The 72089-nt window shown below is 40.5% G+C and overlaps 1 long non-coding RNA gene and 1 other non-coding gene across 4 annotated transcripts; one reads left to right on the top strand and one right to left on the bottom strand.

Annotated features, from left to right (window-relative positions):
* The first annotated feature begins 45119 nt into the window (after nucleotides 1-45119).
* Nucleotides 45120-50559, top strand: LOC147465904 (uncharacterized). Of its 3 annotated transcripts, none has more exons than XR_015188181.1 (5): nucleotides 45120-45429; nucleotides 49020-49127; nucleotides 49229-49259; nucleotides 49373-49562; nucleotides 49673-50559. It is a non-coding gene; the product is annotated as an uncharacterized LOC147465904 (long non-coding RNA). The 3 variants fall into 3 exon arrangements; XR_015188183.1 differs by having other exon boundaries at nucleotides 49229-49562; nucleotides 49673-49774; nucleotides 49929-50559; XR_015188182.1 differs by lacking the exon at nucleotides 49020-49127.
* LOC147465905 (U11 spliceosomal RNA) lies at nucleotides 47480-47608 on the bottom strand. Its single transcript, XR_015189828.1, has one exon. It is a non-coding gene; the product is annotated as a U11 spliceosomal RNA (small nuclear RNA).
* Nucleotides 50560-72089: the final 21530 nt, after the last annotated feature.

Below are 72089 nucleotides of genomic sequence, written 5' to 3'. Positions count from 1 at the left end.
TATGCACCAAGGTGATGGTGTATAGAAAGCTTACTCTCTCTTTACAACCAAGATAGAAATGGCGTGTGGTACGCTCAATCTAGTGTGCAATGGTATAGTGATGTCTTTTACAAGGAGGAATGGGTTCTATTTATAGGTTTTAGAAGCCTTGATTAGGATTAAGCCTAATCAATTTTATTAGGAAAGATCAAGGATTATGAATTTTTATGAATTTCAAATGAGAATGGGGTCTCTCTTTTCTCTTGAGTCACATGGATGTGGGCTCAAGTAAGAGAATTATTGATGTGGTGAAAGGAGAGAAACTTCCATGGGAGTGAGTGAATTTGGTTTACTTGTGCGGTTGCCTACTCCATATGTTGATAGTGTGGGTGCATTTTTACAAGAGAAGTTAGTTGTTAGTGGTAATAATCACTAGAATTGTTAGTAATACATTTACAATGGGTAGGATGAGTTGATTTGATGAAGGAAGAGGGGTGAATTAAAAGAGAATCATTGAGATGGTGAAGCTTTGAAGAAGCTTGAACTCACCCTTGTGTAGATTGTGGAAAAAATGACCGCTGGTCCATTTCGCTTCTTTACGCCGCCGCGCCACGGTTGACCACCACGTTGAAAAGAGGATTTGTTGATGAAAAATCCTCAATTTGCAGAAGTTATCATGGTTAAGATGCTGAATTTTAGATATTTTTAGGAGAGGTAAATGAAATTGTAACATAGAAGCAATAGAGAGAGACATGGAGAGGGTGTATGTATGTAGAGGTTCATAAAAGAACTATAGGGATGAGAGAGAAGGGTAATGGTGAAGAGGGTGGGAGAAGCCATGGAAATTGCAGGTTTGAGTGAGGGAAGGAGAGGGAGGGATGTGTAAGAGTGAGTAGGTGTGTGGAAGGGTGAGAGAAGACTAAGGGCTACTTGTGAGAAAAGTGGGCAGACTAGGGTCCACTCAAAAAATCATAGATCACCGCTGGTAGCTTCAAAAATCATGAAAAAATTTGAGGTAATTATTCAGAGTGTGGGCTACATTTTCTCTTCTTACCACCGCTCCAAATTCGGAGTGGAGATAGGTGCCAAAATTCTCACCAAAAAGCCTGTTTTTATGCCTGCAAAAGTCTTTTAGTGGCCCCCTCCTTTGTTGAATCTGTACAATGCATCCAAGAGTGAGCCCCTCCTTTGTCATATTATAATATAAAGCATCCAAGTTGCCCTTGACCCATGCATGGAGGAGGATTATTGGTGAATAAAGAAATATATATATGGTGGGACTAGTGTATGGACTATTCATGGACTTTAGCTCAATGAGCACATGGTGTTAGAATAATGAGTAAAAATAATGATAAAAATATGGAGGAGTTATGGATATGGAAAGATATTGGAATCATATGATATGGTCCCTCCTTGAATTATTTTGGGTGAAAGAGGAAAAGGTATGCAAGTAAATAATACAATAAACGTAACCAATGAGTAGAAATCAATTTTTTGTTTTCACGAGGGTGAGGGTGAAAATGTGGGAGTGATTTTTATAAAGGAAAAATATGAGGTTAGAGTATGTACATATTGGCAAAAAATATAATCATGGTGTAAGAGGATGAAAGAAGGTGTACATAGGTTTAATAAAACACACACCTAAGTAGAAATATTTAAATAAAATACCAAAATAATAATAAAAAATCCCTATATTTAGGCCATATATATAATGAAATATTTACACACAAAGAGGTCATAATATACTTTTATTTTTTTAATTTTTTAATTTTTTTGGCTCAACTAGCCCAGTGACTAGCTAGCTGAGGGTTTTTAAGAAGATATGGGAAAAGCCCCCTAACTCACACACGCCTATGTACAGTGAAATGGTAGGGATAGCCATAGCGTTTGGGTGAATTTGGTAGGGTGGAGTAACTTAGTATGGCAATTATAGAGAGCCAAAAAACGGCTATCAGTATATGAGTTGCCTCACCCATGTCTTTCATGTCAAACGATTTTGCCATCTTTGACTTCAAAGCTGAAATTTCTTCCAAGTGCTTGCTAGCAATCAACATGTCATCCACATACAAAATAAGGATCAGCCAACTACCATCCTTAGCCTTCTTTGTATATAGACAGTGATCGAACTCACTACGTTTGTAGCCTTGAGAAAGCATAAACTTGTGGAGTTTATGGTACCATGCCCTCGGTGATTGTTTTAAGCCATAAAGACTCTTTAACAACTGGCATACCCAATCTTACTTGCCTTTCTCAACAAACCCTTCTGGCTGGTGCATGTAAATTTCCACATCTAAATCACCATGCAAGAACGCTGTCTTGACATCCATTTGGTGCAACACCAAATCTAATATGGCAACCAATGCAAGAAAGGATCTCAATGTAGTCATCTTGACCACTGGAGAGAAGACTTCATCAAATTCAATGCCTTGTTCTTGCTTAAATCCCTTGGCAACAATCCTTGCTTTGTACTTTGGCTGACTATCATGAGCGGTGATCTTATACCTGTAAACCCATTTACAAGGTAGAGCCTTTTTGCCCTGTGGTAATTTAACTAGCTTCCATGTCTTGTTTTTATGTAGAGCTGTCATCTCTGACTGCATGGCCAATTGCCAATTCCCGGAGTCCTTCATTTGCACTGCTTCCTTGTAACATGAAGGCTCATTGCAATCAGTCAACATGACATAGTTCATAGATGGAACAAACCTATCAGGAGGTTGCGTGACACGTCCAGATCTACGCACAATAGGTGGCTCAGCCACAACCTGTGGTTCCACTCTATCCTGTCCTTGCTCCTCTTGAGCCCTGACATTTTGTCTTGCACGTGCAGGTCCATCTTCTTGGAAGACAACTCTTCTAATCTCCTCAACCCTCTCTGGTTTAGAATGATATTTGGATTCATTAAAGTGAACATCATTGCTGCGGACAACCTTTCTGAATTCGGGATCCCAAAGTCTGTACCCCATCTCACCAGAATTACCATAGCCTAGAAAGATGCACTTTCTATTCTTTGGCTCAAGTTTGTTCCTAAATTCCTTTGGAATATGAGTATATGCCTCACAGCCAAAGACTCTGAGATGCTTGTATGACGGCATTTTGCTTGACCATACCATCTCTGGCACTGAACCCTTCTGCAAAACCTTGCTAGGAGATCTATTTACAAGATGAACATCTGCTGATACAGCTTCAGCCCAAAACCCATTTAGCAGCTGTGCATTAGACAACATACTTCTGACCTTCTCTTGTATGGTCCTATTCATCCTCTCAGCAACACCATTTTGAGGAGGATTGTAAGGAGCAGTAAGTTCACGTTTTATACCTTTTGACTCACAAAAGTCCTGAAAGGCCTTTGAAACATACTCTCCACCATTGTCAGTGCGTAAGCATTTAAGCTTCTTGCCACTCTGATTCTCCACAAGTGTCACAAACGTTTTGAAAACACTAAACACTTCATCCTTGTGCTTGAGAAAGTAAACCCATACTTTCCTCGAGTAATCATCTATAAATGTCATAAAGTAAGAAGCTCCCCCTAGAGATAGGTTAGGCATAGGTCCACACAAATCACTATGAACAAGTGCCAACTGTGTATCTCTTCTACTGCTTCTATGCTTATGTGGTTGCTGTGTTTGCTTACCATACAGACAATGTTCACAGAATTCAAAATCATTAAATGAAAAGCCAGGAAAATAACCAGAACGAGACAAGATTTCCATTCCCTTCTTGGACATATGTCCTAACCGGCTATGCCACAAAGAAACGTTCGGCTGCTCGGTTACATTGATTACATTTTTAGAGACATTTGATACATAAATCATGTAAAGTCCTCCAGACTTTACTCCATGTGCTACTATCATAGAACCCTTGGATATCTTCCACATGTTCTGTCCAAAAGTGGTGACGTAGCCAGCATCATCAAGTAAACCTGTGCTAATCAAGCTCTTTGTAATTGCGGGAACATGTCTCACATTCTTCAGCGTGAAAGAAGAGCCATTCTGAAACTTCAATTGAACATCTCCAACACCTAAGATCTCACATGTCTGCCCATTGCCTAGCCGAACATGATCTTTAGTGGTCACATAAGAGGTAAACCACTCCTTATTTGGAGACACATGAAGTGATTCCCCTGAGTCTATAATCCAGTCACTCAGTGCATTTCCATCAGATGCTGTAAGAAGAGCTGAGTCCATTGTATTCTTCAAGAAGTAGATGTCTCCTGACACTAGACTGTAATCCTCTACAACATTGTTTGTCACATTTATTTCTTGAATCTTCACTGAGGACTTGTTCTTCTCACCATGGTCTTCAGCCTTCTCTTTGCCTTCTTCTGCTTTCCATTCTCTGCAGTCTCTTTTCATGTGACCCTTCTTGCCACAATGGTAGCATTCTATGTCACTCTTGCCTTTAGCACTGCGGGACTTGCTACGAGACTGATTCCTCTTTCCACCTTTGTACTTTTCTTTGGTCCTTCCCCTGACAACTAAGGCTGTTCCTTTGCCTTTGTCCATTGTCTTTCTATTGGTTTCTTCAGTAAGCAGACTTCCTTCTACACCTGCTATGTTCAAACCATCTGGAGGTGCAGAATTACTCAAAGCTGTGCGAAAAGTGTCCCAACTTTCCGGCAATGTGATCAACAGGAACATAGCTCTAACAGGTTCATCAAACTTGACACCTTGAGCTGACAATTGACTATAGATTGTGTTGAATTCATTCAGATGATTGGACATAGGTGTCCCTTCTTTCATCTTCAAGTCAACAAGCTTCTTAAGCCAGTATACCTGTGAAGCTGCACTCTGCTTCTCATAAAGATCACTCAGCTTTAACCATGCTTGATAAGCCGACATCTCGTCTGCTACATTGAAGTAAACGCTTTCTGCCAAAGTCAGCATAATGGTAGAAAGTGCCAATTTATCCATTTTGCTCCATTCATCTTTGTCCATATCTTCTGGTTTTATCCCCTTGAGCTTTATAGGTTTTATCTGCTTCTTTTGTACCAACACGTGCCAAATCTACTGCTTCCACAATGGGAAATTGGTTCCATCCAGCTTCTTGATATTGTAAAGAGTAGTGTCCTGTGATCTAGCCATAGCTACGCTTCACAATGGTTTACTTTCCTGGGAAAAATTCGACAAAGTTTCCCCTGTAAACTGACCTCTGAACCAATATCAACCTGTCAAATGAACCAAGAAAGCTTCAGATTCTGCATAAATTTTGGCAGAGTCTCCTTTGTAAAATGGCTATTGTGTACTCAAAAACAGACCAAAAAAAAGCTCAAAAAACACTGTCTCTCTGACACTGTAAGCTGCGAGTAAACCTGTCCTGCACCTGTACTGTCTCTAACTGTCCTGTAAGCATAGACTGCGACAATGCCTCAACGGCAGTAAAGCAAAGATGCAATCCCAATTGTCTAACTCACAGTCAATACATCCTACCTGCCTATCTAAGGGTGCTCAAGGGATCGCTCCAAGACCTGTATCACCGAAAGGATCTCAACATTCGAGAATCCCCCAGCTCAATAAAACCTCACTCGACCCTCAACAAAGGCTGCAGTAAATCTGACAGTACATAGACTTCCCACAAAGTCATACATCCACAAATTTCCCACTGTATGCTGTAACCGCTGCGGCTGTTGTTTGATGCGTGACTCATAGCCAGCAAACCCTCAACAAACATACATCATCTCTGACAATACATCCCATGGGGAAGTACCTACAATGTTAGGATGAAATCTGGAATATCAAGCAGCAAACACAAGCTACTTGATGAACTAGTGGATGTCGCCTACAGTCTGTGTGTAGATACGCCCGTGTTGTATGTGACACGCCTCCATGAACTGTGAGCCGTCCTTCGATGTGTGGACAACCACAAATCAACACTCTGGGAGTGTCGATATCCTCAACACCTACAGTCGTAGGCCAAAAACCCCAAATTTGCAGAGTCGGATTTGCACCCGTCGAGACCACGTAGTCGAAAATGGCCTGCGCAGACCTTTGTCGAAGCCGAACGGTGGCCGAGATGACCTCAGAATGAAATTCTGACAACACCAAGTCCTTCGCGTACTCCCACGAGATTTGGGGCTGTGTCTTCGCCTGTCAAATTTCACTCCAATCTGAGTCGGTGACTCTAGCCTCCTGCAGTGCTGCCCCGGGCCTCGATTTGAGCTCTGATACCAGTTGAAGGAGTACGAGCGGAAGTCCGACGCGAGAGAGAGTGCGAGAAGAAGAGCACGACGATATGGTGAACTCGCTCTACTGTAATGTGTAGAGCATAGTGAGTTCTTATTAGGTTTTAACAAAAGAATATGTGTACATACCTGGCGGCCCGCCCACTTACCTGGGCGACCACATTGGACTTTATACCCCAACAGAATGGGTGTGGCCATTGCAACCAAAGAGATATGAAAGAAATGGGGAAAACCTACCTTGAGATCCACAAGGATGAAATTGCAATTAGCAGATGGTTATATGGAGAAGCCCATAGAGATTCTAGAGAAGGTAATTGTTTCTTCTTCTGGAATTAAGTATGAGTATACCTTTGCTATAGTAGATTTTGGCAAGAAGAAGAACTACGACATAATACTTGGACGACCATTCATTCAACAGCTGAAGATGGTCCAAGGCTAGGGATATGATCATATATACCTCAGGCACATAGAATCCACAACATGCATAAACCTTAGAGACCATAGTTACAAAGATGTGAACCAAATCTGAGTTGAGGAGTTTGATTCAACTACATTAGCAGGATCTGAGCTTCCAGCTTGGTTAGGTAAGACACCGGATCTATGGATGTGTGGATCCTCTCAATGCCAAAGCTTGAAATGAGAAGAGTGCATTTTGGAAAGAGTGATTGATAATACATCCCTAAACCCTTCCATCAAGAAACTCTAGAGCCTTTAAAGTGGACACATATTCAAGATACCCTAGATGTGTGCACTATGTTGTATGGTCCCATGACAAAGTTAGCGAAAAAGATGGTTATGACATGGTTCCATACTACATGGTAGTAAATGGGAAGGGGAGGAACCAGTATTTGAACAACCAAAACAAAAGTGTAAGTAGACGAAGAGGACTTTTTTTACAACTCACCAAAGCATCTTGAGCTAGATGAGGATGCAGATAATTAATGCTCTAACAATCCTAGAGAACTAGAGGAAACAATAGTGGATGTCAGGTTCTACAACTTCCAAAATAAAATACCTAGATGTCAACAATGCTATAAGAGCAAGAGAGCTGAACACAGGGCTAGAGAGAATATAATGCCTAGAATAAGAGGCAGAACACAATTTTTTATGTTTGCAAAAGCTCAAGATTGTGTTAAAGACCAAGTTTCAAGGAGATTCTCTAGAGTTTGCGATTCAAAAACACGAGACAGTGTAAGAAACATGAGTAAACAAACTCAAAAGATAGAAACTAAAACAAAACTCTAGGAAACAAAAGAGCCAAGACTAGACAAGTTCGGAGAAACTAAATGGACCAAGGTTGAGAGAAAGAAGAAATACCAAGATCTCAAGAAAACTATGAGGGAAGTGTGGACTATGGAAGTAGAGAGTGGTGAAGAAGAGGGTGAGAAAAATGACAACGAAATAAGAGTACCTTCCCACCACAGAAAATTCACTATCCAAGACAAAAAGGTAGTGATGACACAGCCCATACAAGAGTGAAAGGACAAGGAGTCATATGATGGGCCTGAGGACACAAAGAAGATATATTGGGAAAAGGTAGGAGAAGAACCATGGCTGGTCTATGAGCAACTGATCTGGGTCCAAAAGAAGAAGAAAAGCTCATAAGTCTTCTCAAGGAATACAAGGATGTGTTTGCTTGTCATATAAAGAAGAATGGTAAACTTTGAGTGTGTGTCAATCTAAAGAAGGTTAGTTCCTCCACAATAAATGACAATTATCCCTTACCTATCACTAACCATGTTCTGGAATAAGTGGTAGGCAAGCATGCATATTCCTTTCTAGATGGATTCTGGCTACAACTACTTTGCAATCACTCATGAAGATCAATATAAGAGGTCACTTTCCACAAAACAAGAAATGTATGCGTATAGAGTCATGCCCTTTGGGTTGAATAATGCCCCAACAACAGTCCAGAGATTAATGGCACATGTTTTAGAGAATACTTGAGTATATTCTTGGAAATATGGGACACTATGGCTACTACAAAAGCTTCATCCACATGTATGTAGTCATTGCTCAACCATTTTATTAACTTATAGTAGTCTTTGAATGGATGGAGTAGTGAGAGGAGTCATAAGTTGAAGATAACACTCATATCCGCTCTAGTATTAAAAGAACCATATTGGGAAAAAAAATTTCATGTTCGTATTGATGCATCGGAGTTTGCTATAGGATGCATCTTGGCTCAACCCAAGAGAAGGAAATATGGATTTCCCAGTCTATTATGCCAAGAGACAGCTTAACAATGCTCAAAAGAACTACACTACCATTGAGAAGGAAGGGCTAGGGATGATATATGTTGTTAACTAATTTTGGCATTATCTCCTCGCAAACCAGTTTGTGTTTCTCATTGATCATCAAGCCCTCTTATACCTTGTAAACAAATCATGAAATATGGAAAGAATTGTACATTGGTTCATCATGTTGCTGGAATTTGATTTTATAGTAGTGGTTAAAAAAGAGAAAACATATCTTTGAGCAGATCATCTTTCCAGATTACCGAATGGAGAAGCTTCAGAAGGGGGAGAAAATGACATCCCTGATGCATAACTTTTCAATGTTGAATTGGTATCCAAGTGGTCTCAAGAGACATTCAATTTACTGTGCTATGGAGGAGAATTCAATAGGCAAGAATTTAAATGATAGACAGTTTGGAAATCCAAGAATTTTCAATTAATTGGTGGATGTTTGTATCATTTAGGCTCATACAACATTTTACAGTCATGCACAAGTCTAGAAGGGTACAATTGACATCTTTTAGAAGCACATGTTCAGGACTCAACATTTCATTGCTTGCCAATGAAAACATCTCAATGCTTGAAACAAGTAAGAGTTTATTCACCAAATATATGCATTGATGTTCATAAGTATTCTACATGTAGATGTACACAGGCAGTAGAATATGCAACAATGTTTCACGTGACAATTGCATCAGAATCGAGGCATATAATTGACTACCTAATAGAGGTTTCCTAAAAGTATCTCTAAAGCACATCAAAAAGCTATAGAAATAGAGGCTCGAGACTTCTCATTGATTGAAACTTTTAGCTCTATAAGAGAGGAAAAGATAATTATCTTAGGATATGTGAAATAAAAAGCGCGTATTTGCCAATCTTAGAGCAAGAACATGGAGGAATAAGTGGAAGCCATTTCTCAGGGGATAAGACAACAAAAATTGTCTTAACCTCGGAAATATCGTGGCCTACATTACATATGGATGCTGAAAAATATGCTAAAAGATGTGATGCTTGTCAGCATACCAAAGCGCCAATAAAGAGAGATGATATTCTTTTAAGGTCTATGATGGGAGCCACAGCTTTCCGTAAGTGGGATATAGACTTTGTAGGTCCAATTTCACCTCCCGCTTACAAGACTCACGCCCAATATATCATTTTGTTACCCAGGATTCTTCATTAAATCGTCCGAAGCAAAAGCCACACAAAAAGTGGATGCGAGGACCACTGCGTAGATTCTTTATGATCATGTATTTTCTAGGTATGGTCTATCAATAGAACTTATCAGTGATCATGACATACATTTCCTTAATGATGTTATTGAAAACCTTCTAGATGAATTCATGGTAATTCACAAGAAATATGCTCCATACCATCCACAGGCTAATGGAGAGGCTGAAGCCACAAACAAAACCTTGTGCACTGTATTGACTAAAAAAGTATTTGATTCAAGGACTGTTTGGGATCAAAAGTTGCACTCTACATTGTGGGCTTATACGGTAGCTTATAAGACATCTATTGAAACAAAATTGTATAACATGGTGTTTGGTCTTAACCCTATCTTGCCCATGGAGTTTCTAATCCCAACACTAATGGTAGTACACAACTAGAATGGACTAGCCATGAACTATCTTCAAGAATGGATGACCTTGAAAAGGTATATAGATGAGATCCGTTTGAAAGATGTAGCTTCTCTCTACGCTAAAAAAGGAAGGCCAAATGAGTTTTTTGATAAGCATGTATGTTTGGAAGAATTTAAAACATACAATTATGTCCCGGTCTATACATTGACACAACATGCCAAGAAACTTAAAAAGCAAGGGACGGGACCCTTTGTGATCAAAGATATGTCACCAAGCGGGGATGTCGAATACTACATTAGTTGGTGAAGAAATGCCCAACTAGCTTAGTGGATGCAGGTTGAAAAAGTATCATTTTGCACTAACCGAGGACATGCTTCAGAAAATCCATGAGGAGAAGAAGAAAACTCAAGAAACATAGTGAACAGTTGAAGAAGCTCAAGCAAAAACTAATGAAAAAATGGCAAAGAGGAAGCTTCTATCATACAGGCACAAGCAAGGACCACCACTAAAGATCAATGCACTCAAAGTAGCAGAATTCGATGAAATGGGTACGATGGATCCCACAATCAAAGTCAAGGCTGGAAGTAATCAAGTTTAAGTAAATGCACTTCTAGATTCAGGGACTCAAGAAAATCTTATTTCCTATAGCTTATACAAGCAGCTTACACTTGAGAAAAATCTCCAAGACACACAAAAGGAAATTCAAAGGTATTTAGAGCATTCAATCAAAGCAATGGGATGGACAGTCATACTTGTGCAAATTAATCAATATGTCTTTCTGCATAAGTTTTATGTGGTAGAAGATAAACCAACGCAACATCCATTATTGCTCGATCATCCATGGCAACAATGTACAGATTCATTGGATCTCTGATACAGTCAAAATTCAACATGCAAAGGAAATTCATATGGCTCCATTTATTGCTCACAAAGCTGATACACCATCGATAGTGGATTCAAGCAATGAGGGCAAACAACTCTTCCTTTACAGCAGTTCAGCAATGGATACCCAAGAGAACTTCAAAGGAGAAGACTTATTTGTTTCTTCCACCCAAGGTAGTTATGACCAACAAAGGAAAAATCCCAATGAATATGTCACGGAAACGAACAAAGAAAAGGCAGCTATCGCAGTCCGCCATAGCACGTACGCAAGTCTATATCAAGAGGGATGAAGTTGAAAAATTTTGGTAGACTGTGCACAAAGACACCTCTTCAATGACATATGCTACACCCAAAAATCCGGATTCCAAAGAGACAAAGCAGCATACTCCTTTCAGTACAAACACCTATGATTCAACCAAGATCAAAGCCTAGATAACCAAAAAAAAACAAAAAGAAGATTTGGGTATCCAAGAGCTTATTCAATCTCAAAAGAGTCAACTTTAGATGTGGATTCCTAAACAAAAGACCAACTATACAACACATTCGGTCTTTGGAGTCCAACAAGTGTGCAACCCCATGACACAAGACAGACTAGTAGTACAAGAGCATCTAGTGTCAATTAAATCAAGAGAGGCACAATTAGAATGCTTATTATTTCACCGCTCTAATACAGGTTATTCCAAACCAAAAACCTCAGTATCAAATTCCAATAATCATATTACTTATACCCTTCTCTCACACAACATTAATTTTTCCATGCATTGAGCGACATGGGGGGTTTCTAATCACCGAGCAAAAAAAATCGAGTGAAGACAAATCCGAGCAAATTGATACAAGAGCAGAAATGGTGAAAGGGAAAAAAATATGGCATGCACATTACTTTCACTACCACAAATCTTACACTCAATCGACAAAAAATGAGATTTTAGAACCATTATGAAAATTCAATACTCGAGACACAAGCAATCTCATACTCGAAACATGTATAGTTTAATTTCATGTGGAAAATCTCCTCTCAAAAGTAGTCCATCTAAATTTTGGCACCTAGGTTTTGCAAACAAATCAACACAGAACCTCGTAAGCCTACGATGCTATCCGCGAACTTCCTAAAGCTTGAAACAACTCCACTTTTGTAAGCAAGCAGAAACAAGTGCCTAAAGCAAATAGAAACAAGCGAACTCTCTCTCCTCTCAGCTTCAGAGTGAAACATCCTTGAGCTGCCCTTCATTTCCCCTTGCCAGCTTGGCATTGAAATGGTGGAGGAAATGAGAGCAGCAAGTTGTGGATGCACCCACTGCAACTACATCGATGTCGTATCCAGTGGCGATGATAAAGTGATGTGCCCAATGCATGATGAGCTCAAGCATATCCAACTGCCTCATGACCATCTCAACAAGATTCTCGAGGTATGATTTTTATATTGCTCATGTGAAACAGGTAGATGTTTAGCGGTTGCTTTGCTAAGTTGCATCAGAAGTTGATTTACAGATAGCGATATTCTTTAAGGGAAGCTTGGAGGTGCAAATTTCTTGCCTAATGGATCTATTGTGATTAGTAAATAGAAATGATATGACCTAGAGTCAAATGCAAGTTCTTCTGCATAGGAAAGGACCAAGTCTTAGGTGTATTTGCCTGCTACATGCAGATATACAGTCATGAAGCAACAAGTTCATAAATGCTCCTATATTGTGAGTGCTCTCACTGCTGAAAACAAGGCCATGACACAACTAGAGAATCATCTAATTCCAAGATATCCAAGCCGATATTGAAAGAATCTTTTAGTCCTAGCTCACATAACGAAGATTTATAGCTTCCAAAGCATGCCCAATCTCTGTGGTTGCTCTCTAGGCACTCACAGACACAATAAAAGAGAAGAGAGGTGCAAATTTAGTTGACCTTCCAAGCTCTCTCTCTCTCTCTCTCTCTCTCTCTCTCTCTCTCTCTCTCTCTCTCTCTCTCCTATCAAAAATCTAATTATTCACTTGTTTGAGGGGATAGCAGGTAAGATGATTCAAAGAACCATACAAGATGCAAGACCACAACATGATGGAAAAAACAATTGAAATGTAAAAGGCCACAAATTAGTGCCATATAGGATTGTGATATTATTAATCATTCCATGGCGCACAAGTTGGCAAGATGGAATAAGATCAGACATGAATGTCATCTAGTATGCAAGAGCTCCTTTTCTAAATCACCAGCCACTTCCTGAGCGTAGGTCTTGTTACAATAGCAAATGAAACTATGATGCTATACATCCTTCACTCGACCAAAATGATGTAGCTTTTCCAATTTTGGAAATAGTAGAAAAAACATTCTCTAGCTTGAAGTTCCATTTCACAGTACGTATCTACCCTTCCATGTTCCCAAGCACCCTGTTCACTGCACCAACACGACCTGGGTGAGTCATTACCACTTTCAATTCAATTTTCTGTGTTAGGTTGCAATGTCCAGTCTGTCTCTCTCTCTCTCTCTCTCTCTCTCTCTCTCTCTCTCTCTCTCTCTCTCTCTCTCTCTCTCTCTCTCTCTCTCTCTCTCTCTCTCTCTCTCTCTCTCTCTCTCTCTCTCTCTCTCTCTCTCTCTCTCTCTCTCTCTCTCTCTCTCTCTCTCTCTCTCTCTCTCTCTCTCTCTCTCTCTCACACACACACACACACACACACACACACACACACACATGGCGATTCGCATCAAACAAGGCAGGAAGGAGTTGAGAGCAGGGTTTTCTGCATTCCGAAGGAGGAGACAATGATGACGTCGTGTGAGCTCGCAGCAGGTAAGCCTTTCTTCCACCCGCCTCAAGTGGCTCCCAATATTGTTGTCGCAGTGATGGCCACCATTTTAGCAAGAAGTTCGCCTCAAAAGACAATAAAATCAGCCTCTGAGAAGATGAGCTCCTGCACATGCGCCAATGCCCGCTTCTCGCGTGTTTCTTGAGCTCCGTCGCCATCATTTGGCCACCCACTGCTGGTGCAAGCTCGACCTCGTCGTCTCGTCGCTGCAATTTTGCATTTTTTGCAACTATGAGGCGATGATGATAATGACATGCTAAGCTGTCTCCCTCATCCATGCCGCAAATTGTCGCCTGCGCCCCTTTCTCTATAGCTCCGTGGTCTATTGCTGCAACCAGTCTGCGCCGGCGCGGACTGGTTGCAGTAGTAGACCAAGGAGCTATTGTAGCATGCCTAGCTAGAAATGTTGTAGATGGTGCCGGTAGTTTCTTTATAAAAAGACCTTAATGAGCATGAGGCTGAGTTTGGGTTGGGAAACACAAAAGCAGTGGTGATGGTGGACATGATACCAGAGGTGAACACAACAGCTCTCGCAGAAGAGATGATGATGAGCTCTCACGATTACAGCGGGCAAGAGATGGGAACTGACGAGTAGAACAAAGCGGACACCATGCCGGAAGACCTGGCACTGATCATGGTGTGGAATATGTTAGTGACGGTTGAATTCGACTACAGTTGACTACCATCTTAGACTGTCTGGCCATAATTCCCCATCCCACATTAGCCTTGTAGGGTCAATTATCAGCAGGATGCCCATAACCTTGCAATTGCCTCGAGCTGTTGCACCACAAAATCAGTGCTACACCACAAAACCATAGCTGCTCAGTGCAAAACCATAGCTGCTCGTCTTGGGCGCTATGTCTTTCAACCCCTTGCCATGATTAACCAGTTGCCCCAGATCAACGCTATAAACTTTCGTGTTGCAATCGAAACACGATTGTCACTCTACAAATGGCGATTCGCATCAAATTACAAGGCAAGAAATTTTCGCTAAGATATCTTCTCATAGCTCCCTGGTCTATTGCTGCAAACACTCCGTGCCGGCGCGGACTGGTTGCAGCAGTAGACCAAGGATATTTTGTAGCATGTGATGCCATATGCAGCGTTTGCAGAGCTAGGGTAGTTCTTTTATGAAAAAAGCTTTAAAATGATATGTTGGCTCAAGAGTCATTAAACTAAGAGTTGCGTCCCACATAGGCATGTAGACAATGTTCGGGAAAATCATTTCTTGAAACAGACGAAGTTATATTTTTCATACTTTTAGAGAAGTTTTCTCTATTTTGAGGTGGAATTTTATCATTTTCCTTGCCCTCATCAACAGAAATTTCTAAAATTGAAATCGGTACGATATTAAGTTGAGACACATTTTTCATGAACACTCATTGCAAGACATGCAAGCCATGCTCTGTAAAAAAGGTATGGGATGTTGGGAGACACTCAAATATAGCCAGTTTTGCAACGTCTTTTGTGAAGCATTGTGGAGCACTGGAAGTTTTGCCTATTTTTGCAAATTTTATGGTGATTGTAGTGCTTCAACAAGCCCTCGTAACCATTGCACGCACTCCATGAGACCGCAATGCTTTAGTGGTTCCAACCCCCGTAGCTCCTACAAAAATTGATGGGCAATTGGACAAGATGGGGCTCTCATAAACTTATTTAATCCAGCTTGTCTGCAAACGACAAGGAAAGCTCTCAAATGTTAGGTACTCTCAACTACTGAGTGATTAAGTTTTGCTCACTAATGCTTAGGCCCTTGCTTGGGGTTGCAAACCTTCTACTCTGAGATACCTTTTAACACTTTGATTAAGTTCTACCTATAGGAGAGTGAATGCTAGAGCCCTACGATAATGGTGTAGATCACTATAGAACACTATGCTATAAGCACCTTGGGAATCATTTGATAGGTTGGGAAAGTGCCCTTGGAAGAATTTTGGAGACTATATATGGACATGTATTCCAAGTAGATAATACAGATGGAAAGTGCTAGAACAATAGACATAGGTTCCTTCAACTTATCACATTGAACACTTGAACATGGGAAGACTTGTGATATGGATAGTCTAGTTGATGAAGGGACTTGCTTGATTATTTTGTTGCTCAAAAATTCTCGCTCACTAATTTGTATAACCCAGCGACATGTTAATGTATAACATGAGTTCGAAAGGAGGGGTTTTCAAATACAAAAGTTTTAGGTAATTTAACAGAGATACATTAAAATAAGGGAATTTTATATTCACTTTTCAAAAAAAAAACATAAAATAAGGGGTCATTTTATTTATTCAAACATGTTAAAAGAGGGGATTTTTTAATACCCCACGAACGCACGTTATATGGGGGGTTTTGAACGGTGAACCAACCCCTTGAGAGTTTTTCAAGCTAAAATATGATAAAAACAAAGCAATTTGGTCATAAATATTACAAATAAAGACACATAGATGCTTATTGTGAGACATGAGAGGTAGGCTCATTACCATGTTCTCTTCATGTTTAATGCTAACTTCAACGCAAAAACTAGCAAAAGCGACAATGTGGCATCGGCGAGTAGAGAGCGAATTTACGGGACCGTAACTCAATAATCACTAACCCGATAGCAACAAGACTTGATAGGGGATTGACCCTAGGATAAACAAACATTCCTATGCCCTCCTATGCAATTTTAGGTCAGAGATAAAAACCCTAACATTCTCGGGCCTTGCAAAAGACACTCGGAGATAGGTCACCACAAATGGCACAAAATTTCATGGAAAGGTGCTCCTCGAGGTTTTTTAGAAGCCCATGAACTTCCTCCATGATCAAACTACCAAAAGTGATCAAAACATCAATCTCGGCTTCAAACACGCAAAGCGACATTTGGCTCTCACGGTAGATGGAGCATTCCTTTTCCCCCAAACTTCATGAGAAGCATCAACATACTTTCAACAAACCGGAAGAAAAGTCTCCTTCATGCCATCACCAAACTAAAAGGTGCCTTCAGAGCGACAATTCATCATAAAGGACTTTTGTAATGCTGAAGGCTACACCGACAACATGGAAAGGTGCCCACATCATCTACAAGCATAGATGATCAAACTCGAGTAAGATCATCGTGGAAAGTCATTTGTAAGAGAAGAATAAAACGGTAAAATGGCTACTTTGGGTATATGAGGTTCAAATGACTTGAAGCTTGTGGCATTGACTCATGAGCATATGGTAAGAGCATTTGATAGGTCAAAACCACTTCACATGACAAATTTGACATTTTGAGACATCATATGGGTATGATGTCTCTTGTCTACAAATAGCTTGAAACTCATTTGATAGCATGTCCACAACATGTGTATAGTGCCTATAGCTTTAGAATTGAATTTGAGCTTGTAATTGGATGTCAAAAGCCAAAAGTGGGATTTGTATGCTTAGATCTCCATCATATGGGTGAAAATAGGTCAAATGATATCCAAATATGATGAAAATTTGCTAGCAAGCTCATATAGACGTGATAAAAGTGTTGGGGTTGTCGAAATTACTACAGCATGTCAAATTCAGGGATCTAGACATCATACGTGTATGATGTCTAGGTTGACTTTTTTTCTCAAACTTGATGTGTAGCTTGCTCATGATGTGTTCATATTTGAATTTTGACAAGTGCTTATGTGCCCAAGGACATAAAAGGTGTTTTTGGCACTTGAAAATATAAAATAAGGTGTATGATGACCAAAACATGCCCACTTTTGGTGCCAAGGCTATATATGACATGATAATGAACTTTGGGTAATCAATATGCTAGAAGAGTCACTATTTAGCAGACCTAGACATCATATGTGTATGATGTCTATTCTTGAAAAAATGAAATGTGAGCATGTGGTTAGGATGTATATGCTATGTGCATGCTTGTGTCAAGTTTCCCTAAGTTTGGAGCATTCCTTCTATGGATAAGACCATATTTTCCTTAAGGACTCCAACTTAGCGGTTTTTGGACAAATGGGGGTTTATGTGGTCCAATCTGCATGAGATTTGGTATGTGAGCTATAATGGACATGATAAAAAGATTGGTGTTGAGAAATTACCATTTGCATGTGCAAAAAGGCCCACCATACATCATACACGTATGATGTTTGAGATGCAAATTTTTTATCTCAATACATTGGAAAGATTTGTGCTCTCCCTAAGCCCTTCTAGCTCTAGTTCAATTTTAAAATTCATTAGTTTAGCTTAGAAACTCCCTGTTTGGTACTTTGGACTTCAAAGTCATGGGCCTATTGAAGTTCTAGTTGCAATGTTTCACTGGTACTGGAGCTGGAGGTTTGAGCTTTGAGCATTTGTTCAATAGCATTTACTATCATATTCTAGCCTGATTAAACTGTTGTCGCACAGCCTTGAGTGATTACCTATGGATCTATGTAATCCATTTCATAAGCTATCACTGGGAATGGATATGGAAAAGCAGCTCTATCTGGTCTCTTTATCACCAGTCTTCCCTTGAGAGGTGTTATCTGCAACCTCTGTAATTGATCTAGCCTAAGAATGGTTGTGCTACTGGCCTTTGGTCATGCTACTAGTATGTCTGGAAGTTTGACTTTCCTAGTAGACAAACTTCGAGATATACCAGGCTTTGAAGAGGCTTCTGGATTTATCCTTGGAAGTTTACTGCATGACAGTGCTGAACAAAAACTGTGCAATATTGATATAAGCCTCTGGGTCTAATATTTTAGCTAATAGCATTGCAAATAGTTTCTCAGACAGATATGTGGGGTTGTTCTTTAAGCTGATGGTCTCAGCAATAAACCTGTATACTAATGTGTGTTCTAGTGCCACCACTCAAATACCTCGAGCCCCATCTTTTATTTCCTTTCTAGCATGATTGTCTTCTTTGAGATACTGATTGATGTCCTCCGCAGTTGGTGGTGTGGCTTTTTAGTCATTAGGGATATTAAAAATGTGGGCTAGTTCACCAGCAGTGAGTTTTAATGTGTAGCCTTGAATTACTATAGTACTTTTTTCATCCTTGTATGCATTGAGCACCTATTGCATAATTTGCCCATCGGAAGCAAGTGCTACGGCTTCCCTTATCACCTCTAGGACCCATAAGTTGAGCAATTTTTGATTACTTTCTTGAAATACATACTTTGCTATTTTGATGTGTGGTATAAGACCTATTGACTCCTTAATTAAGTCTCTCTGTGTGAGCGTGCATCATGTCCATGGATTTCTTCATATAATGTGATGTTTTCTTTCTGCCCATACATGACTCAGATGAAGAGGTATCAGTTGAAGAAAACTTACTTGTTGTTGATGTTGTGAATGAGACGTTGAAGGAAGAGTATGGTGTATCGGGTATGATTACGGTTGAAGGAGTTAGGCTTTGGCGCAGGTGAAGCAGGTTGTCGTGGGTTGGACACGCTGTCAGCAAGTGGAGGAGCAAGTGGTGCCACAAGTTGTAAGTAAACTATGGATGGGAAAACCCATCGCATAGTTAAACTTATCCTTGCCATGAATGCTCCACTAGATGGCCACCCTTGATTTTTTTGCTCTACTTGTGACGTGGTGAACATGCATTGGCTTGTCTTACTAGAGATATTCATTTTGGGATTTGGTCCATTCTCCACTTACAGCTAGCTAGGACTTTAAATGGTTTATTTGTTTTGGACTGGACTAATTGGATGATGGTGTTGGTTCCCTCATTGAATTGGTGCTGGTCTCCACTGGTACTAGTTTCCTCATTGAGTTGACATAGAACAAGTCCAATAGTTCCCCTACTGGTTCTGGTTCTGGTTCTAGTTTTGGTTCTGGTTCTGGAGCCCCTTCTTTGCTTGAGTGATAGATCTTAATCTTGGCCGCATTGCACACTCCTGGCAATAGTAGACCACACAAATCCCTCAGTCTCACTGCTCCATTTGAAAATACCCAATCTACCTCATAGGGTCATGACTATGCTATTTTCAGATTTGGTTTCTTTGGTCTCACTTTGAAGTGGTAAAGTAGAACTAGGTCAACTCTCCGGAACTCACTAACCTTAATCCTACTATCATTCCAACCCTTTCTCTCTTTATTGTACCACTTCTTGTTCTAGAGTAGCCCTCTTTTGGATCTCATCTAGCCATAATAGATCATCCAGTCATTGCTTCAGGTTCTAATTGAAATCCATCCCATATTCAATTGTAAGTCTTAAGCTTGGAATCACAAATTCCATAGGTACGACTGCTTTTGTGCCGTAATCCAGTTTCAATGGAGTCATGCCCATCATAACTTTGTAAGTAGTTTGGTAGGCCCATAATGATGTTTAAAGTCTGGTATCCCAATGGTGTGGCTCCTTCTAAACAATCTTTATAAGAATAGCCTTGATGGATTTATTACTGCTCTCTGACCATTTCATCTGTGATAATATGGCGTTGACTTCTTATGTTTAACTGAAAACATTTCCATGAGAGTCTCCATCGTGTCATTAATGAGATGAGTGTCCTAGTCTGACACTATCTCAATGGGACAACCATATCTGCACATGATATTTTCGTAAAGAAATGAAGCAGTTGACTTAGCAGTGTTATCTGGTAGAGCTTTTGCCTCCACCCCTTTTCTAACATAGCAAATAGCCATGATAATGTACTTGTCCTTTTTGGGAGTGATCTTTTTGCATGGTCCCATGAAGTCAAGTCCCCATTTCATAAAGATCCATAATGGTATAATTGGAGTTAGTGGTGTCATGTTAGCTGATGTGGGTCTACTCATCCTTTGGCAGATGTCACAAGTCTTACAAAATGTTCTAACATCAGCCATCATTGACTGCCACCATAATCATGCCTAAAGGATTTTCTTTTATGTGATGTCATTTGAAAAATGTCCTTTGACATCACCATTATGTGCTTCAGTGATGACTTGCATGCATCCTTTTAAAGGTACACAGCGCCAAAGCACTCCTGAAATAATGGTGAATTTCAAAGTTCAAATGATCAGTGCCTTTTTCTTATTCTGAGGCCAATCTTCTAGGAATTTTCCTAGCTAGAGGAAATCATATACTTCTTGTCATTCTGGATACGGCTCTTCCTTAGTTGTGCTTTAAAATGGTTCAATTTCTACTGGTTCATCTCTCAAGGATGTTTTAGAGTAACCTTCAGTGCTTCTTGAAAGAAATTCAGGTCCACAATGTGACTTTCTAGGTTTCTAGAAAACTTTGAATTTGGATTCCATTAACACTAGGTTGGTAATGGGACACTTTTATGTCCTGTTAAGTGACCATTTTCCATGAATTATGTCAAGAGTTTCAAAATGGAAAAAAACACGACATTTTTTTGGAATATCATGAATCTCATCTTTAACCTTGTCCTTGCACAACATTTCACAACCTAAACTGTGTGAAAAAACGGGTCCTATTTTTGGCTTTTTTCAACTTTTTGCAACTATACCACTCTAGAATTCATGTTTGTGAGGTCTATAATGCTAGAGAGCTATCTTTAGTAGTCCTCAACGTGTCTTGATGCTTCTAGGGAGAAATAAATGTTAAAGTTGTAAGTTATGACCAAATTACAAAAATTGTCAAATCCTGTTTTTTAGCCAATTTTAGCTCTTCTATGATTTTTTTGGTGGCTTTCATGATTTCCAAATGCAGTTTTGATTTTCTATGTCACATATTGTAACATAAAGCTAATATTCCTTGAGTTTTGGGATACCTAATACCCTATTTTTCATAGTAGACAACGATGGTTGATTTTTTCAATTATAGAAGAAAACGAAACATTCTAGTATATCAAGTATAGCTTTTTCAATATTGTTAGTTTCTTGCGACAACTACATGCATTTTGTAGGTAGTAACCATATCTAGTCATAAGGATCAAATTTGGCTAGATATTGAATAGTTTCTATGGGATTCTACCACTCCTAATGTTGAACCCAGTTTTTTCATGTTTGTTGTGTTTAGCACTTCATCTTTGTCCCCAAGATTCCCCTTGGTAAGAGATGTATTATTCTTTTGACATGCTCCATGGATCCTTATGAACCTAAAGGACAATAGGGAACTAAGAAAACATGCATATATTATTTGTATTGAGCGTGGCTATAGAAACTTTGATGATAGGTTTGAAGAATGGTAAAAATTTAACTTTTTTATACCTATTTCTTTTGGCAAAACAAAAAATAGTGAGTGAGAAGCAATCATATTTTCTGATCACCAACCCATTGAAGTTAACTAGGGAATTTATCTCAAGTCCTACAAAAATCACTAATCTTATTTTTATGCAACAAAACGTAAGAAATGACTGTTTTGATGAAAATGTATTGGTCCATCAACTTTGGAGGATTGGTGTGACCAAAAGATGAGAAATTTTACAAGTTTCTTATTTTTTCCATGTGTAGAAGGCCTTGAACTATAACCTCATGAAAGGATCTTACAAAATGAGTAGATCTACTATGGTTTTGGAGGTTTTTTTCAAAACCCTGGAAGGACACTTTTATGTCCTGTTAGGTTACCAACCTAGTGTTAAGAACATCATCCATCTGATCAATCTTCCTTGTTTGATCACTTTTTTAATCAAAAACAATAAAGCCTGATGATCAACATAAAAGTGAAATAATTTCCCCAGTAGGTAATGTCTGAACTTAGTTGCACTAAACACCATTCCCAATGCCTTTCTTTCTGTTGTTGAATATCCTTGTTCGACTGAACTAAATCTGCCACTAGCAAAGTAGACTGGGTAGTCTGTCTTCCCATCAGACCAAGCCAATATAGTCCCCCATCGCCATTCTTGAAGCATCAACATCTACATGAAAGATAATATCCCAAATGGGTTGGCAAAGAACTGGTTTCCTGCTAATTGCATCTTTCAAACATTGAAAGCTTTTCTCACATTCTTCAAACCAGATGTATTTAATTCCTTTTTTTGTGAGCTCACAGAGGGGTAAGGCTTTAGCTACAAACATGGGAACAAATCTTTGATAAAAATTAATGTACCACAATAATGAGCTCAATTTTGAGTCCATAGTTGGTGCTCTAACTTGTTGAATACTCTTGATCTTGTCCTCGACCATCTCGATGACATTTCTTGAAACCATGTGTCCCAATAATAACTGACCTTTCTAGACCATAAACACAAACTTGAATGGGTTTAAGCAGATTCCTTTCTCCCTACACCTTTCAAAACCCATCTCCAAAAATAATATGTACATCCCTTTAGTGGAAAATACAGCGAAATCATCCACAAAGATAGCTAAATATTTATGAGAAACTCACTCAAAATTTCCATCATACACCTTTGAAATGTAGTTGGAGCATTACAAAGTCCGAATGGCATTACTAGATACATAAATGCTCCCCACTCAGTTATGAACGTTGCTTCTGTTTTGTCTTTTAGTGCAATTTTTAGTCGGTTGTAGCCACTATATCCATCCATAAAGCTATACATTTTGTTACTTGCAACGTTGTTCAACGTCATATCTGCATGGCAATGGGAAGGGGTCTTTAATGGTCTAGGCATTGAGTTTCCTATAGTCAACACAAACTCTGATCTTTTTGTTCTCCTTTCGGACTACCACTATAGTAAATAACCAGTCGTTGCTTGCTATCTCTATACTAAATCCTTCCTTAAGAAAATTATCAATCTCCTCTTTGAGCTTCTTTGCATGATTGGGATTCATTTTGTATCCTGCAGTCTTACTAGTTTGGCATCAGGTTTCAGTGGTATGCATGCTAAGTATGGAGCCTGATTTACCCTTGTAATTTTCTGTGGTAAAAGCGCACATTTGTAAGGCCCCCATTATGAGGAGAATCCATCATGCGTGAAGGAAAATCACTCACCGAAAATCAAAATTTTCACGGACAAAAATCAGGGGCAACTTTAGGGGCCTCGGGGGCGGAAGCCCTCGAGACTTTTTTTTTTCCTCGCCGGAATATTATGGCCGGACGGCGGCCAGAAAGTGGTCGAAAAACAACCGTCGGTTGGCCGGTAGTCAATGGCCGGTGGTCGATGGTCGAAAGTCAATGTCCGGTGGCCGAATTCAAAAGTGGACTTGTCTTCTCAAGGGCGGCCACACATGGGTGGATTGGAGGGTCCGATTTGGACTTATCTACACAAGGGCGGCTACACATGGCTGCCTCTCATGAGAGAGGGCAGCCCTTTTGGCCTATAAAAGGAGGCCATTTCTACACACATTTCATAGTGTGAAGTTGATGCAACAAGGTGAGTGTGAGGTGGTGAGAGTGAAGCAAGACGGGAGCTCCATTAAGGGTATAATCCCTTTGTAAACTACTTCTTGTTTTGAAGTACTAAATCCATTGAGTGGCTGCTTTCCCGTGGACGTAGCCCACATTGGGTGAACCACGTATATTGTGTGTACTCTCTCTATCTCTCTCTCTACTCTATAATCTCGTGTATGTAAATCTGTCTCTCTCCATTAAGTAATCTACTCAATTATCTATTTAGCTACGTCTTATTTCCTAACAATGCGGTGCTAGCATACTTCTGGATCCACTCCCTTCAGATCCGTATGTTCCCAAGCAAATATGTCTTTATACTTTTGGAATAATGCTTTGGATTTTTCCCTGATTTTTGACTTCAGATGTTTTTTGATCTTAATCATTCTTGGTTCCTCTCTAAGCCGAAATTCCAGTCTTCAAGTTCTTGATCTCGAGGAAGCAACCACTTTGGTCCACCTCCTTTTCTCTTAGCTAATGATTCAGCTTTCTTTTATGTTCAAATGCCCACATCATAATCACTAAATTGGTTCCCAAATTCCAAGAGATCATTTTGAAGATCCTGTTGTGTTACTACTAGGATTTCTTCATTTGACTTTGAATGATTCTATGAGCTGGTCTCTGCTCTTTCAATGGGCTTTTGAGGTACAAACTGGTCTGGTTCTCGACCATCTACCTAGACTGATCTTTCCCCAATGTTTACTTCAATGAGCTAGTTTGGGTATTGTTGTTTATGATTTTTCACTTGTTGTTTGTCCATTAGCACCACATTGAGGTTGATCTCTGTTAAAGGGAAGATGTTCATGGAGGCTAACATCCTCTCAATATTTTTGGTGTCATACTTCTTATAGAGCTCTGTTGGTCTTCATGCCTTTCTCCATGATCTTGTGCTATCTATCTTGACCTAGATTCTCTTGCTAGAGCCTTAGATAGTCAATGTTTGGTTTGCATAATCATGTACAGCCCTAACAGTTTTTAGCCATGTCCTTCCCAATAACATTCCATAAGCCCCTTGGACATCCAACACCAAGAAACTGGTTTTGAATTTCTCGTTCCCCACCCTTATTTACATGTTTTCAATATGCTAGTGGCTTGGACTACCATGTGATCTACCATCCTTATTCTGAATGGAGATGGCTTCATCTAGGTTATTCCCACTGAGATTTTGTTGAAGATGTTCGCCAAGAATATTCATTCCTACTCCCCCATCCAAAATAACACCAGATAACGATTCCCATTGTTTTTGGAGCTGATAGTCTATTTAGATTATTGGAAGCTCATCATCTTTGGTAGCCGCCAAATCCATTGTTCTGTCCTCCATTCAACTTTTCTCTTTTGACTGATAAAGTTGTCCGCCTCAGGCAATGTGTGTCAAATGTCATCTAGCTCTATAGTTAGTTTTTGAATCCAATCATAGACCTTGACATATATCTCATCCTGCTCATTGTCCAAACTCCCATTGTTCAAACCACAAGACTTCTCCTGAGAATCTTCACAGTTCCACTCTGATGGTTCTCTTGTAGTTGATGGCTGGCTTTGTGATGAATCCACCTGATCCTTTCCTAGTCTAGTATTTCCAACCTCGTCTAAAATTGCTCTTACTTGCCTTGATTCTTCTCTCAAACTCTGTACTGCAACAATCATAGACTCATCTAGTCCATCTATTGCCTTCTCTAGTTTTGGTATTGAAGATTGAACTGGAATTTTGTGAATGGTCTCAGCATCTGAACTTTTTGGTTGTTCTGGCAACTTCTTTGATATATTTTCAACGATTTTTGATGCAAGCTCCCTTTGTTCTTTCCATTCATCTACTATCTTTTCTTTACCCTTAGCCTTCTATATTTTCCTATGTTGTTCCCACTTTATGGCCTCAATAGTTTGGCTATCTTCTTTAGTAGGGATTCCTTCAATCACTACTGCTCTGCTTCTTGTGACTACTCTTATGGGTACTAGCTCTGGTGGTTTTTGGTCAGCTACCTCTAGCTTTGGTAAATATGGATACTAAGATGCAAAGTGGTCATACTTCCCACAAGTATATAAGTTCATGTTTCTTTTAGAAAAATCTCCCCTGCCTCTACCCCTTTTAGTTCCATTCTGATAGCATCCCCTTCCTCCTCCAGTGCTTGTAGTAGCTTCATTTTCCCTATTCCCATTGATCCATCTACCTTGGGCATTCCTAAATTCCACAATTGTTCCAGACATGAACAAAGGCTTTGCAATATGTCCATCTCACTTGACATATGGTCCTTTGACCTGCACTTAGAACACCATATTTTTGTTTTCCTCACTGAGGTTCTTGTTTTGGCTATCTCTGCAATTTGCTTAGACATTTCTTCAATCTTCTTGGTCCAAGCTCCTTTATTAGTTTTACTTTTTTCCAATTTCAGAAGCACTAGAGCTGGATCCAGATTTTGAACTTTCTTTAGCAGCTAATTGCCTTCTTCTGTGCCCCTTTTCCTTTTTTGCTTGATGTTCCAACTTTAGTGCTCTTTGTACCAGGTCATTGAATTTCCTTGTTGGTGTTGGTACTTCTTTCTCTCGCAGCTTCCTACTCTTAAAGTCATTCAAGAACCAAGATCTTATTCTTTTCTCTAAGGGAGGTTCTTGTTATTGTCTAGTTAGTTCTTTTATCTTTTCCACATAACTTTTGACTGATAGCTTTCCTTATTTGATCTTATCTACCTCACCACACAAAATATCTTCATCTCCCCTATTATCCAAGTATTCCAGTTTGAAAGCTTTAATGAGCTTGTGATATGATCTAAGTTGGCAGGCTAGGTAATGGTAATACCATTTCCTAGCTATGTCCTTCAGTGTTTGCAAAAAGTATGCCCCCCGTTCATTTTCATCTATGTCTTTCAATTCATCATATTGCTCAAAATCTTGTATGTGAACATCGGGGTCATCTTTCTTTCCTCCTTTGAATGTAGGAAAGAAAATTTTCAAATTAGTAGAATGTTCCTTGGTCTTGGTTGTTCTGGTTTTACATACTGGTTTCTTCCCTCTTGGCTTCTTCTTGTCATCATAATGATCAATGTCAGCCTCCTCTGTTTCCATATTTGTCATTGTCTCTTCAATTACTTTCTTGGTTCCCTTGTGTGTTGAGTAATTAGTTTTTTGGCTCCTATTACTCTCATCAATCTTCCTTTGACTTTTGGATCCTTGAGTCCTATTCCATCGAGCCACTCTTTGAGCTTGTCGATGCCTGGAATGACTAGAATGTTGCAGATCCCTTAATTCCTTAGCAGTATTCCCTCTTGGAGCAACTTCAGTTTCATTCCCAAGTTGTGGAACAATTTCAAAGCCTACTTCAGTCTCTTCTAGAATTGGACTGGACCTTTCTTGATTTTTTGTAAAGCGAGTTGCTGGCTTGCGACCTTTGGTACTTTTTTTGGGTGGCATTGTGGACATACAATAGCTCTAATACTAGTTGGGAGATAGTTTGCCTATCTCAAATCTTTTAGCTTGTCCCACCGTGATCGCCAAAATGGAATGAGCTGGATGTGTTCAGATAGCTATTCCAGGTTGGTACTTAGAACTAAAGATGTCATATTTAGAGACTTGATGATTACTGGAAAACAATACTGAAACTGAAATAGGAAACTCTAGAGCCAAAAGGACAAGACACTATAAAGGAGACTGAAATTGGGATTGTATTTCCGATATGCAGAGTACAATAGGTAGCATTAGATATTGCAAAAGAAAGCTTTAACATAAAAGAAGAGAGAGAGAGCACCAAAATGATTACAAGAGCACAAGTAGCTCTAGACATAGACTAGTGTAGACACTAAAGACTCATAAGCTATACAAAATGAGTAAGGCTATCGTTGACTGACTGTGCATTATGAATTACTGTGGTAACTCATTGGTTACTACTCCTAGAAGCTTCCTTCACCCACCAGTCCAACTTGGGGTTGGTTCCCACCTTCTACAGTTTGACACACATCTAAGATTGATCTAGGTAAGAGCATAGTGGACTTGCGTTTTTTGAGAGATTATCTATCTCTTATAGCCTCCATGCACTAGTCGGGTTAGCTATGTCCCACATTTTATATTTTTTGTATGTGGTTCTCGCTTTGCTAGCATTGATATGGTGAGGCTTGGAAACCAAGCAACATCTACCACCAGAACCCTGCTTGCAAAATTTTCTTGTGATATTAGTAGATAAACATCCTCAAAACTTGTAGTATGTGCCTCAATGATTACTTGCATCCTTGCTTGCATAGTTACACATCTTATCAACACTCCATCAATGTGCCCAATTTGTGTAAATTTCCATTGGTTGGTGCTCTAGCCTACTGTACACTTCAAAAATTGTCTTCATCCATCTCAATACTATTTCTAGATACATGTCCAAGTATTTTCTCATTCCATACCATGAATTTTGACTTAAAGTGATTCAGATAGATCCTCTTCTATCTACATGTTTTGAATACCATCTCAAAAGATAGGAGATGCATGTCTTTTGACGAGAAGATTTGAAAGTCATCCACCAAAATTTCCAAAAAGTTATATAAGAACTCACCAAAGATCTCCATCATACATTGCTAGAATGTTTTTGGACCATTTCATAGACCGAGTGGCATAACCAGATACATGAAAGCTCTCCATTTAGTAATGAAAATTGTTTTTGCTTTATCTTCTAGTGCTATCTTCAAATGATTATACCCAATGTTCCCATCTAGAAAATGTACATTCCATGTCCAACTATTGCATTCAAAATCATGTCTATATATGATAGTGGGAATGGTTCTTTTAATGTATGAGCATTTAGTTTCCTGTAATCAACACATACCTTGAGTTTTCCATTCCTCTTTGAAACTAACAAAACAAAAATTAACCAATCATTTCTTTTTACTTAATGATGAAACTTGCCTACAATAGGTTTTCAATCTCTTTCTTGATCTTCTTTTGCAAATTTTGGGCTTATCCAACCAACACCTATATAGTGATATTCATGGTACATTTGGTTTCACTGGTATCCAATGCTAACAGACTTCTAGGTTGACACCCTTGAGATCCGTAAGTTTCCAAGCAAATAAATCTTGATATTTTTGAAATAGTTGCTTAGTTTTTTCTTTGATACTTGATTTCAAATTCTTATTGATCTTTATTAAATTAGGATCTAGCTCCAAACCCAAAGTTCATTCTTCCATTTCTTGATCATCTAGTAATAAGTAGTTTAGCATTCCACCCCCTTTCTATCTAGCTAGGGATTCAAATTCTATTTCTATGTGTATACTTGCTGCATACTCATTATGAGGGTTATTTTTTTTGACTGAATACTCATCTCACTCAATTAGTACCCTATTGCATTCAAGGTGCCTGTGTGTTCTATTGCGTGATTCCTTTGTCACCCCATGTGGTCTAGTTCCTCTACTAGGTGTCCAACTTTCTCCCACTTTTGAAGGCCTTCCATCCAAATTAATTGGTGGGTAGAAGCATGTTGAACGTGACATGCTTTTTGTGCTAGTTAGCATATTCAAATTAGCACACCTAAAAGCACTTGGCACATAATAAAATTTCTACAAATAAGATCAAATTTGTCGGAGTTTGTACATTTATTCCTTGTTTCAGGAGCTTTCTATTAATACATTATACATCATAGATCTTAGATATCTAGCTTGTGTTCTTGTACTAGTTAGCATATGTCAAATTGTGCTAATTAGTACTAGCTGGGACAGCTTAAAGCATGTCATGTTAACGTACTTTCTTCTTGGTTTTTTCTCTTTGTTTGACTCAGTTAAGCTATCCAAATATCTGAAGGCCTTCCATCCAAATCAATTGTTCTTTCCTTCTTGTTTGATTCATTAAAATTATTTGGGTACAATTTTCTTTGTCTCTCTATTCTCTACTGATCTAGAAGAATAGCATTCAGGTCTATTTCAGCTATGAGAACTATATATTCATTGATGCTAACATTTGTTTTATCTTTTTGTTCCCATACTTTTTTGGCAAAATTCCTATGGGCGTACTCTTTTCTAGCTTTTTGTATTATTGGTGTTGATCTAGATTCTTGTATTGGGATCTTGAATGGTCAGTCTTTGGCCTACATAACCGTGTCTAGATTTATAATGATCTGATTTCTTTCCTCGATATCTATATTTGTCATTATGATGTAGTTTTACTCCCAATGTTTGTGCTTATCAAGATGGTATATATATGCTTCTTATATCTCATTGTAGTCACCATCAACCTCTATAACTATATTAGGCTCCTTCCCTTGACTTGCTTTCAAGTGTGATCCTAGCCGTTTACTATTCTTGCTGGCATCAATGACATACATTGTACTTTTACTTCGCTCTTCTTGTCACGACGAGAGCCATGTGAATGAGAGCATGTTTCAGCTCTCTTAGAGTATCATCTTTGTAATGTGATGAGTGTTCAGAGGCTTGATATTTTGTATCCCCTCTTCTACCTAGATTGGCATCTATTTCTTCACCTTGTAGATAGTGGGAACCTACCCCTAAAGATAGTCTACACAAAAGTCACTTCTACGAGTTGCCTGGTGGATTTATTAATAACTACTAGCTTTTGTATGATTGTACAATTAGTCAAAATGCAGTATAGACACCTTCAAATAGAACCCATTACTTTCATATAGGGAGGAGTCTTTTTGGTCTAGTTCTACAAATAGATTGAAACTCTTGTATCATTTGTAACTAGTCACTATATGGATTATAGAGCTTCTAGGCACCAGTGACTGTATCGATTATACTTCCAAGCTTGAACTTTTAAACTAGTTATGAATTTGAATCTCTAATTTCTAGTTTTCTCAATTCTTGTCATCTAAATTCTTTCATTTTAATTCAGATATTGGTCTGACTTTTTTGTTCAGACTTCTCTTTTTTGTCTTTCCTTCTTTAATTTGACTTTGTTCATTTTATTTGATCTAAAATCTCCCATTTGACACTAGAAATCTAACCTTGGAATAGCTATCATAAGTGATCAACTCATTTCATTTTTGCAATTAGGTGGGGAGCTAAAGCTCTTGAAAGGAACCAGTCTCCTACTTAGAATTCAAAGTCAATGAGCTATTCACAATGTTGCCACATTGTCGAGTGGTGTGAGAAAGGAGAGTTAGTATAGTGTTTACTAAAGACCACGACTGGAGGCGACATCCACCTCGAGTGGGGTCCTATCTGCAATGTGAACCAATCAAAGGACAAAGATGGGGTCCCTAGCAGGTGGTCTCTCATCCCAACATCTAAAAGAGATTATTTTTTAACTATAGACCTAGTCTCTCTCTAATCTCTTTATATTTAGTCTCTATCCTCTATATATCTATCTAAATTAATACCTATCCTATCTATCTCTACCTAATATCTACCCTCTCTACATCTCTTGACCCTTTTTATTTAACCTAAAATCTACCCTATCTATATCTACCCTCTCTACATGTTATAATTTACCCTCTCCCTCTCTACTATTACATTTGCTCCTATTACACCCTCTCTACACCTAATCTCTACCCTCTCTATCCTAATCTCTATCCTCCCTATACCTAGCCTAATATCTACCATATTTATCTCTACCTAATATCTACTTGATCTCTACCCTCTCTACACCTAGTCTCCAGGTCCCTCTCTATCTACCCCTCTCTCTTTATGTCTATCCTCTCCCTATCTATCTACATCTAATGTTTAATGTTTAACTTTTCCTCTCTCTACTTTAACACTAACTTCACACATTTTCTCTCTCTAATTAACACTAATTTAACAAAAGTATTCTAGTCCCTCTATCTTCCTCTGTCCCTTTTACCTTTGTCTTTAATAATACACCTACAAAACACATTCAACAGGTATGGATTCTCTCTCTCTATCTTTTCTAATGTGTGTCTAGGTGAAGTTTAAGACAATGGGGTTGGGGGGGATTTGTATAGAAGCTTATCTTTTGCGGTCCTCTTGCGGCCCTCTTGTGCCAAGCCTTCTTGTGGTTTTAATCTCCTCTCCAATGAATGCCAAGTGAGCAAGATCTCCACCAAAGGGGGGAGAGAGAGAGAGAGAGAGAGAGAGAGAGAGAGAGAGAGAAGGACAAAATAGCATCATAGGCATGATGGAAGGACAAGAAGAAGAGCATATTATGCTGCAAAATGGTGGCATACCCTACTTTGTTTCTATTTTAAGTCAACTAGAGTTTGTCGGGCCTATTATCACATTTATTGCTACACCTATTTTCACGCCTATTATTGCTCTCAATAAATTTAAAATGGCCAAAAAAGAATTTGAGGCTACACACCTAACTACTATTCAACCACTATTCAATGTGACATTTTCTAGTACTATTTTTAACCTTTTTATTTCTTTACACTTATTTTTCTTTTCATACTTATCAATTTTTAAATTAATATAGTTTTTTCACTTCTCATAATTTAGCTTTATTCTAACATATTTACTATTCATTTTTTTAACCAATTGTATTGTTAAAAAAAATGTTGAATTGATGCATCTCTCTTTCATGCATGTGCAAGGTGATAGGGATGGACATGGCCCTTCAAATGGTTTGGAGTGCGAGCAATGTCTCAAGGACAAGCTTTGTTTCCCTTATAACACGTGCAAAGTCACAATTCCTTGCTTGTGGTTCATTTATTTGGAGTATATGGAGAAGAAGAGCCTTTGGCAAGAACCTCAAAAAAGCACTCGAGTTGATGGGAGAACCATTCCACCCTTGGTTGGAAATTCTCCCCATTGGTATGTTATTGATGGAGTGGGGAGGGCACGCAAAAATGAAAAACAATGAAAAGAGCAGGTCAATGAAGGCAAGGTGCTGAGTGATTTTGGCACTAGCTCTGCTTTGACAGCTGCTCTACACACCTCTCAGGGTCACTTTGAGTTTGAGGATGAGCACATGCTTGACATGGTTGATAAGTTCTTGGCTTGTGAAGTTAACATGTGTGATGAGGAGTGTAGGACATGCACTAAATGGGCACAAGCAACAAAGGACATGTTTCTATCAAGTGCTAAAACACCTCTTTACACAAACATTGTTGGATGTTGTCAACTTGCAAGCAAGAAATGATAGTGGAGATGTGCCCCTCAAGTAAGTTTTGACTTTACTTTATGTTTATTTGAATTCTTCTTGGTTGATCTATGTATTTGGATTATACACACAAGATTGTATGTCACTGCACTTGGCATGGAGTATGAGCACATCCATGCATATATCAAGGACTACATACTTTACTGCAATCAACATGCACATTCCACAACCTATTCCGTTTGCATGGATACATGCTACAAGGCCAACATGGACGGGGTTCCAACCTCCAGTAAGGTATTCCACTAATTCCTCAAAGTAGGTCCATGGTGGATCTTCTCACATGGCATGCCAAGCACTACTTGTTGCTAGCATGCCAACCACCTCTCAAATGATAAAATAGATTTGTGTCCCTATCAATTCAATTGCATGGAGGTGCATAGAGATATGTTAGGGAGTATGATGTAGCTAAGTAGATATTTGAGTAGTTTACTAATGGAGAGAGATAATTTTCACACAAGAGAGAATATAGAGTAGAGAGAGAGAGAGAGCACACACGACATATGTGGTTCACCCAATGTGGGCTACGTCCACAAGAAAGAAGCTTATGAATGGCTTTAGTACTTCAAAACAAGAAGTATATTACAAAGGAATTATATCCTTTTGAAGCTCCTGCCTTGCTTAGCTCTTACCACCTCACATCCACCTTGTTGCATCAACTTCACAATGCTTCACCTCTTCAATCCATTTTTGTGTGTAGAAAAGGCCTCCTTTTATAGGCCAAAAGTGCATCCCTCTCTCATGAGAGGCATCCATGTGTAGCCGCCCTTGTGTAGACAAGTCCGAGTTGAATTCTCCCAGGCGCCCATGTGTGGCCGCCCTTGAAAAGACAAGTCTGATTTGAAATCGGCCACCGGCCATTGACTTCCGGCCACCAACCATTTTGCCAGCCGATCGGCCATTTTTCGACCTCTTTTGGCCGTTGTCCGGCCATAATATTTCGGCAAAAATAAATATTCCGGCACTCCAGTCTCGAGAAAAGCTTGATACTAGCCATGGAAATTTTGGTTTTCCAATGAGTGATTTTTCTTCACGCACACGATGGCTTCTCCTCATAACAGGGGACTTACAAATGTGCGTTTTTAACTCAAAAAATAACAAGGAGTAAATCAAGCTCCATACTTAACAATCTCTCACTAGGAGGTTGATCTCCACATCAAACCTGTGCCTTCTTTCCATCCTGGCTTCTTATCCTTGAGTGGCAATTGAAGATGAGAAAAAGCTCAACTTGTCCTTTTTGAATACCTTTGTAAACATATCTGCAGGATTTTCATTTATATGCACCTTTCTTCCTAGCTTTAGTCGTCCCTCTTCCAAAAGAGTGTGTATGAAGTGATATCTCACATCAATGTGCTTTGTCCTTGAGTGAAAGTATGAGTTCTTTGCAAGATGGATAGTACTTTGGCTATCACTGTACAAGACACAATTGTCTTGTTTGAATCCAAGCTCTTCTAAGAATCTGTGAAGCCACAGAGTTTTTTTGCTTGCCTCTATCATTGCTACATAATCTTCTTCCGTGGTAGAAAGTGAGACCACTTTCTACAACTTTGAAGCTTAGCTTATTCTTGTGCCTCGAATCGTGAAGACATAGCCATGCCAGTAGTGCTCCTTTAAGTATCTTTGTCACCTACTATATTTGCATCATCATACCCTTGCAAAAAAATATTAGTTCCTTCAGAATACAAAGAATTTATTGTTGTCCCTTTCAGATACCTAAGTATCCACTTCCATCTGGTCAATGCTCTTTACCTGAGTTGTCCATGAACCTACTTACAACTCCCACTGCATGTGCAATGCCACGCCTTGTCTAGACCATAGCATACATAAGAGAACCTATTACTGCAGCATATGGAACTTTAGACATACAGGATATCTACTCTCGTGTCTTTGAACACATATCCTTGGTTAGTTTAAAGTGACTAGCCAAATGTGTAGAAACCGTTTTTGCATTTTGCATTGCAAACCTTTCTAATACCTTATTGATGTAATCCTCTTAAGATAGCTTTATTGTCTTCTTCATCCTATCCCTTGATATCTTCATACCAAGTATCCTCTTTGCAGCACCTAAATATTTCATCTAAATAGATTTAGAAAACTCCTCTTTTAGGTCTTTGATGTCCTGCATGTTAGCACTTGCAATTAGCATGGTATCAACATACAACATTAGGATGATGAGCTTCACATCTTCCAAATTCATTGTGTTGACGCAGTGATCTAAGTTGCATCTAGTGAATCCATGATCCAACATCCATCGATCAACTTCAAGTACCATTGTCTTTATGATTTCTTTAAATCATACAAGCTCTTCTTTAATCTGCAGACCATTTCCTCCTTACCTTTTACTTCATACCCTTTGGTTAAACCATGTGAATTTTCTAATGGAATGGCCTATGAACTTTGAAAATAGCGGAATTAAGAGAATTAAGGTGAGCATTTTTGTGAGATCACTTTGAGAACATAGAGGGTGAACTTAATTGATGGTAGCAACATAAACATAATACTTAATTAACTTGGCATGAACAATACTTTTGCAATAGAGAGAGTATTAAAGAACATGATAATAGTTAAGGACCGGATTTACTTGGAGCCGGTTCCCCCTCCAACAGGTGTTTGTATTATAGATTCTCCCATCAAGAGACTTTGTTACAATACAATCTTTGTGTTCCTTGTGACCTTGGTGATGCTATGAATATGGAAATATTCATGCATCACGAGCTTAACATAAACTTTGCAAAAAGCATTAACTATCCCAAGCCTCAGTCCCAAGGCCTCAAACACGTTCAAAGGTCGAGAGAGATAGCGGGGAATGAGGGTAGGGAAGAGAAAGAAGAAACATTCCATAGGAGAAATAAATAGTTCCTCACTTGTCATCACTCTTCTTACTTAGCATAGCCTAATAGCATAGTAATGAAGATGAAGAAGATGGCAAGCTTAAGCATTGAAGCATGGCTCTTGGTTGGATTTGCATTCCATAGTCAAGAGTGTTGGTGTAGGCTCTCCACTTCTCAACAAGCTTGGAGAAGGAGATGGGGCTCTTTCACTTTGCACTCCACACAGTGAGAGAATATGTGTGTGTGTCTGGAAGAGTATACCCCCCTCTCATGCTTGGTCCACCTCTCTCTCTCTCTCTCTCTCTCTCTCTCTCTCTCTCTCTCTCTTATTATTTTATTATTTCATTTGGACATCTGTCCTCTTTTTCCTCTTTGAGAGAAAGAACTTAATTATTTATTTTTATGTACCTAAATTCTCATTGGACCCCTTTAAAACCTATCCAATAGCATTCAAGCACATCATGAGGGCCACATGTGGAGGAGCATTTGAACATGTGTCTTTTATGCTTATTAAGTCATTTAGTTGAATTGAATACTTCAAAGACTTAGTCAATCAAGCAAGCATGTGTCTTTTATGCTTCTTAAGTCATTTGTTTTGAATTTATTACTTCAAGCCTTAGTCAACCAAGCATGGAAACGTTCATGCCTCTTGAGAATTTATCTTTGAATTTAACATTTCAAAAACCTTAGTCATTTAAGTATAAAAATCACATCAAGCTTTGGGCAAGGTCCCCACAACCATTTTAAGCATCTTAGCACCTCATGCTTGGGTAGGATTCCCACCTCGAGGTTAGCCCTAGCTTGCGTGAGGTCAAAGAACTTTTTAATGCTAACTTTTAGTGGTCTTTAATGAAGCTAACCCTAAAGTCTTTCAAGCTCCATTAGATGCACATTGCTCTTTGATAGACTACCTCCTTTTGGACCCCTATTGAGATGTAACCATCTCTCCTCTTGGTCCCTTGCTGAGGTAAATCTAGAAGCACTTATTGCACACATTGATTTTTGGTAGACCGTTTCCTTTTGGACCCCTATTGAGATGCAACCATTTCTCCTTTTGGTCCCCAGTTGAGATAGGCCTAGAAGCACATATCTATATCCTAAATCTTGTTCTCCCTTTTATCCTCTCATGTTAAATGATCAGTTTAATATGAGAAAATCATTTGGTAAAGTTAGATATTATATTTTATGACATTACCTCTCTCTTGAAATCATAGTCGTCCTCGGCTATGAGGTAGAGAAGATAAATCTTAGTCCATGTTTCTTAGCAGCTAGAGGATCCCTTTTTACCCTATGACATCATTCAAGAATGGATGACTAATCCATTTGGTGCTCAGGAGATGTAGCTGCTGCAAGCATGTCTGCCCTTTAGTCCATATCATACTTCCAAAGTAGAGTGACAAGTTCTACTTGGTTTTTGGGAGACGTCGTCACCACAAACATGATCCTAAGCATGCATACTTCTTAAATTTTGTGCACAATAAAATAAAGAGAAGGAGTCTTATAAGACAAAAACATTATTCATTTAAAATGCATTTTCATTTGCTTACTCTAGTGTAGCATTGTAAGCATTGACAAAGTTCATATTATCCTTAAGCTAGGTTCCTTGCATCCATCTAGCATCTTTAAAAGGATAATTCTTAAACTTAACAAGATATCATTGGATAATCTTACTGTTTCTTAGTACCTTGTCTTCGTGTCAAAGAATCGATTTGGGCTGTAACACGTCTTCTTGATCTTCAATCTCTGGCAGGTCCTCCATTATCGGTTCTTTTTGTGGCTCTCCCTGTAAGGCTTGAGTAGGCTCACATGGTTAGCATTGTGAATGAGCCAATGGTTGGGCAACTGTAACTAATAAACCATCTCATTGATTGGCTTAAAATTTCTAAAAGAAAGGACCATAGTATCTTTTTGCTAGTTTAGCATAATACTCTTGGTGCCCCATAGGATTCTTTCCTATAGTATGCCATAGATGAGCCTTGAGAAACTTTAGCAAGACCCAATCATTTTTCTTAAAGGCTAAGTCTCTTTTGTGCTGGATATAACCTTTTTAATATTTGGAAAAGATTCTTGTAAGTTTCGTTATTCATCATCAGCAATGAAGATCTTCCCATATACTTTATGTAGTAAGAGACTTTTGGATCTTCCCTCTTTAACCTCAAAAGGTGCTTTCCCCATAGAAGTATGTACAATGTCATTGTACACATACTCTATAAGAGGTAGTACTTCTCTCATTGAGAATGTTGATCTACTTCCATGACACAATCTTTTAGTAGATTCAAGAATCGTTAGATTAGCTACTTAACTTTGGTCATCGGTTTGTGGATGATAGGCCGAAAGAGAAATTTAATCTACTTCCTAGATTCTCACCCTTCTAGAAATTACTGATCATTCTAGGATCTTTGTCCGACACTATGGATGTTGGCAAGCCATGATATACTTGAAAATTTAGATCTAAAGAGGATTGTCGTTTGATGTACCTTAATAGTCTTTTTGATAGGCATAGAGTGTGTTTTCTTGCTAAGCTTGTCGACTGAAACAATCTAAGTTGCTTCCCTTGATCAAATTTCAATTTTTGGTATACCACGCATTTTGAAACATACTCTTGTATGTTTACTTTTCATGGTAGACCAACAGAAATACATTTCTACTCCTCAAAGAGTAGATTATGGAATCCCTCTTTGCCCCGCATAAGAAGAAACATGGGCTTCATACATGACTTTATTATTGTATTGGTGAGTAACACATAGTCTATTATCGTTTGGAAGATAACCATCCTTCAAGGTGAATGGTTCTTTTTTCCTTCCCTAATGCAAGGCTTTAATTACCTACCTGAAGTCTCGGTCAGTAGCATACTCATCTATCATAAACCATAGATCATTGTGAGTTGCTATGGACACCACATTTACCGTTGGCCATTGTGAAAGTGCATCGACCACTTGATTGTGCTTGTCAGCAATGTGAGCAATACGAAATTTAAATTGCGAAAGAAAATTGGCCCACCTCATTTATTTGTCGGAAACCTTGGTTTGAGTCATGAGATTCTTAAGGATTTGTCATCCATTTGTAGGATGAATGGATTCCACAAGAGATAGTGCTTTCATGTTTCTAGGACATGTAGAACAGCTAAAACCTCTTTTTCGTATTTGCCCAAGACCCGTTCATTGACATTGAGCCTTCAGCCCTCATATGCTATGGCATGCCCTTCTTGAAACAAAACTGCTCCAATGCAATCACCAAAAGCATCACATTGGACCTCAAATGGCTTTGAGAGATCCGAAAGCATAAGGATTGGTTGGGAGGTAAGCTTCTCCTTGAGCTTGTCAAAAGCATTTTTCTCTTTAGTAGTCAAAAAGTACTTAACATTCTTACTTGTTAAGTCATACAATGGTTCTGTTATTTGAGAGAATTTTGCTATGAAGCATCTATAGTATGCACACATACCAATAAAGCTTTTTAGCTCATGTAGATTCCTTGGATTAGGCCATGCTTTTATTACCTCCAACTTTGATGGATCCATATGGATACCATCTTGAGAGATAATGTGACCTAAATATTGAAAACATCTTGGAATCCATTTAGGAAATTAGACAACTCTAATTCCTCTTCATTCCCTTTATTGCTCCTTGTGAAAACATTAGAATCATTTACAGATTCTGTAACAAAAATCATATACGCAAAAATAGAGCTTTTCATTAACTTATCAAAAGCAAGCGTATTTACCAAGGATATGGTGTTCCCCGATTCATTAGCATCTATGTACATGCTCTTTACCCTATAGGTGAAATAGATTCTCCTTTCTGAGAACTTCATGTTGGCAGCCCTGCGGTTGTGAACCATGGTGACCCTAGGATAACGTCCTCATATTAGAGAGGAGAGATTGAAAAAAGTATGCTTTGTCGATGTAGCTTTGAACATGAAGCCTCTCAACTTCCCAATCAAGGGAGTAATAGAGGCTTGTTGTCCCTTGAAAGCTGTGTCAATAGTTACAATATCTCCCATCTCAAAAGCTTGAATGTCCAACTTGGTGGCCAACTCCGTTGATATGAAGTTGTGAGTAGAGCCAGGGTCAAACAAGATGAAAACATCATGCTCCCTTACTTTTCCCCAAGCATAGGAGAGGGGTGAGCCTTTTCAATGACTATCCTCTTTTGGAGCTTAAACCATAGAAGCTCTAGGAGTGTCATTGCATACATTTCTTTTGGGGCAAGAACGATAACCATAGAAGCTCTAGGAGTGTCATTGCATACATTTCTTTTGGGGCAAGAACGATAACCATGTCCTTGCTTCCCACACTTAAATCATTTATAGTCTTTATGAAAGGCCTATAATTCTTTGGGAGAGAGCTTATTTTTACGTTTGTAAGCTCCTTTCTCCTTGGGCCTTGTTGTTGTTGGTATTGGTGTTGCCTTGGAAAGATTTTTGAGCATTGCTCTTCCCTTTAGCTTCATTTTGATCCTTGTTTTCCATGGGCTTGAAATTTTTTATCACTCCTTGTTAAAAATTGATCCTTGAAGCAACCATAGTGCAGTGGATGACTTTGGTGATAGTGCTAGGCCATTGTGAGTTGACATACTTGGTCATTTCTTTAGGTAATTCCACACAAAATGGTTGCTTTTGTTTGGCGAAGTCTATCCTTTGAAAGACTGTAGCTTTGAGATGTAAATCCCAAAAACTTGTCCACATGTTTGTGAATAGACTCATGTGAGAGAAGCTTCAAACTTTGCTATTCGGTGAGTACTTTGTCCTTTGCATCGCTTGCAAGGAATTTCTTTATAATGGGAACTCCTAGAGTTTTCCATGTCTTTAGGTCCTCGCCATTGCCACGAAGGCTAGCCCACCATTGATGAACAGATTTTTGGAAGTGCATAGCTACATGGTGTAGCTTGGAGGAATCCTTGAAGCCCTCGTCTCCAAAGGCCACATCAAATTGTTGGATGAAGGCTAATACTTTGTCAGTGGCACCAAAGGTGCCATCATAGGTGAGAAAAGAGATATTATTTCCTCCTCTTTGAACTTCTTGAGCTTTTGGGACCTTCACTATGAAGGGTAAGTTTGGTGATGTCCTCCCCTCTTGTATTCTCTAGGAGAATAGCCATATCTTTCGTCGGAAGAGGAGGAAGGTGAAGAAGAAGGAGAAGAGGGTGACCTCTTTCTTGCCTTTTTCTTCCTTTGTTTCTTCTCTTCCCTTTTGGAGTGACAAGGAGAAGGAGTATGGGTTGACCGTTTCCTCTTGGGAGGAGTTGGTGATAGTCTACACCGTTGTATTCATGGAGCCACATCTTTAGAGGAACTTAGAGATTCACTTCTTTCTCGTTCTTTGGATTCCTCCTCTCCTATGGGAGAGAGTCTTGTTTTGGGAGTCTCATCAAGAGCCCTCCTAAACTCTCTCTCCTCTTGGAGAGGAAGGGAAATCCCATAAGCACAAAGTTGTTGGATAACTTCAGCTTGCAAGGTACGGTTGCCCATAGCTTGATGCAACCTAGTAACAAGATAATTGATAAACATGGGGGCATCATCATTAGCACCTTCATGTGCAAATCAAAGTTATTAATGTTCATTCTACTCTCTTGGTTATTTTTAGTCATGCTAATTATACTTATGTGTTTAATTAGTGTATTTTTTGGCAATTCAAAACCTTAGTTGCTACTCCTCTTAGCCTTTGAAAATCGGCACTTTAAAAACTACAACCACTGCTCTATAATTGGTTAATTATAGAGAGTAGTGGGGTGGGTCTAACATAGCAGAATTGCTGAGGGATAGCTCCTTTTGGACTTCTTATGTATCAATAATGGTAAAGCCGTAGACAAGTCTAAAAAGACCCCATTATTAAGACCAAAACTCCCAAGGTGTGCATCATATCCTACATAGTGGGCTCAACAAAATCGATAATAGATCCAAGTCCCACTTACCCTAATATAATTAACAAAATCAATCATTAATAGGCTACTTAAGGACCTGTCTTCTTAAGCAAGAAAAGAGAAACCAAACGCTCTGATACCAATGTAATGGGAATGGCCTATGAACTTCAAAAATAGCGAAATTAAGAGAATTAAGGTGAGCGTTTTTGTGAGATCACTTTGAGAACATAGAGGGTGAACTTAATTGATGGTAGCCACATAAACATAGAACTTAATTAACTTGGCATGATCAATACTTTTGCAAGAGAAAGAGTATTAAAGAACATGACAATAGTTGAGGACCGGATTTACTTGGAGCCGGTCCCCCCTCCAAAATCCGTTTGTATTATAGATTCCCCCATCAAGAGAGACTTTATTACAATACAATCTTTGTGTTCCTTGTGACCTTGGTGATTCTATGAAGATGGAAAGCTTCATGCATCATCACGAGCTTAACAGAAACTTTGCAAAAAACATTAACTATCCCAAGCCTCAGTCACAAGGCCTCAAACACTTTCGAAGGTGGAGAGAGCTAGCGGGGAATGAGCGTAGGAAAGAGGAAGAAGAAACATTCCATAGGAGAAAGAAATAGTTCCTCACTTATCATCACTCTTCTTAATTAGCATAGCATAATAGCATAGTAATGAAGATGAAGAAGATGGCAAGCTTAAGCATTGAAGCATGGCTCTTGGTTGGATTTGCATTCCATAGCCAAGAGTGTTGGTATAAGCTCTCCACTTCTCAACAAGCTTGGAGAAGGAGATGGAGCTCTTGCACTTTGCACTCCACATAATGAGAGAATATGTGTGTGTGTAGGAAAGTATACCTCCCTCTCATGATTGGTCCACCTCTCTCTCTCTCTCTCTCTCTCTCTCTCTCTCTCTCTCTCTCTCTCTCTCTCTCTCTCTCTCATTATTTTATTATTTCATTTGGACATGTGTCCTTTTTTTCTCTTTGAGAGAAAGAACTTAATTATTTATTTTTATGTATCTAAATTCTCATTGGACCCCTTTAAAACCTATCAAATAGCATTCAAGCACATCATGAGGACCATATGTGGAGGATCATTTCAACATGTGTCTTTTATGTTTATTAAGTCATTTGGTTAAATTGAATACTTCAAGAACTTAGTCAATCAAGCAAGCATGTGTCTTTTATGCTTCTTAAGTCATTTGTTTTGAATTGAATACTTCAAGTCTTAGTCAATTAAGCATGGAAACGTTCATGCCTCTTCAGAATTTATCTTTGAATTTAACATTTCAAAAACCTTAGTCATTTAAGTATAAAAATCACTTCAAGCTTTGGACAAGGTTCCCACAACCATTTTAAGCATCTTAGCACCTCATGCTTGGGTAGGATTCCCACCTCGAGGTTAGCGGACCTAGCTTGCGTAAGGTCAAAGGACTTTTTAACACTAACTTTTGGAGGTCTTTAATGAAGCTAACCCTAAGGTATTTTAAGATCCATTAGATGCATGTTGCTCATTTGGAACCCCTATTCAGATGTAATAATCTCTCCTCTTAGTCCCTTGTTGAGGTAGATCTAAAAGCACTTATTGCACATTGCTCTTTGGTAGACCGTCTCCTTTTGGACCCCTATTGAAATGCAACCATTTCTCCTTTTGGTCCCCTATTGAGATAGGTTTAGAAGCACATATCTATATCCTAACTCTTGTTTCCCTTTTATCTTCCCATGTTTAATATGAGAAAAATTATTTGGTAAAGTTAGATATTATATTTTATGACAAATTTCCTCCTCTGACACTTAAGAATTGTGGTAAGGAAAACTTTTTGAAAGTGGCAGATAATAATAATTCAAAGCCATTTTCAATTCACAACCACATCGTGTTACCTAGCCAAAGCACCAATGGGTTGACGACATTTGCATGTCAGTCTTCCACTCCTGCAAGCAGGACCAGGCCCAAGAGTTTGATGCTCTCAAGATTCACTCCCTCCTGATTCATTAACTCAAACAAAGATACCAATCTTGAAGGACCGGCAATATTGGAGGAGCAAGGTGATGCTACATTTAATTGTTGCATCCATGAACTTGCGAAGTCCTCGGTCATGATGGTGTTCATGTCCTTGCTTCTTACAAAGGGAAAGGCAGAGCTGGTCACTAGGATTTAGCAGTTGCTCTTTGCCCTTGAAGCTGAAATTTACCAGCCATATGTAGACACATATCCATGTATAGTATTCTGGCTGTGTTGTCAAATTTGCTTTGATAGTCACAAGGCCAATTGTTGTCACTATTTGCCAAGAACAGAAAACCCTTACCAAATGATCAATTTTCTCAAGTACCATAGTTCTTGATGTTTCCTTGGGTTAGAACTTTGCAAATACAAGATTTTTTTGAGGGTAGTCATGCAACCCAGATCGAGTTGTTGTACAAACTCAAACTTTATCATGTTATATGTATCATTTGGCATCAGCATTTAAGCAATTAGTGGCAGTGGAGTCTGGCATAGATGAATCACCAGTGTGTGTCAGCTATTTGCAAACCCTGGACCTTCAAGGATGGCAATTGTCAAAGACCTAATCTCCAAGGATTGGGAAATGGCAGATGGGCTATTCAAGGCCTTTGCAGAGTGTATCGTGTACATGATGGTAGTTGTTTAAAAACTGCAGCAATTAGTTGCCAATGCAAGGCTTGTTGTTCAGTCTACATGATTGTTTACCCACATCACATGCTGCCAGAATAATCTTGTGATGATGTGGTGTTCCTTTTTTGGAGGTTTCCTTGCTGAGCTTTTTCACTTCCTTAGCACAAGGCCTAGGTATTCTAAGCAAAGACAAACACCATCACTCGATGAGGATTTGGTACTCAAAATTAGTGTGGTACTTCTGAACTTCGATTGACAGTAGTATGTTGATCATTAGAACATTGTTCGACTGATAACTTAGCAGTTCAGCCTACACCATCCCGTTGAATCCAGTTGCGCTCCTTGGTTGTTCAGTTTCTTTGATGGATGTCAGTCTTTTCTTTTTTGGGATCCATATGTATTTGGATGGAAACGAAGATTTAGAAATTTTCTCATGTAGGAAATCGGAATCTTTTACAGTGTTTTTCATACAATGCACAACATCATGAGCTTCTACTCGAGAGGCACCGCATACCTAGCTAGGTACGATTGGGGGCAGGGGACCGCCGGCCCTATCGTACCTAGCTAGGTATGCAGTGCCTCCCTCACCGAAGCTCATGATGTTGAGGTAAGTCACAATGTGGGAATTATTGTGATAATTTGTCCAAAACTTCTTGTGAATTTCGTGCTTCAATCGCTACCTTTTGGTATACAAATCTCTCGTTGGTTATAATAGCGTTTTGGGCGTTCTTGTGGCTCTGAATCCTGCCTCTGCAGAGTTTCAAACCTTTTCTTATGTTGCTTGTGCTAATTGCGACTTTGGAATCCAAACTTGCCTCGTTCTTTGCATGCTTTAATTAGTATAAGCCTGAGCTCACTTCTTGACCAATGGCCTAACTTCTTGAGATTAAAGGTGACTGCAGTTACACAAAAGAGTTCAAGGGGACCTTGCATGTAAGTCTCCATTGGCCTACCAGTCTTTATTCCTAGTAGTTGATCCAGCCTTTTATAAGCATTTCATCTATTATCCATGGAACAACACACCACAGCTTGTTCACTAGAAAGCCACCAAACCCCACTAAGCATCTGCAATCGCTTTGTGAAATTACTCTATAACTCATCCTCGTAGCGTGCAACTGACAGAGGTTGTGGATCAGTCACTGGCAGAGAATAGCGAGTTCAGCAGCTTATCTGCAGAGAGCAGACAAGATGGGGAAAGGCCATTTACTGCACGGAACATTTTGGATTTCATGAAATACTGTTCATGAACCGCCTCACAGCAGGTGAGACTTGATATCACTGAATTGGGTCATAGCTTTTGTTAACAGCTGCGATTGAAGAACCATGAGCGGGGATTTATTTCTGGTGGGATGAACTGATCACAGCACAGCTTTTTGACAGCAAAGCATATTGAAAGCACCTTCAATACACTATTTTTTGTCTGCATCTCTCTGGCCATGACGGCTGGGATAGTCTTCTACTAAACATGGGCCTCCTAAAGAGTTCCACCTAGATTTTTAAGGTTCTACAGTCTTCGGCCCATCAATCTCATACATGATGCTGGCATTTTAGCATTTTTTTACTGTCAGGGCTTTGCTTACCTTGTGTGCATGAGACACCACCATAGCTAGTCTAATTGCTGATGACTGGGAGCGCCTTTCTGTAATTCTTTTCTAAAAGGGGGCTCTCTTCCCTCTGAAATGGTCATTCCTCAACAGCCTGGCTTGGAACTTTGCATCTACAGGTAAGAAAGAAGAAAGAAAGAGTTTATGTTTATTACATCTACTGAAGGCTAAATTTGCCGAATAAAAAGCTGGTACAACTGATCCATGTCTGTGTATCATGATACATAATACATTTATGCTCTACTACAAGGGGTATACACTAAATGCATCTCGTGGATATATGAGGTAATAAGATAGAGTGCATCAGTGATGGTGGGAGAGAGTCTTCCATCTCTATCTCTTGTCACCTAGATTTGCCTGATGTCTAGCTAGGATCACCCGGGTTTGCCTTTTTAGTCGATGTGGGATCCGTCACTCTTAGTGACTCGGCCGTTGGGTGCTCCACGTGCTCATAGCCATCTCTAGTGTCAGTGTGAACCCCTTCAGTGGTCGTCTACACCCATGTGTCACGGTGTGCAGTGGTTTCCTTGGATTGTGGTTGATGTCGTGCTGTATGTCCTCTGGACTAAGTCGCACCTCATAACTTCGTCCCTATCCACTTTGGATAGCCGCATGTAAGGTGTGGACAAGTAAAAAGAAAGGGAATAGATCCTCTGTCCAGCCCATGCTGTGACAACCATCTCAGCACCATGTTTGCCATCTACCCTACTCCGGCATAGGTCTAGATGCCATCCATGCTCTGTATATAATGAGTTCAGGGTCCATCTCTCTCGGTGTGAGAAAGCTCATGGCTTAAAAGAGGGCCTCCACAAGTAGGATGTGCGGCAAGATCTGCTCTGACAATGTAATGTGGAACAGATCATTTGCTGCGGATCATCCGAGAAAGCAGCATCATGTTTGGGCATCTTGGTTGTGACAACTGAACATGGAAACTGGCAGCAAGGACCTTCCATTAACTAGTGATCTCCGCTGTGCGATTATGGGAGCCTTGCTACATGTCAGCAGCATAATGATGCTACCAATGCTTGAAACTTTGAAAGACCAACTTGACATGTAGTACTCAGGTTACCCAGGCTTTTTGACAGCTGAGCTCGAACTTCATGGGCAAAGGGGACTTCAGTTGCAAATTGCAAAAAGAAAAAACATGTCATGTTTGCTTATACAAACAGACAAACGTGATAGCTAATTTACAAGCACAACTTCTTTTGCATACCAGTCTGCGAGAACCGATTTGTCCATGTAGACTGTGAGAACCGATGTGTGTCTTTGTACATTCCTATCGGAGGGACATCTGCGTGTGGCTGTGTAATGAGCATGTGCAAGCACTAACCACAGACCCAAGCACTTACCATCTAATACTGTCACTCTCCTACTTTAGGACCAAGTTTACCATAGATTGACGCATCCTTAACTCTGTGCACGGTCTGATTTTTAATCTCAAATTATGCTAACCATAAATTGATGCATCGATGATCTTGATTTTCAACTCTATTTTGCTTACCAAAGACTAGATGCATCCATAACTTCGTGCAGAGATTTTTATGTGGATCAATTGATGCATCCAAAACTCTGCAGGGTATCATAATTATGATAATCATGTTAGCAAACCGTAGATTTCTCATCAATAACATGGTCATATAGATTGCGGGCAAGCTGCGTTGATAGTATTTTGTTGTGATCAAACCATTTTCTTTAATGATATGATTGGGGGTAGGACCGGCTGAGCGAGCCAATGCTCTCTTGCGCTCATAAAGTTGTGTCTGCCATATGTCTAGATATCCATACGGCGTGCACCATCGAGCGTGCGCGTGGCACATTTAGCCATCTGACCCTATTAATCTTCTCTGTTGCATTTTCTTTTGCTTTTATACACTAAGCTCCCAGCACCCTCATATGTGGGTTTAATAATCGCATAACTTTCTCCCCCCCTACCACAAGATTTTATCAGGAGGTCATCATCATTAGCTCTTGCACTAAATGTATTGCAAATCGTAGCTACTTCAGTGTGGGACCAGGACTGCCAGCTTGGCTTGCAAGAGACCACTTAGGTAGCTAGGAGCTATTGGGGATAGTGGATTTTGAGCTCCCACACTTTGGACGCAATCCCCTTAAATGGATTTCTTTGATTTCTTAAGCAACGTCTCACCGAACATCAACGACAGTGAAGTAATTTCCTTGGTGGCCCCCCTTGGCTAGCAATCCCTACCCCCCCACAGTACTTATCTAGGTATGCGCTTGTATTAGCTCATGTTATTTCCGTTATCCACATTGGGAGTATTATAATGGGAATGACCCACACACACTTATCAAGTGCTTTGCTAATAGCTCACCTATTCATGCCATGTTCATATGCAATGCATACACCGTAGCATGGTAAGCGTGTCGTCTACTTCAAGGCCTGACTTGTCTTAGCACCTCCTCCACATCACACACTTGAGGGACCACTCAACTTTACCTAATGTAGTTGTTAATCCCAATGTAAATCATGGGAGTTGAACATGTCCTTATATTGTAATGGTTACTAAAGTACTTGCCCTTCTCGTTATATGGGCCATCACCTAGTTGAGGTGTGCAATTACCATGTAGACATCACAAAAGGATGGATGTGGATCTAGAATGCATTCATCAGCGACCAAAGTGATGAATGTAGACATTAGGAAGGGAATGGGGTCTAAGGGGGCCTCTTTATTTGCCATGGGATTAAAAAGGAGATTATGGAAGGGGCAAATGGGTGGATGCCATGTGGACTGAAATGGTGGGTATGGCAGGGCTTAAAAGTAAGTGGTCAAACTTGTACTCTTTTATAAAATACAAAGAGAAAATCTCTTATAAATTCAAAAAAATGAACTTTTCTCTAAATAATTGAGTAAAAACCAATCCTTTCTCTCTCTGTTGGCTGTTAGTTTCTCCCCCCCTCTCTCCTAAAAGGGGTCCCATCCAAAAACGTGCTGATCATTCTCTCCCTCTCTCTCTCTACTGTACCATCTCTCACTTCTCCTACCGTCTCTCACTTCTCTTCACTTCACCTTGTTTCTCTTTCCTTCCTTTCAGTTTTCCCTCCCAAAAGCTCTGCACAGCAGAAGTTTGAACCTCCTTTCCCTCCTCAAGCTTACTGCATTCTTGAGGGCTGCATTCTCCTCAGACTGAAGTTCTCCATTACTCCATGGGCTTTACTAAACACCTCTAGCTAAAGCTGAAGTCTACAGCATATCCTTCTGCTACATCATCCCTCTTTCTTTCCTCAACAGGTTTCTTGCTCCTTCTCCATTAAGCTCTATAGAGAGGATCTACTTCCCTCTCAAGCTTTGCAACATTTCTTCCACATTAAGACAACAAGCAGGTGAAACAATATAGAAGTAAGTGGCATCCTTCACCTTTGTGTACCATCAAGATTCTTGCTCTTTATACAACTGAGAACATGGATGTGCAATGTCTAATCATAAGTGTTTGTGTGCAGGTTGTGCCGCTATTTCCCATGGCATCATCAGGTACTCCACGACCTAGGAGTGTCATTGACTCCATTTCATGCAACAATATATAAGACGACAATGGATATTGGGTGACAATGGAGTTAAAACTAATGATGTGGGTGACAATGTAGCCCAGCTCAAGAGGTGCACACAAGGTCTCAAGGAGACACATGGCTTCTCGAGCACACCATTGGAAGGGAAGAATCATGGAGTTCAAGCAAACACAAGATGGAAAGAGGCTTGCAAAGGTGCAGTATGTGTATGTTGCTTCACAACTGAAGCTAGAGACAGCAGTGGCTCCATCGAGGTTTCCTGGAAATTGTAATTTTTACTCCTCGTGCAAGTTTTTTGGTTATCTATTTAGTATTTCTGCTTTGTGTGTTGCTTTTGATGATTGTAAGATTTCCATTGCTTTTTGTTCATGTTTACAGATGTTTTTCCATCCGATTTTGTAGAGTGAGAGCCAATAGAGTCCTTCACTGGAACTTTTGAGGCCATCCACACAGAGCTTGGCAAATTGCTCTATGTTGGTTGTGAGTACTCTAAGCTTGCCTCACGTGACATTTTTTTTTAATGATCATACTTATGTCACACCTAGGCGAAATGGATATGGTAATCTATCTCTAGTTCACTCGCCAACCTTGGAGAGTTTGGAATGGCCTAAGCCAGACAATGCCTTGATCGCAGCAACCAAAAGGAGAATCAAGGTGGATGTGCAAGCAGCAATGAAGTGCACCTATGGTTCCCATAAAGCCACGGTAACATGGTTTATGTCTCTTCATGTGTTTGTGTTTATATTTCGACTTCAGAGTGTTCACAGGACACCAATAATGTGGACTTGCAAAGGGGGAAGTGCGATCAATGGGTTTCTTGCAGCTGGATGGGAAACTAAGGTGATCAACCACCAAGGAGATAGAATCAAGTGCTTTGTAGTTGCTGACAAGGTGGTGTTCAGATACCATATTGCAAAGCAAAGCTTGTCGATGGTCTTTCCCTATAGAAGATGGAAGCTGACGATGGGAGAATGGGAGGCACTAGACTCTGAGGTTGCTGCTAGAGAACCAGTTGACCTGCAAATACATCTCCACGAGGATGCAGTGCACCACACTACAGTGAACAATGACTAGCATCGTAGTCACCTTCGCGAGTATCTTAATCTCAGATATACCTTGCCCAAACAATATCTCTTTGTAATCAATGAAAAGATTGTTCGCTCCAGGAAAGAGAAGAGTGTTCTGTGTGAGAACATCCTGTTTCCGCGATGTATTCTTGTAAAAGCTTGTGACTGACATGGATTTTGTCCACATTAATACATACGGTGTTTTGAATATCGTTTCTGCGCATACTTGTTTATTCTCAGCTTGTTCAAGTTTTCGATTGAAACGTGTAATTTATTTGTTGTGGAGCACAAATGTTTTCAATGCTGGTGTCTTTCAGTGCTTTGTCGCGTGATTTTGTTTAAAATAAAAGTTTTAAGTTATTTTGACATCAATTTAATTTCTTTTAAAAAAGTGACTTTGGGTATATAAGTGACTTTTTAGTTTTTAAACTTCATTTCTCACATTCACAAAACTCTAGCTCTAAGCTCTCTTCGCATCGTCTTCGCGAACGAACCCATGGCAACATCTACTGATGCACTTCTCACACAATTAGAAAAGGTAGGACTTGCAGATCGAGCACATGAACTACTGAGTGTTTTCGAGGGGACAATTAACATGCAGGCCACTGCCAACCTTCATGCAGAGGCATTCAGAAGCTTTCTTGACTACATGGCGTAGCACATGGAGGAATATGCCATAATCTTTGAGGGATCCAACACGGCGTGGTTGCTAGTGGATTTCTTGAAGCATCTCTATGCGGCTGACAAAAACTTCCGGTTTCGCTTGTTGAGGTTTATTAAAGACCTCATGGAACGGAACTTCAAGACAAATGATGAGGATGATCTCATGGATTTGGGCATGGGGTGCATAGGCACCCAATTTATTTCATGGGACATGGTTATAACATTACTTGTGCTTGAGGGCATGGACAAGGGAAAATCAAAGGAAAAGGTCAACCAAAGACCTTCTGTGACCATTGTGGAAGAATCAAATGAAGTTATCGAAGAGATAGATGAGCAGGCCGAAGCATCTATGGCACTTGTACTCATGCAAGATCCCAACGCCACTAAGGAGGAAGATCGAATGATAGAGGGAGATGAGGTGTTGGAAGAGATCCCGGACCTCCAAATTCTCACTTTGCATCCAGTGGTGGTGGATGATCGTCAGTTTCTATTCCTTGACGACATTCCCAAAACGTTAGGACTCAGAGAAGATGAGTCACTTGCAGTGCTTTCTATCTATGCGGGTATGAAGGATCCCAGTGGGAAGGAAGAGAAAGTCAATTTTCAAATTGATTTCGAAGACCAAGATCTCCCAACAAGCCTCTCCTTCCTCCCAGTGAAAACGAACGACAGGTGGTGCAAGCAGTAGCAAGTACACTAGTAGAAATAAAATCATGTGCCTCTTTCTATGAAAGCGTACCAGAGAGCGCATTTCATCCACACAAACCACTGATTGCAATTGGTAGAGATGATCGATCTAGCATCGATCTTACAAAGAAAAATCTTGAAGAGAGGGATGAAGAAACTGAGGTAAAAAAATCTAAATCTGGAGAATTTCTAGTATTCCTTACTACAAGTATTAATATCAATTAAAATGCTTTGCAGACGGCTTATCATGTTGATAAGTTCGCAATGCGTACTAGAGGTTCATGCAAGGTCTCCACGGGTAGAGATAGTTCTCTTTGGCACTACCTGAGCCATCTGGGACCATTGATTCTTAGAGTTGCTCACACAGAGTTCTCCAAGAATGGTTCTGCAGAGCTGCTAAAGTGTAAAGCATTAAGCGACATACTTGCTGAAGATTCTCTCACCTTAAACACTCACAAACGTGTATTGGTGGACCGAGAGGCAGCATTGTATGCCTTTACAGGCAAAAGGCTCGGTCCTCTCCCACTGCACCTTGCGCCTAGGTCAAGGGTTGACAAACCCAGAGGAAATTGTAAAATCCCTTGGGTTCAAGTCAGCCATTCGCCCATTACCCAAAGATGTAATTCGTAGAAAAACCAATTGACCATGATGTAATATTCAAATCAATAAAGAATAAATGTTTTTGTCACCATTCAGTACTTGTTTTTTTATTCATATTGTTCAATAATTTCCATTTTCTCTTGCCAAGGGGCTCACGTGCACAGAACCTCGAACATGCAGGCACCGGGCAGTCGGGGGGAGTGTCTCAGAGATAATTTTGCGAAACGAGGCGACGGGGGGCGTACGGGTTCAAGAAGGGTATGTGACGCCTCGGAGGCGCCGGGGGGGGTCGGAGGGTGCAAAAAAAGCCCCTGTGCGCCACGATGCCCGTACACGCCTCTCGTCGCCCCGTTTCGCAAAATTATCTCCAAGACGCTCCCCCCGGCCGCCCGATGCCTGCATGTTCGAGGTTCTGTGCACGTGTGCGTGGCGAAAATGGAGCCATGGTGGTTAACTTAAATTTAACATATCCAACAATTCAAATACATATTAAAAACAATGTACAAATTAAAATTGAACATTTGCTCGAAATGGTAGAAATTCGCCAGTTGATATTATAGAGAAAGATTACAAATCTCATGAAGAGAGAGTACATGGAATAAATTACATCTTATGAAGGCATCCTTCATTTCTTAAATTTAGTGCTAAGGCTAAATCCGTATTTTTTAAAGTTACACGCTTTGCATGTGCCATACAGGAGATGCCATCTTGAAAAAGCTGCACCAAAATGTCTTCAGCGGCATCATGTAAGGCCAATAAAGCTGCGTGTTGTATTCTTGTAACGGAATCATTGTATTCATCTATCATCTCTCTCACCACCCGAGAGAAGGTCTCTTTGGGTATGATTGGCTCAGTGCTCTTTTGGTATTTCCTGATCTCACGCAGAGCCACTGTGCCTAGCCTCCATCTTCGCTTTTTCTATGTTGTTGTTGGTGGTGGAGGAGCCGCCTGCCTAGCCCATTGAGGAAGATCATCTTTGTATTTTTTCCTCCTCTCCTCTTCGATTAGCTTCTCTTTTGGTGTCACCTTGTCCCTTTTTCTTTTTGCACATTGCTTGGCTCTCTTAGGGATTTTTGAAGGCTTTGAGCTCCCAGCCTTTTCTTGTTGGGTGGCTTGAGCTCTATCTTCTGCCGCCTTCTTCTCTGCCTCTGCTCGTGCTTGAAGTTAGCCAAATGAGCTCTCTCGGCCTCAGCTCTCTGCCTTTCCTCTTGCTCTCTCTGTCTTTGCTCTTCTTGTACTGCCAGGGCTTTCTTTTCAGCTGCCTCTTTCTTTTCCCTCTCCCTTTGTCTTTTCCTTCTCTTGGCCTCTTTTGATTTAGATACCGGGTCGCATGGTATTACCTTGATTACTCTTTCTTTGATTCGTTGTGGAAACTTTCGCGGTGTAGTATGTGGGGTGGCATGAGCACTAGTGGTTGTGGCAGGAGGCGATGGCGGTGGATTTTGAAGCGAACCTCGATATTCCTCTTCAGTTTCTTGCGTTGCTCTGCGAAGAGGTGAAATCGGTGGGGGATCTAGAAGAGGTGTGCGAGTGGCATGGGTTATGTCATAATAATCAATAACTAATTCTCCTAAATGATTTTCTCATATTAAACTGATCATTTAATGTGGGGAAGTGCCAGGGGAGAAAAATCTAGAATATTGGTTAAGCTAGCAGACCGGCCACAATAGGGATCCAAAGGGGGGGCCATTTGCAAAAGAGCCATGTGCAACAATGGGCTAAAAAGACCCTAAGGTTCAGCCCATTAAGACTTCCAAAATGCTAAGGTTCCAAAATTCAAAGGTTGTGTCCAAAGGTCAACCCTAGGGGAAATTGGATGCTTTGTGTGTGACCAAAAAAGTCTTGGGAGTAGGGGATGAGAGAGAAAGTCACACACACACACACACACACACACACACACACACAGGCTCCCTTTACACAAAGGGAATTAGGGACACATGTGAGCTTCCTAGCCCAGATGCCCACAAGGTGTGCCCAATTCCTATTGGATGGCCTTGGAGGTGGACCAATGAGAATTAGGCTAGATTAAATCCAGTTTAATAAATTTAAAAACACTTAATAAAAGAACCAATGAGAATTAAGTCTCCTAGAAGACTATTGGGCAGTCTCACAAGGGGTCCAATGAGCATTCAGGAGCCCAATGGCTTGCCTGATTCCTACTAGCCAGGAGGCAAAGGGGTCCAATGAGAGTTTAGTTTAATTATTTAATTACATAAATCTCTCACAAAAGGGGAAAGGGGGACACATGTCAAAAGGCTATCACTTATGCTGCTTAATGGTCATTGACTTGGGGAGGGCCAATAAGGTTGATGGAAGAGCAAATAGCAAGAGGGCTCACCCAAGAGAGAGAGGGGGACTGATTTTTGCAAGGCATTATCACACACACACTCACACAATCTCATGTGTGAAGAAAGAGAAGACTATCTCTTCCCAAGCTTTAATGGAGAGCTCATCACCTACTCCAAGCTTGTGAGATAGAAGCCTACATCAACACACTCTTGGCATGTGGATGCAAATCCAACCAAGAGCCAAGCTTCAATGCATGCTCATATCCTCTACCAAGCTAATTACTAAGCTAAGCTATGCTAATATGAGTGATTATGTAAGGAGATGTACATCTTTCTCGTAAGTTACTCCTTCTTCCTCTCACTCTACTCTCATACCCTGCTAGCTCTCACCATCTTCGAAGGTGTGTGAGGTCTTGGGTCTGAGAATGGGGATAATTCAAGTTGTGTTTGCTAAGTGTTTGCTTAGTGCATGAAGCTTTCATCTTCATTGCACTAGCTAGTCTTGAAGCAACACAAAGAATTGTATTGTACAATGTCTCTCTTGATGGGAGAAACCATAATACAAAGCCTTTTGGAGGGGGGACCGGCTCCATGCAAATCCGGTCCTCAACTGTTGTCATTAGCTTAATTTCTCTCTCTTTTGAAAGTATTGTCGATGCTATCTAACTAGGTGTTATGCTTTTTGTTGCTCTCTCCACCCAAGCACTCTTGTAATTCTCATTAGGAATCTATTCTAATGAAATGCCCACTATGTTCATGCTCATTTCCGCTACACACAAGTTATTAGGCCATTAAATGTTACATTGGTATCAGAGCACAAGGTTTCTCTTTTCTTGCTCAAGAAGGGAGGTCCTCAAGCTAACTACAAATGGTTGGTATTATTAATTGCCTGTGAGTAAGTAGAATAGGGATTTTTCAGCCTTGCAGTGCGCCCTTCATGCAGTTAACGGGGCATCACCGTCGAGAGCTATGGTCTTAATAGTGGAGTCCTACGGGGCTTGCCTACGGCTTAACCACTATTGAGCTATTAGAAGCTTGCTAGGAGCCGGTGCTGTTTTGGTGTCGAAAGACCCTCTCTTCTATTCCTTGCAATTAATGGTATTCAAGCCGCGGGTAGAGTAGCTTGAGTGCTTTTTCTAAAGGGGTAAAGAGGAGTAGCAACTAGGGCTTGAAGTGCCAAAGTACACCTAAAAGTTGTTAGAATGACTGACAATAGTAAAGAGAGTGAATTTAATGTTGATAACTTTGATTCTGCTCATGAGCAAGCTACTAATGATGCTTCAATGCTTGTTAACTATCTTGTTACTAGGCTTCAACAAGCCATGGGCAATCCATCTCTCCAAAGTGAAGTGCAACGGCAGCTCCGTGCTCACAGGATTCTCCAAGCTCATCACCATGACGAGAGAACACCTAGGAAGCCTCCTTGTGAGACTACCAAAAGAGGTCTCTCTCCGATTCGGGAAGAAGAAGAGAATCCATATGAAGGGCTCAAGAATTTACTTCTTGATGATGCATCTCCTTCCCAAAGGAGAACTCAAGAGCCTCCACCGAAGGAACGAGAAAGAAGTGAGTCTCCCAGCACCTCGGCGGAGATGGCTCCACGAAGACGTCGGGCTAAACGCTCTCCATCACCACCAAAGCGGAGAAGACCATCACACTCTTCTCCATGCCATAATTCAAAGAGGGATGATAAAAAGCAAGAGAAGAAAAAGGCGAGAAAGAAGACACCCTCTTCTCCATCTTCTTCATCCTCTTCTTCTTATGAAAGTGATGGTGAAGACGACAAAGATCAAGACAAGAAAAAGGCGAGAAAGAGGTCACCCTCTTCTCCACCTTCTTCAAATTCTTCACCTTCTGAAGAAAGTGATGGTGAAACCTTTGAACCATCAAAAAGAAGAGGCCATAGGAAATCCTATGCCGCATGGAAAAGGTCTTCCAAGCTGAAGAAATTCAAAGAGGGAGGGAAGAGCATCTCTTTCCTTACTTATGATGGCACCTTTGGTGCTACGCACAAAGTCTTAGCCTTTATCCAGCAATTCGATGCGGCGTTTGGAGATGAGGGCTTCACGGAGTCCTCCAAGCTACGCCATGTAGCTATGCACTTTCAAAATTCCGCCAGGAAATGGTGGTCTAGCCTACGAGCCAACGGTGAAGCTCCACCAACATGGAAAGCTTTAAGAGCTTCCATTACGAAGCAGTTTTTGGCCACCGATGCCAAAGACAAAGTACTCACCGAATGGCGAATCTTAAAGCTCTCTCCCTATGAATCCATCCACAAATATGTAGAAAAATTTTGGGACCTACAACTCAAAGCCACTGTCTTCAAAAAGTTGGATTTTGGAGAGCAAAAGCAACAATTTTGTGCGGGCTTAACCGAAGAAATGGCAGAGTATGTCAACTCCCAAAGGCCACGTACCATATCGGCGGTAATACACCATACTATGGTGGCCTCTCGAATCAATTTCCAAATGAGGGCTAAAAGAAATAACAAGCCCCCGGAAAAAAGGGTTCCAATGAGCCTAAGGGGAAGGACAATGTCCAAAAGTCTCCTAAGGGAAACTTCAACAAAGCTAAAGAGAAGGGAGTTTACAAAGGTAAGAATAAACTCTCTCCTGAAGAGCTTGAGCGTTATCGTAAGGATAACCGGTGTTTCAAGTGTGGCGAACAAGGGCATGTGTACCGTGCTTTGTCCCCAAAAGAACAACCGCCAAGATCCTCCTAGAGCTTCCTTGGTTGAAATCCAAGAGGAGGAGACTCACCAAACTCATCACAAAGGATCTCCTCTATGCCATGCTTGGGGAAAGGTAAGAGAACATGATGCTTTTATTCTCTTTGACCCTGGTTCTACTCACAATTTTATATCTATAGAGTTGGCCACCAAGCTAGGCATACAATCCTACGAGATGGGAGATGTCCTACCTAGAGACAGTGCCTTCAAGGGGCAAGAAGATTCAGTCACTCCCTTAATCAAAAAATTGAGGTTTCATGTCCAAGGCTATGTGGACAAAGAGGACTTCTTTATCTCTCCTCTCAAGCATGAGGATGTAATCCTAAGGGCACCATGGTTTGACTGCCTGGCTGCCGATGTTAAATTTCCTGAAAGGAGAATCTCCTTTAAGTTCAGGGAAAAAGACATGTATATAGATGCTAAGGAAATGGGTAACACTATCCCCATTGTACATACACCAGCTTTCAACAAGTCAATAAAGAGCTCTATTTCCGTGTACATGATTTTTGTTAAAGATTCTCAAAAAGAACCTAATGCTTTAGCAAAGGAAAATAAAAGTAACCAAAAGGAATTAGAGTTATCCAATTTTCTCAAGGGGTTTCAAGATGTTTTTATTGACGACATCCCTTGTGAGTTACCTCCTAAACGAGGTAATGATGACCATGCAATTGAACTTCTTCCAGAGAGTTCTCCGCCTAACAAACCTCCTTATAGAGTTTCTCAGGCTCAACAAGAGGAGATTATGCGGCAAGTGCATGAGTTAGTTGAGAAAGACATGGTTAGGCCTAGCTCATCTCCATTTTGCTCACCAGTGCTATTAGTACAAAAGAAAGATGACACATATCGTATGTGTGTCGACTATAGAGCACTAAATAGGATCACTATCAAGAATAGGTTTCCCGTTCCACGGGTAGAAGACCTATTTGATAAGCTACAAGGATCGACCTACTTCAGTAGGATTGACCTAAAAAGTGGCTATCATCAAATAAGGATAGTTGATCAAGACATTGTAAAGACTTCATTTAGCACCACATTAGACCGGCCACAGTAGGGATCCAAAGGGGGGGCCATCTGCAAAAGAGCCATGTGCAACAATGGGCTAAAAAGACCCTAAGGTTCAGCCCATTAGGACTTCCAAAATGCTAAGGTTCCAAAATTCAAAGGTTGTGTCCAAAGGTCAACCCTAGGGGAAATTGGATGCTTTGTGTGTGACCAAAAAAGTCTTGGGAGTAGGGGATGAGAGAGAAAGTCACACACACACACACACACAGGCTCCCTTTACACAAAGGGAATTAGGGACACATGTCAGCTCCCTAGCCCAGATGCCCACAAGGTGTGCCCAATTCCTATTGGATGGCCTTGGAGGTGGACCAATGAGAATTAGGCTAGATTAAATCCAGTTTAATAAATTTAAAAACACTTAATAAAAGAACCAATGAGAATTAAGTCTCCTAGAAGACTATTGGGCAGTCTCACAAGGGGTCCAATGAGCATTCAGGAGCCCAGTGGCTTGCCTGATTCCTATTGGCCAGGAGGCAAAGGGGTCCAATGAGAGTTTAGTTTAATTATTTAATTACCTAAAGCTCTCACAAAAGGGGAAAGGGGGACACATGTCAAAAGGCTATCACTTATGCTGCTTAATGGTCATTGGCTTGACTTGGGGAGGGCCAATAAGGCTGATGGAAGAGCAAATAGCAAGAGGGCTCACCCAAGAGAGAGAGGGGGACTGATTTTTGCAAGGCATTATCACACACACACTCACACAATCTCATGTGTGAAGAAAGAGAAGACTATCTCTTCCCAAGCTTTAATGGAGAGCTCATCACCTACTCCAAGCTTGTGAGATAGAAGCCTACATCAACACACTCTTGGCATGTGGATGCAAATCCAACCAAGAGCCAAGCTTCAATGCATGCTCATATCCTCTACCAAGCTAATTACTAAGCTAAGCTATGCTAATATGAGTGATTATGTAAGGAGATGTACATCTTTCTCGTAAGTTACTCCTTCTTCCTCTCACTCTACTCTCATACCCTGCTAGCTCTCACCATCTTCGAAGGTGTGTGAGGTCTTGGGTCTGAGAATGGGGATAATTCAAGTTGTGTTTGCTAAGTGTTTGCTTAGTGCATGAAGCTTTCATCTTCATTGCACTAGCTAGTCTTGAAGGAACACAAAGAATTGTATTGTACAATGTCTCTCTTGATGGGAGAAACCATAATACAAAGCCTTTTGGAGGGGGGACCGGCTCCATGCAAATCCGGTCCTCAACTGTTGTCATTAGCTTAATTTCTCTCTCTTTTGAAAGTATTGTCGATGCTATCTAACTAGGTGTTATGCTTTTTGTTGCTCTCTCCACCCAAGCACTCTTGTAATTCTCATTAGGAATCTATTCTAATGAAATGCCCACTATGTTCATGCTCATTTCCGCTACACACAAGTTATTAGGCCATTAAATGTTACAAGTTAAATCGTCGAGACCTCCAAATATGTGTCGCATGTTGCTTTGATCATCTGGATTTGATGGTTGGGGAGGCTCTTGGGTGTTTGGAGCAGGCTGGGGCCCTAGGTTATCCACTTGTGGTCGAGGATGTGGATTTGAAGCCGTGGATTTTGCATGGATTTTTGGTTGCGGATTTTCTGCGGTGTGAGTGGTTGTGGTGGTATTGTTGTGCGTAGTGCCAGCCTGCTCGTGTGAATCGTCCATGTGGTGCAAGATGTGAGTGCGTGTGCGTTTGTGCTCAAGTGGATCTTTTAGAATGTGCAAACAAGAAATGAACTTCAAGTTGTGAGTTTTGACTTATATACTACTAATTTTTTTTAAATAACTTAAAAACTCAATAACACCATTAAAAATCCAAATTAACTCCAAAATTGTCGAAATTTGTTACATGAAACCACTGATTGGGGCGTCAACAAATCACGTGGCATTACAATGTAAGCTCAATATGGGAATGGTTAGTGTCAGAAATTTATTGATTTTCCACCCAATGTCTGCCATTTCGTCGCCTTGTCGCCAACCACCATCGAAATCGATCTTTTGCACTAGAAGCATGATATGATTGCGATCGCCTCATGCTAACCACTTTCTCTATTCTGCATTTCAAGCTTCTTTGCACTCTAGTCTTCTTCCTTTCTCTTCCCGCTAAAACTTTGTAGAACCAATTGAGCATTTTGTGGCGGGCATTTCTCTTTTTCCTCCCACCTCCATGCTTTGTATTTTTAAAATACACTGCTTTTGCTTGATAGTGTGAGCGCTCCATTCCTTCGCTACTCCAGATGCCCAATGAGACGAATGTGTCGAGAAAAAATGAGTTATGAGCAAAAAGAATATGCTGCACAAATATAAACCTTTAGTTAAAACATTGATGTTTTTTTTAATCCAAAGACAAAGTGTTCAACCCACCATGTAATGTGTTATGTATGTCTCCCCCCAGGCATTCACCATTTGCGCTGTGAAACTATTGATTACAAACTTTAAAGTGGATATCTCAACAGAAGTTAGATTTTCCTTTTCAAGAAAACGAAAAATATCATCTACAGATCGCCACACACGAGCACGCTTAATTGTTAGGGCTGCTTCGTTACCTATGTAGGTGGTAATGTTACACACCTTTTTCCACAATTGAAACTCATTGGGACTTTGAGAGTTAGAGTAGTCTGAAATCATATGCCTAGCTTTACTACCACCCATACATATTTTATTAGGACTATCCTGTGTACTTCCAGATGCCTTCCTATCCTTTGATAGCTCTACTGCACTGCCATGAAGGCCAACGCTTGATAGAATAGATTCAAGTTCTCTGATACACTCTTCCACTACAACAATACATGGAGATATTGACGCGCGTATATCGATGAAATTAGCGGGCGTCAATATATGCGTCGATATACGTGTCGCAATGTGCATCTATATACATGTGGAAAGGCTTTATTTCCCACGTGTATAGCGACACAAAAAAATTTCGGGAAAAAAAGCGAAACCCGCGAGCAGCAGGGGCCATTTTCGCTTGCGCTCTGCTCAAATCTTGGCATCCACCTGCTGCGCAGGTATTATGCCCCCCCCAGCCCCTCTCTCTCTCTACATCGTGTGTGTGTGTGTGTGTAGGAAAGAGAGAGAGAGAGAGAAATGTGTGTGTGTAGGTAATCAAAGAGAGAGAGAGAGAGAGAGAGAGAGAGAGAGAGAGAGAATTAATGTATGCTTAGAAAATTAAAATTAAAGAAAAATAATTAAAGAGAGAAATGAAATGAAATGTTGTATTAACGTCTTCGAAAGACCAAAGTGACCTATGAGACATGAGACAAGAAAGTTACAATGTGATGGATCTGATACAAAGTCAGAGTAAGAAGATGACAAAATAAAATATTATGGAATCCTAAACTGCTGGGTATGGACTAAACGGCTCAACCAGCTAGCTGGGATAGGTAGATCATAGGAGATCCAGCAGCTGTCGCTGGCGGATCTCATCAATCTCCTCCATGGTCAGTAGTCTGACCGGGCGTTATGCATGTCGAGCCAAAGTGACCTAGCTAGATCCTCTGATGCAGCCTCTGTCGATGTTGTGTAGTCCTCCGCAGTCGTGGACGTCTAGATCTCCCTAGCTCAGTCGCTCGTTCGATAAGTAGAGAGATAGGGAAGTAGAGAGCGAGCGAGAGAGAGAGAGAGAGGTAAGTAGAGAGAGAGAGAGATAGGAAATAGCTAGAGAGATAGAGAAAGAGAGTTATATATATATATATATATATATATATATATATATATATATATATATATATAGAGAGAGAGAGAGAGAGAGAGAGAGAGAGAGAGTTATATATATATATATATATATATATATATATATATATATATATAGAGAGAGAGAGAGAGAGAGAGAGAGAGAGAGAGAGGTAGGGAAGTGAAGAGCGAGACAGAGAGAGAGATAGGAAAATAAGGAAATAGAGAGAGAAAGAGAGATAGCGAGAGCGACATCGAGAGAGAGAGAGAGAGAGAGAGAGAGAGAGAGAGAGAGAGAGAGAGAGAGAGAGAGAGAGAAAGAGGGATCGAGATCGCTTTTTTGAGCAAGAACCATGCAAGGCTTCTGAATCTTTCTCAAGTTGCTCATCCATCTCCACATTATCTTCTGGCTTGGACATGGAGGCCCCGTCCGGTTTACAATCAGGTAGAAAACTTTCAATGGGGTGAGAACTTCCATGGCTTGTGCATGTGGTGAAAAAAACACCAGGATGGGCATAATATCCTTGGAAAAACCTGTGCAAAAAATTGCAAACAGACGGAACATTACAAAACTGACAAAAATGGTCATGCTTTAATATATGATTCATCAAGTGCGGCATTGGAAAGCTTTTTCTAACAGGCTACCTCGGAATGGAGGCAGGTGGGTTCGTAGACAGAGAAGAAACTATGGAACTAAAAGAGGCAAAGGGGTTTTGCCTGCTACATGCATTGCCATGTACACCTGGGAGTGCACGTATGTGTCTACCCATATAGGATTTGACCAATAAATACGAGATTTTGACCCGGTGGTCCTGATCTCCGTACACCTCTGGACCGAGGTGTACGGAGATTGGGCAAGATTAGAGAATGCGAGGTAGTTTACATTGTGAGGAGTATATATATATATATATATATATTAAAACGACATTCATAATCATTGTAGATGGCAACGTCATCAACTAACATGGAGGAAAATATTGCGTGCTCGTGCACGCTCTACAAGTATCAAATCCTGCGCTAGCATAGGATATGTAATGAGCATGTGCACAAGTACGGAGAGTTTGCTAGAGAAACCGTACAGAATCTGCGATACGACTCCTACGAAACGGGCATTGATTTCCGCGACATAGCACCTACATCTGAGAGAGAGAGAGAAAAAAGATTATGCGTGAAGGTCCGACCAATATAGAGCCACAGATGGAAGCAGAAAAGGGCTTACAGACAGAAGACGACGGCATGGAGGAGATGCTGGATGCCTTCTTCCAGACAAGCAAGGAGAACGCGAACGAAGCAGCACCAGAAGCCGTGCGCCTATCTCCTGAAGACATGTTGAGGAAGTTGGCACGTCAACCAATCTATGAAGGCGACAAAATATCCGTGCTTCGTACTTGTCTGGCGTTTTTGAATCTTCAGTCAGTATACGGGTGGTCAGATGCAAGCGTCACTGCTTTGTTTAGGTACGTAATTTACAAAAGAGATTTTCCGATTGCAACGGTGATGTGCTCGGAGAGCTTTTTAATTTAATGTGGCTTAAATAGGTTATTGCGGGAGCAACTTCTCCCGGCTGACAATGAAATGCCCCCCTCTAGGCCAGACGCAAAGCAACTTATGACCTCAGTTGGCTTGGACTACAACAAGATTCATGCATGTCCAAATGATTGCATTCTTTTTCGCAATGAATTCGCAGATTGTCTGTCGTGTCCTAAGTGCAGAGCAATGCGCTACAAACAAGATGCAGTTGGCGAGACAGTGCCAGCTAAAGTGTTGCAACATTTCCCTATTATTCCTAGGATAAAAAGCATGTTTCGTTGTGGTTCTATTGCAAAGTTGATGCGGTGGCATTCTACGAATAGATCCACTGACGCAACATTTAGGGTGCCCGCTGATTCGAAGGCTTGGAGGTACATTGAAGATACCTGGACACATTTTAAGAGTGAACCACGCAATTTGCGTTTGGGCATGGCAATGGATGGAGTCAATCCATTTGACTTGAGAAGCTCGTCATGGAGCACTTGGCCTGTGTGCCTTATCAATTACAGCCTCCCGCCGTGGCTTTCTATCAAGAAGGGTCATTTGATTTTAAGCTTGATTGTACCTGGTAAGTTCAAGGCAAAAAACATGGATGTTTATCTATCTCCACTAGTTGACGAGCTCCAGGAGTTATGGCATGGGATCGACATAGCAGATGCGGTTGAACCAGTAGGACAACATCATGCAAGGATCCATGGACTTCTTATGTGGAGTATGCATGATTGGCGAGGATACAGAGAAGCTTCTGGTAATGGTTATTGATTTACAAAATTCTCGCTATTTGCAAGCCCTTTGCCTTGGCCTGATTCATGCTTTGATATATGCAGGACTAACAACTTCGGGATACAATGCATGTCCAATTTGCGGGCAGTCTTTGGATGTGCGCTATTCTACCTCTCTTCAAAAGACAATTTATCAAGGCCACCACTGTTATCTTCCAGATGGCCATCACTTGCGCAAAGGCCAGCTTGGTCGCGTCGAATGTCGTCCTATGCATGTACAAGAGTGGCGTCGCCGATGGGAGCAACATGAGGGGCAACCTGTTCCAGGAATGAAACGTTTGTCCATTCTCCATACGTTGCCGTACTGGGGTGATCTACTAATTAACCATTTGCTGGATCCAATGCATATATTCAAGAATGTGGGAGAGCTCCTCTGGAAGAAAATCATGGGAATGAAAGACAATCGAGCTTCACGAGATGATTTGCAGTCGGTTGGAAAGATGCCAAAGCTGTGGCCTTTCACCAATGCAGCTGGTCAAACAAAACTTCAAAGAGCGCCATGGGTATTGCTAAAAAACGAAGAGCGACAAGTGAAAAGGTTGATTTCAGAGTTCAGGATGCCAACAGGATATATGCGATGTCTCAAGACAGCATTCACCCGTGACGATCAACTGTCAGGGTTGAAATCGCACGACTGGAATAAGTTCTTGCAATTCATTCTTCCATTTGTGATCAAGGGGTGTTTAACAGAGGAAGTGCGGACCTGCATATACAAGATTTCAGAGCTAGTGCGGTGGATCTCTTCCAAGGAGATACGGGAGGAATCTATTGCAGTCGCAAGGGCTAACTCCATTGAGGCAGTTTGCATGATTGAGAAGTATCTACCCACGAGTTGCCTAACTATCCAAATGCACTTTGTACCGGACCCTCGAGAGCGACAATGGTGGTTTGTGGTTCAGGTTGCTCCAAGAAATAAACAAGTATTTGAAGGGCAAGATCTCCCGGAGGAAAGTCAGTCAGACGACATCCATACTACTGTGACATTAGATGAGATGGACGAAGGTATGGCAAAGGAAGCTGACAGATATACGAGGGATGACGCAGACGAGCCAGAATTGACACTTGTAGATGAAGATGCAATGGATGAAGACAATCTGCCAGAACGAGTTGGGGCAGAGTTATGTTTGCAATTAGAGATAGACGATGATACGGTGCAAGATCTTATCGATGATGCCTCACTCGTCGAGGCCTAGGCCTGTAAGTGTTTGTGTGAAGACTTTGATTTAAAATTAAGCTTAAAGTTAATTTAAACAACTGTGTTCTGACGCTTTATTTTACTTTCTTTGTGTAGGACTTCAGTATGGCAGACGAGATTCCAGATCCCGCTTCCATGAGTGCAGATGCATTCATGGGCTTCGTTACACGGATGACGCCTGCTCAGATGGCAGAGGCTTTTCAGTACTGGGTAGCCAGAGGCACGGGTACTACACCTCCGGGCTTCACACCCGAGGGACCGACGCCTAGGGGGGGGGACGCCTACGGGGTTCAGGACGCCTATGGGTACGACGCCTTCTTCTCCCATCACGGCCGCTTCGACACCTAGGGGTGGGGCAGAGGCGGGTACGTCCTCATCTCCGCAACACAAGCGCACTCGCCGATCTCGGCGATCGTCAGGTGGAGGTGGTGGTTGCTATGGAGGAGGGTCCACAGATGCTTCGACCCCTCCTCGCTCACGACCCCCGTCTTACCAAGGCACACCTCTCGACACACCTCTTGGCACACCTCGGACACCTTGGGGGGCACACGATCCTAGTGCCTCCAAGCTCTATACTGAACGGGGAGATGGTTCTGTTGACATGGATAGAGTCGGGACTGAGATGCGACAGCGGATTCACCAGCTCGTGAAGCTGCAATTTTTGACCAGCATTCTGACGTCTTGGGATCAGCAAGAAAAGGAAAAAGTCACTTACATAGTGGAGACCATCCTGAGAGAGTACCAGCCTGCTCTGGGTTCTTCCGTTGTTTCGGCGCGGTGGATCAAGGGTGTTGCACAGGACACCATCAAACATCGACGAGATGTAGCTCGGAAGGCTTTCAGGACCGGCTCGTCGAAGCCTTCGGGCATCCCACACGAGACGTGGCTGCAGATCAGGGAGGATGAGCAGACAGCGGCCACGCGGTTCAGACAGCAGCGTGAGGCCGCGTAGGTACGACAGATGACTAGGGGGACATCTCATCTTGGCAGCGGAGGCTTCGACACCTTTTGCTATAAGTTTGTGAGTTTCTAATCCACTCTTAACTATGGCGTTTTTTAAAACGCGATGAATCATGTATTCTTATTACTTTGATTTTTGTATAAACGCAGAATCTTGCGATGCATCGAGCTCCATCACGCGAGGAGGAGTCAGATGGATATCGCAGAGGTATCTATGAAGTACTGAATGATCTTGAAGCTTCAGGAGAGCCTGTAGACTGGGAGGCCTTACAGTCTCACTGATCGCTTGAGGTGAGACATTAATATGTGTGAGTTGATTTAATTAAGTCAGTATATGTGAAGTAATATCAATACTAATTTTGTGAGTTGTCCTATGTGCAGGTTGCGACGCCTAGTCATTAGTGGACCAGATTTCATCTATATGCTTTGTGAGACACAGACACGCTTCTGTGTCTCTTTTTTGTACAAACAGTTAGTGTTCAGACCGTTATTGTTTCCCTTATGGTTATGACTATTGTCATTGTCATTGTATAGACAGTTATTGTTTCTCTTTCTGGTTATACTTATGGTTATTATTAATTTTGTTTATGGTTATGGTTATCTGCATTATGGTTTTGATCAAAGTGATTATAGCCGGTTATGGTTATGCTTTTAAGTTATGGCTATGCTTTTCAGTTGGTACGGTTGTCTTTCATTGGCCTTAAATCTCATGTGAGATCCTACATGGATAGCATGTAGGAGGCGTATACATGATATGGTTTTTTTTTAAAGTTTATGTAAAAACAAAGGGAACTCTGCCGAAATTTCTGCGCGCGGGAGCATGGTTGATATTTTGGTGCTGCTCGCTTTCTTGGGCAGAGAGCAGGAAGTCTTGATGTGGCTGTGTCCATCTTTTAACTGGGCACAGTCCAGGCTACCTGCCCTCTGCCCAAGAAAAAAATTTTCTACTATGGTCGTCGCTATGCACGTCGCTAATAGCAACTGGTTTCACAGCGACGCTCATAGCGACGGGCAACGTTGATATATGCGTCGATAACACCTTCTTTTGTTGTAGTGTTCCCTTCTTTCTGCAAGCTCCATATTCCAAGCATAATTAATATGGAGCATCAGCAACTTGTCAAGAATTCGTAGGCGGACATGAAGAGTGCACACATGCACATTTATCAGAGGAATTAGTAGAATAAGATCCCAATTTGGATCATCCATGTCTCGATTAGGGGGTACACTTTGGTTACAACTGAGGATACCTTCAAAACATTGTTGGAGTGCTTTACCCACTGTTTGTGTAGTGGTCACACCTTTCGCAGAATTGACTGTAGCTTTGCCACCCTTACCCTTATCCTTACCTTTCGCAGAGTTGACTGTAGCTTTGCCACCCTTACCCTTGCCCTCAGTTTCTCATGAGACTTTACTGTGGTAGCAATAAATGCATGGAAAGAGGGTCATTGCACCTTGCTTGCATCCTAACATGCACTTGAGAGTTTTCAAGTCTCCTGCCAAATGCCACCCCACTTGGAACGTACCTAGACCTGAAACATGCAGTCAATGTCCTTCTTGTTGTTGCCGAATGTTGTCAACGATTGGGGTGTGATTAAAATACCATTTGAGAGACTCATGTGTCTCATGTGGGAGATGAAAAGTTTCCAGGCACCAAATATTCTTCTCGGATTGAACACCTAAACAGGTGTTTCCCTTCTCGCTGACATTTAGCTCAACATCAACACCCACCAAGGCTCTGTTCATAAGCATAACGCTTACCCTTTCGAGCCGTTGACCTTTGACGATCTGGCACTCATCAAGCTTCATGAAAAATATAAATTTTCCATCACACTCTTCCTGTGTCAACCCATAAAATCTGCTCATTGATTCATGGAGCTTCAACAAGTCAACATAGACATTATTGAACTCGTTGTAATGAAAAGATTTGTTCTCTTCTAGTGGCAGAACATCCTCCACATATTGAAATCCACCCAACAAGCTTGCAACATCATTATTGGCGCACCTTTTTGCGACACTAACACTGTAAGGCATTGGCAGCAACCTAAACAAATCTTTTTCTCTGTGACCTAGTGTGACAAGCCTATACAAAGCTTCGTAGGCCTTGAAACTTATTCCTGTGCTGTCACACACCTCCATCATCTCCTGAGGTGAAACAATGTTCTTCAGCTCACTGAAATACTTCTGGCGCAAAACTTTAGCAATGCCAGCATTGGATGGCTCATCCAATAGCTCCACCAACTCCTGGTTTGATGATATGCTGCAGTAGAGTATGTCCGATTGTTTCAACATTGGACTCGATTCCCATCATCGTCCGAGCCAAGTTCCTACATATTGAAATAATATTACAGTAACCTACAAAAAATGTACGTAATTAGAAGCTTGCATTTGTATTCCTACCGAGTTTGACGAATACGTTTCTTTCGAGCTCCACCGCTTGAAGATAGCATAGACATCACATGTCTCTTGTGCTTGCGAATGTGATAGCCCAATGGAATGTGTGTGAGATGATCGATTCACCGGCGCATATTGCATGCAGTGTGTTGTAGCTGAACATAATTGTCTAGACGACGCTCTTGCTCCATTTTTTTATGCTCTGCCTTTGTAATAAGCTTTGACATCTCGTCATTAAGCTGCTTCGTCTTCTCATTGGCTTCCTCTCTGACTTGCTGAATGTCTTTCACATACTTCTCTTGCAATGAAGAATAGGCAGTACAGAGATTTTTTTTGCTTCCCTTCCATTAAAAAAAGCTGAATGTAATCTCCAGCAGTAGCCAAACAGTCAGTCTCTCCTATCTTTAATAAATCTCACTAGCTGAGTGACATTACGAAAAGGCGGTGATGCATTGGTCATTGGATCACAAGGGTAAATATGGCCATCAAGCCATAAGTTGATTGCCTTGCATCCATGGTTCCGTAGCTGGTCTCCAACATTGGGATTAGATGTGCCAAGTCGCACAATTACATACTCCTGCTCTAAATCAGCATTTAATCAATATCGTTTTGATTTGTTAGTAATGTCTTGCAGTGGTGGGGGATTGAAGGACATTGTGTTAGTTAATCAAGCAAATTAGCGAGAATGTGTAATGGTGACTTCTACAAGCAGGTGAAGGTGGCTATGGAGGAAAGAAGTGGAGAGTACTCAGAGTTAAGACATAAAGATTATGTTGTGAAGGAAAGAAAGAGAGGGAGTGCAGCTCAATCTCCTTTGAATTTGAATTGTTGATCATGACTGTAGAGAGAGAAATGCTGTAGCACACAGAGGTAATGGAGTTTTCCATTGCACTCAGCTGGAGCTGGAGTGGGAGAAGCATGAGGGAGAGAGAGAGAAAGAGAAAGATAGAGAGAGAGAGAGAGAGAGAATAAAGGAAGAGAGAGTGGGAGAGAGGACAGATCTGCAACCTTGGAGGATCTGCACTTTTTCAAAAAGAGACAGCCAAGAATGTTCCTTAATGATTGGAAGAGGAAGTGACATGAGAGAAAAGGGGAGAGAGAGAGAGAGAGAGAGAGAGAGAGAGAGAGAGAGAGAGAGAGAGAGAGAGAGAGAGAATTTAGTGAGAGAATATGAAAAATCTGCTCTTTCTGACAGGGGGGCCTAAAATGTGCCTCCTTTAATGAGTTCTAAATGAGAGAGAGTGTTTTATATGTTAGAGAGAGAAGAGGGGTGGGAAAAAGACATTTGAAAATTCATTTATCCCCTATCTTTTGGGTTACTAAATAAACTATTTTCAAATTCAAAATATGGAAATGGATTTTTTAAAAATCTCAACATAGGCCATTTTGCCCTCTCTTTTAGGCTTGGTCAAACTTGGCTTAAGATTTAAGCATTCCTTTAAACTGCCAAATAAAGAGGCCCTCCTATACCCCATTCACTTCCTAATGATGGCAAAGTGGTGGATCTAGATTGAATGCACCACTTAATGGACTATCAAGTTTAAATGTTGATGAATCTTAAAATGGCGAAGGGGCAGACCTTTGATGCACCCACTCTCATTATACCATTTTGATGTCCTAATTGCTACTTGATGATTAGTTGGTTGAACATGGACCTCATATTTGAAGCAATTTGTCGACAAGAGATATAGTTGCTAGGGATTTGCATGCGGGATGGACAGAGAGTGTTTTGGATGATACATTACAATTAGACAATGCAAAAATGAGAATACGAACTAACAAGGAATGTCAATTGTAGAGTACTCGACCCGCCTAGGGCATAGAAACATTGCACACAGATGACTAGATGCAAGGGAAAGGTCTAGTGCAAATTCAATGTCTTATGCAACCAATATGGAGAATGTAACCCATGAGCAATATCTAGGTCATAGTAATGCCTAACCTACCCCGAATGAGATGGAAAATCCTACCGTGAGTAATTGAGATGCTAGGAACCTAACTGTGCACCTAGATCCTCAACCTGATATTTGGTACAAACTCTGCGCCAAGTCAGTACTTTGCATGAACATGCACTATGGGAAAAAGTGGCATAAATGGTGGGCCAGAAGTACCATTTCCTACACAAGAAACGGCAGTTTTCTACTGCCATTTATCACCTTGTTGTTCTTTGAGAAGTGTCGTTTATGCCAATCACAAAATGTGCAATTTTTTAGGTGTCATTTTAGTGCCATTCTTTGGATGTTTTTATGCCATACTTTTGCCTTTTTTCTAATCCTTCTTTTGTGGTTTTTTTGTTTTTTTGTACCATTCTTTTGTTGTTTTTGTGCCTTTTTTTGCTAGTTTTGTGCCATTTATTTGCTATTCTTTTGTCACTTTTGTGATTATATTGCCATTTTGTGTTGTTTTTTGTTGTTATTTTGTTACTTTTGGCTCATTTTATTTTATTTTTTTTCACTTTTTTGCTACATCATGCCATTTTTATGCATGTTTTTGTCATTGTTTTGTCATTTGTGTGCCTTTTTGACAACTATAGTCTTTTGACAAGTTACATTTGACAATTTACCATACAGTTCTTACTTTTTCTTAGTCTATGAATGTTGAATTCATTACTTATGAATAGTTTATGCACAGATATAGATTTATTTTCAATTGTGATACAAACCTCTTATTTTGTTGTTATTTTGTTGTTATTTTGTTACTTTTGGCTCATTTTATTTTATTTTTTTTCACTTTTTTGCTACATCATGCCATTTTTATGCATGTTTTTGTCATTGTTTTGTCATTTGTGTGCCTTTTTGACAACTATAGTCTTTTGACAAGTTACATTTGACAATTTACCATACAGTTCTTACTTTTTCTTAGTCTATGAATGTTGAATTCATTACTTATGAATAGTTTATGCACAGATATAGATTTATTTTCAATTGTGTTTTCCTTTTCAAATGAATGTACATGAACTCATGATACAAACCTCTTCCTATGGATATAATATACACTACAAAGCGTATATTGATGATCAGAATTGTTTTTGATCCAAGTTGCCATTTTATTATGGTATCAAAGGTCATGACTTTATTCCCTTGTAGAATTCTTTACTTTTCTTGCATTAACAACCACAAGAAAAATATTACTATGGTAGTATCTAGCTTTACAACTTAAGGAAATGAGCTTAGTTTGTGTGCTTTTATCTGAG

Source organism: Adiantum capillus-veneris, chromosome 1 (genome assembly GCF_014529385.1).
Source record: "Adiantum capillus-veneris isolate H3 chromosome 1, ASM1452938v2, whole genome shotgun sequence".
In the NCBI taxonomy this organism is placed as follows: Eukaryota; Viridiplantae; Streptophyta; class Polypodiopsida; order Polypodiales; family Pteridaceae; genus Adiantum; species Adiantum capillus-veneris.
Note: the sequence above shows the minus strand (reverse complement) of the source record. Positions and strands in the feature narration are given on the sequence as shown.